The following is a 72,089-nucleotide window of genomic DNA, read 5'->3' on the forward strand; positions in this document are numbered from 1 at the left end:
TGACTCGCCGAGTCCAAGGCAATCTTCATACGACTCGACGAGTTGTTCATCCCACTCGTCGAGTTTCTCCAAAACTTCATGCTACTCGCCGAGTCCACTCAAAGGACTCGTCGAGTCCCTTCAGATCTCCTTACATGCAGAGGATTTTTGAGTCATGCATGGACTCCAAACTATAGATCCACCCTTCCCAAGCCCATTCCACACATAAAGTTGCAAACTTTACGTGTAGAGAAGGAGATCTAGGCAAGATACGCCATTAACTAGGGTGTAAGGCCAAGGGACTTCAAAATCGACTCAATGGCTGATACTTTATGCTCCTCCAGGCCCTAAAACACTTGAATCTGAAGTAGCAACTCCAGATCCGGCTTCTAACCCAAAATAATAACATTATGGCAAAAGAGCCCCAACAACCACACATAGATCTAGGTGCAAAAAGAGTCCAGGAACTAGTTTATTACCTCCAAGTGCTCAAAATGAACTCACAATCCCAGATCTATAGCTCCTTCTTGCTCCTCCAAGTTCCTTCTTCCTTTTCCCAAGCTTAAATGCACCTTCCAAGGCTCAACTAGGAGATATGACGGCTAGGGTTTGATATCCAGGGCTAAAGAGACAGTAAGGGACCCTAGGAAGAAGATTAAGACATTTATATAGGACCCAAGTCCCGAATTTAGGGTTTTCCACGCACAGACCAGACTCGCCGAGTCGGTCGCTTACACCTCGACCCGGATCCCGCTCGGACTCGCCGAGTCCCTCCTTGGACTCGCCGAGTCGGCCCTTTAATTAGGGCTTTTCTTTCCTTTCATGGATTTTGAAACTTTGGGTGTTACAACTCTCCCCCACTTAAACTAAACTTCGCCCTCGAAGTTTACTATACTCTACTGTCGGCGATCAACCTCCAAAGCCCCACCATCCATTCTAGCACCAGCTGCCTAACTTTGCTGGCCTTCCGTTCAGTCATTCAGACCAATATCAATCCTTACAGATAATAATCTCGGGTCCATCCCGAGCCTGAACATCCTATAACACAACTTACTCAACCGACAATCTTTTGGTAATTTCCAAATACCGCACTGACCCCGTAGGGTTCACCCTTTCTTTCCTTACGCGCTTTCCTTGCCTCCCCAAGGCAATGCTCCATAACCATCTATCCCTTCTGCCGTGGTGAAGACCCTTTCCTCACCAAATTTATTACTCCCGTCACCCCCAGTACGGGTCATCGTTGCCAGTAACCACTGGGCATTCTTCCTACTATCATTCGGTGTCGAGCACCCCGCGATCGACTAACTGAATCCCACCATACTCTGCATCCCCGCACTGCTACTGACTAGAAATCCTGCTATTCTTATCTGGCTTCCGAATGAACTGAGACCATCCTGGTCCCTACCAACCTATCAATACCTGGATTACCGACTCTCACCGATTACTGACCCAGCACAACCACTAGTCGCTCCCAACGACATTCGAAGATACTTCCGCCACATATACTGCTCAATCTATTCCACCATGCTAGCACTACAATTTTCCTGGGATCCCCGATCCCCTTGTCTAGACGCTAAGATCCTACCAGGTCCTACCTGTGCTGCTAAAACTCACGGGCCTCACCCACGGGTCTCACCCAACCGTACTACTGAGCCACCCGGCTCTCAGGTCTCACCTATACTGCTATCCTCATACGGGCCCCGCCCACGGGTCTCACCCGACTGTATCCTGGAGAGGCCTCTTCCAGGGTCTCATCCCTCCATGACTATATAGGTAACTCCATACCATTCTCATCCACTTTCCATTCCCGATCCCTATCTGAATGTTAGGAGATAAGGGCCTCGCCCCGACTCCGCCAACGAGCTACTACAAAATGCTACGACTGCCCCGTAGTCTTACATCACTTTCCACCACTGACTGCTGACACGAAAACATCTACTGCTACTTGACCTCAAGATCCCCAATTCGACTCACACGAGCTCTACATGTGGCCCTATAACCTGAATCCGAACTACATACCCACCATTACCCTTCACACGCACGCGCTGATGGGAAGTTCTCAAACTCCCAACCCTGAACTTTTAAATGCTGAACTACCCCTTTTCCTTATCTGAAACCATATACCCGATCTGGATTCGCGTGTCCTTACCCTTATACACTCGGAGGATTCTCCCCCACTAAGATCCTGCTCACACCTCGATGATCGGTGAGAAGAAATCCCATTCCTTGCTACCATAATCAATCCGCTGAGGAATCCCAAGCTTACCATAGCTAAGGATCCAACCTGTCCATTTTAAAACTTATACGGCTCCGAACTGGCGAGACATACCGAGTCCCTCCAAGGCATGCTACGGATACTGCACTCAAAGTAACCTTCTTCGATACAACTCATCCCTTAATCACTAACCAATAACCAAGGTATGCAAATGGCATATAACTCGATCCCAATGAACCCGCTCGAAAATAAAATTCTCAACCGCTAATGATGCAGAACCATAACAATATAATCATGCACAAAATAAAAGTACTGAAAACGGAAGTCGCATACCTGCAATGTCCGGCGATGTTTGCATCTCCAAAGTAGCCATCTGAAAAGCCCTGCCTCCTACCGCAGGCGCCTCCGCACGGCCCTGACGGCCGTCTGTGATCCTCAAAGCTGCAGGGGCGGGTGCCATCACCCGTCCTGCTGAAAACAAACTAGGGCACTGGGCCTTCTTGTGGCCCCGCTGATTGCAATGAAAACATATCAAGTCTGATCCCTGGGTGATGGTAGCAGTACAATCTCTGCTAAAATGACCCGTCCGACCGCACCTGAAACAGCCAGACTCACCGCCACTACCACTCCTGCACGCGCCCCCGTGCGTCCTGACACACCTTCCGCATCGACTGCGGTCCTGATAATCCCTCGACCTTGAATCTGTTCCCTTGGGCCTTTTTCCCGAACTCGCGGCTACCTGAACCTCATCCGGCTTCCTCTTCCGGATCTGCTCCAAATCAATTTCCCTCTCCCTGGCCCGAGAAATCATATCCTCCAGGGTCTTACATCCGGACCTGCTCACGAACTCCCTGATGTCATCCCTCAGCATCTCGTGATATCGTGCCTTCTTCATCTCCTCATCTGCGACATACTGCGGAACAAGAAGGGCTCTCTCTCTGAACTTGGCGGTGATCTCCGCCACAGTCTCAGTAGTCTGCGTCAAATCCTGAAACTCCCGGGCCAACTGTTGCACCTCAATAATCGGCGAAAACTCCGCTCTAAACCTCGCTGAGAAATCACTCCAAGTCATCGCGTCCAACGCGGCATCATCCCCCAAAGCGTGACCAATCTCCTCCCAACAATCCCTCGCTCTGTCCTTCAGAAGACAAGAAGCGAGTCTGACCTTGTCCTCCTCAGGGCACCGACTCGTACGGAAGGCGTTGGCAACATCAGCCAACCATCTGCTGCTAGCGATGGGGTCCCTAGCCCCATGATAATCTGGTGCCCCGCAAGCCCTGAACTCCCGAAATGTCAAGGTACGCGCTCCCAACAAAGCCATCATCTCAGTACGGAAGGCTCCCAGCCTCTCATCCAAAATCTCCAATATACCCTCCTTGACCGTGCCAAAGATCACAGGAGTCTGAGCTAGAATACTGCGCGTAACCTCCTCTGATATCAACTCCCTCATCCGCTCCTCGAGCTGCTCGGCCCCTAAACCCGAGCCTAATCCCTCTCCGGCGCCTGATCCGCCCGCTGGTCCCTCTTGCAATGTCACCATACTGAAACATACAACATAACCACTATCAGAATACTCCTCGCTGCTGCAAGACCAAACATACTCACTACCAGGTTCCCGGTCTTGTCTCGGCCTCCCCTGAATCGAGTACGGATCCTCTGCTTTCAGTAGTACGGGCCCATACTACCTTCCACATCTATCCGTACTTTCCTCAGGAACTGCTTTGACTCCACCAGGTCCCTTTTTCTACTACTACTGCTCCCAGCACTACCTCATCCTAGGCTTACCCTAGGGAAACCTTTGACTCAACTCAACCAGTCCTCAGCTGCTGAAGGCCTCCTCGCAATGCCAATTAGCCATCACCTGGATACCATCACATGTGACGAGGCTCAGATAATCCTTCAAGTAAAAGACTCGTTCCTACAACGGTTGGACTCAAACAAGAGCTGTGCAATAGGACCAAATCCAACACTCTGAGATTATTCAACCCTGATCACATGTGACGTGACGTATCCACCTAATGGCTAACTCCCATCACTTAGAATCCCACAGTGCACAAAGCAAGCAGCATTCAGACAAGGGAAAATCTAACCATGACATACTCAAGCAATCATATCCACATAGCAAGAATCTGAACTAGCATGCAACACAACTCATAACTCAGGCATAACCTAATCAGGCTATCCTACTACTGACTATTCGGCACTATCATGCAGATCAAAAGCACATATAACAGGCACATAAGGCATCCTCCCTAGATCCTTAGTCCTAATCTAGCATGCTGCTCTATTAACTGATAATCAAAACATAAACTTGTATGGGTATTTTGGGGTACTTACTTGAGCTCGGTTGATTGCATGCACCACACCTCTTTTCTCTTTTCAAGTTCTTTTCTTTCTGAATTCTTTTTTTTTTTTTTTTACTTTTATAAAGCCGTTTTCTTTCTCAGAACTCTCTTTACAAAACTATCTTTTCGCTTTTGAAAACTTTTTATCCGACCCCTCAGTTTGAGTTCAGGCACACCCGAGAGTATGCCCGAATCCCTCAAACCAAGGCTCTGATACCAACTTGTAACGACCCAAAATTTAAGACCAAAAATTTCTTTAATAAATCATTACTTAAAGTAACATCATCATCCAAAACATAATATGAGTATAAGTTTTCAAAACATATGTTCGTTATCAGAGTAAACATCCCCAGGCTGTCTAATCTATGGTGTGTGCCATGCGATCACCCTGAGCTCTTCCCTCCGCTACCGGAAGTACCTGAAACCAAAACTGAAAACCGTAAGCACGAAGCTTAGTGAGTTCCCCACCCTACCACATACCATGCATAACCACATACTGCACATACTGGGCCACGCCCCCTATCTTGGGCCTCGCCCCTTACCACGGGCCTCGCCCGCTACAACAGCCCCGCCGCTCCAGGCCCCGCCTGGCTTCGAGCCCCGCTCGGATACAGATCTGTTTTACTTAGGCCTCGCCTATCACAGGGCCTCGCCCGTCAACAAATAATAACACATAAACATTCATAACACATAACTAACACATGCAACTGGTTCTGTCCTAAGGCCTCGCCCATGTCCTGCTACTGAGGAGTCATGGAACCCCATCCATGCTCCTAATGGTAGTGAGGTACGAGCCTAGCCCACTCCCACTCCTGTTCTAATTCGGGCCTCGCCCCTAATCTGCTACTAGTGAGATATGGAACCCCATCCACACTCTGCTATTGGTGAGATACGGGACCTCGCCCACACTCACCTCCCTACCAGGTACATACATGTATCACACAGACAACAAGTATAAACTATCATATATAAACAATTCCTTGGGCGCCCGCCCGCTATTACTGGACCTCGTACTGCAAACAATGCTAGCATACTGTGCCTAGGGCTAACCCCCAGGTCTTCTACTCATAACTACATGGGCCAGCATTATGGCCTTAGACCCATTCACACAAAAGGGAAACTCACCTGAACTGGCTGAACTTGCTGATGATCTCACTAGCTGCTTCCCGACAACTCACGGAACTCCTACTCCCCTTGCTCCCCGAACTACCAATATCAATGCAACACTGAGTCTAACTGACCTCCGAAAGACAATCAAGTCCACCCTGGTCCAAAGTCAAAGTCCTGGTCAAAGTCAACCTTCCAGGTCAACCCTACTCGCCGAGTCACCCTACTGACTAGCCGAGTTCAAAATGATTAGATTCCTTTCATTCGCGACTCGACTCGCCGAGTCTACCGATTTCTGAGTCCAAACCTGCTCAACTCACTGAGTCTCCACCCGACTCACTGATTCGAGTCACGACTCGAAGGGTTTGGGGTTTTGCGACCTGACTCACCGAGTCCAAGGCAATCTTCATACGACTCGACGAGTTGTTCATCCCACTCGTCGAGTTTCTCCAAAACTTCATGCTACTCGCCGAGTCCACTCAAAGGACTCGTCGAGTCCCTTCAGATCTCCTTACATGCAGAGGATTTTTGAGTCATGCATGGACTCCAAACTATAGATCCACCCTTCCCAAGCCCATTCCACACATAAAGTTGCAAACTTTACGTGTAGAGAAGGAGATCTAGGCAAGATACGCCATTAACTAGGGTGTAAGGCCAAGGGACTTCAAAATCGACTCAATGGCTGATACTTTATGCTCCTCCAGGCCCTAAAACACTTGAATCTGAAGTAGCAACTCCAGATCCGGCTTCTAACCCAAAATAATAACATTATGGCAAAAGAGCCCCAACAACCACACATAGATCTAGGTGCAAAAAGAGTCCAGGAACTAGTTTATTACCTCCAAGTGCTCAAAATGAACTCACAATCCCAGATCTATAGCTCCTTCTTGCTCCTCCAAGTTCCTTCTTCCTTTTCCCAAGCTTAAATGCACCTTCCAAGGCTCAACTAGGAGATATGACGGCTAGGGTTTGATATCCAGGGCTAAAGAGACAGTAAGGGACCCTAGGAAGAAGATTAAGACATTTATATAGGACCCAAGTCCCGAATTTAGGGTTTTCCACGCACAGACCAGACTCGCCGAGTCGGTCGCTTACACCTCGACCCGGATCCCGCTCGGACTCGCCGAGTCCCTCCTTGGACTCGCCGAGTCGGCCCTTTAATTAGGGCTTTTCTTTCCTTTCATGGATTTTGAAACTTTGGGTGTTACAACTCTCCCCCACTTAAACTAAACTTCGCCCTCGAAGTTTACTATACTCTACTGTCGGCGATCAACCTCCAAAGCCCCACCATCCATTCTAGCACCAGCTGCCTAACTTTGCTGGCCTTCCGTTCAGTCATTCAGACCAATATCAATCCTTACAGATAATAATCTCGGGTCCATCCCGAGCCTGAACATCCTATAACACAACTTACTCAACCGACAATCTTTTGGTAATTTCCAAATACCGCACTGACCCCGTAGGGTTCACCCTTTCTTTCCTTACGCGCTTTCCTTGCCTCCCCAAGGCAATGCTCCATAACCATCTATCCCTTCTGCCGTGGTGAAGACCCTTTCCTCACCAAATTTATTACTCCCGTCACCCCCAGTACGGGTCATCGTTGCCAGTAACCACTGGGCATTCTTCCTACTATCATTCGGTGTCGAGCACCCCGCGATCGACTAACTGAATCCCACCATACTCTGCATCCCCGCACTGCTACTGACTAGAAATCCTGCTATTCTTATCTGGCTTCCGAATGAACTGAGACCATCCTGGTCCCTACCAACCTATCAATACCTGGATTACCGACTCTCACCGATTACTGACCCAGCACAACCACTAGTCGCTCCCAACGACATTCGAAGATACTTCCGCCACATATACTGCTCAATCTATTCCACCATGCTAGCACTACAATTTTCCTGGGATCCCCGATCCCCTTGTCTAGACGCTAAGATCCTACCAGGTCCTACCTGTGCTGCTAAAACTCACGGGCCTCACCCACGGGTCTCACCCAACCGTACTACTGAGCCACCCGGCTCTCAGGTCTCACCTATACTGCTATCCTCATACGGGCCCCGCCCACGGGTCTCACCCGACTGTATCCTGGAGAGGCCTCTTCCAGGGTCTCATCCCTCCATGACTATATAGGTAACTCCATACCATTCTCATCCACTTTCCATTCCCGATCCCTATCTGAATGTTAGGAGATAAGGGCCTCGCCCCGACTCCGCCAACGAGCTACTACAAAATGCTACGACTGCCCCGTAGTCTTACATCACTTTCCACCACTGACTGCTGACACGAAAACATCTACTGCTACTTGACCTCAAGATCCCCAATTCGACTCACACGAGCTCTACATGTGGCCCTATAACCTGAATCCGAACTACATACCCACCATTACCCTTCACACGCACGCGCTGATGGGAAGTTCTCAAACTCCCAACCCTGAACTTTTAAATGCTGAACTACCCCTTTTCCTTATCTGAAACCATATACCCGATCTGGATTCGCGTGTCCTTACCCTTATACACTCGGAGGATTCTCCCCCACTAAGATCCTGCTCACACCTCGATGATCGGTGAGAAGAAATCCCATTCCTTGCTACCATAATCAATCCGCTGAGGAATCCCAAGCTTACCATAGCTAAGGATCCAACCTGTCCATTTTAAAACTTATACGGCTCCGAACTGGCGAGACATACCGAGTCCCTCCAAGGCATGCTACGGATACTGCACTCAAAGTAACCTTCTTCGATACAACTCATCCCTTAATCACTAACCAATAACCAAGGTATGCAAATGGCATATAACTCGATCCCAATGAACCCGCTCGAAAATAAAATTCTCAACCGCTAATGATGCAGAACCATAACAATATAATCATGCACAAAATAAAAGTACTGAAAACGGAAGTCGCATACCTGCAATGTCCGGCGATGTTTGCATCTCCAAAGTAGCCATCTGAAAAGCCCTGCCTCCTACCGCAGGCGCCTCCGCACGGCCCTGACGGCCGTCTGTGATCCTCAAAGCTGCAGGGGCGGGTGCCATCACCCGTCCTGCTGAAAACAAACTAGGGCACTGGGCCTTCTTGTGGCCCCGCTGATTGCAATGAAAACATATCAAGTCTGATCCCTGGGTGATGGTAGCAGTACAATCTCTGCTAAAATGACCCGTCCGACCGCACCTGAAACAGCCAGACTCACCGCCACTACCACTCCTGCACGCGCCCCCGTGCGTCCTGACACACCTTCCGCATCGACTGCGGTCCTGATAATCCCTCGACCTTGAATCTGTTCCCTTGGGCCTTTTTCCCGAACTCGCGGCTACCTGAACCTCATCCGGCTTCCTCTTCCGGATCTGCTCCAAATCAATTTCCCTCTCCCTGGCCCGAGAAATCATATCCTCCAGGGTCTTACATCCGGACCTGCTCACGAACTCCCTGATGTCATCCCTCAGCATCTCGTGATATCGTGCCTTCTTCATCTCCTCATCTGCGACATACTGCGGAACAAGAAGGGCTCTCTCTCTGAACTTGGCGGTGATCTCCGCCACAGTCTCAGTAGTCTGCGTCAAATCCTGAAACTCCCGGGCCAACTGTTGCACCTCAATAATCGGCGAAAACTCCGCTCTAAACCTCGCTGAGAAATCACTCCAAGTCATCGCGTCCAACGCGGCATCATCCCCCAAAGCGTGACCAATCTCCTCCCAACAATCCCTCGCTCTGTCCTTCAGAAGACAAGAAGCGAGTCTGACCTTGTCCTCCTCAGGGCACCGACTCGTACGGAAGGCGTTGGCAACATCAGCCAACCATCTGCTGCTAGCGATGGGGTCCCTAGCCCCATGATAATCTGGTGCCCCGCAAGCCCTGAACTCCCGAAATGTCAAGGTACGCGCTCCCAACAAAGCCATCATCTCAGTACGGAAGGCTCCCAGCCTCTCATCCAAAATCTCCAATATACCCTCCTTGACCGTGCCAAAGATCACAGGAGTCTGAGCTAGAATACTGCGCGTAACCTCCTCTGATATCAACTCCCTCATCCGCTCCTCGAGCTGCTCGGCCCCTAAACCCGAGCCTAATCCCTCTCCGGCGCCTGATCCGCCCGCTGGTCCCTCTTGCAATGTCACCATACTGAAACATACAACATAACCACTATCAGAATACTCCTCGCTGCTGCAAGACCAAACATACTCACTACCAGGTTCCCGGTCTTGTCTCGGCCTCCCCTGAATCGAGTACGGATCCTCTGCTTTCAGTAGTACGGGCCCATACTACCTTCCACATCTATCCGTACTTTCCTCAGGAACTGCTTTGACTCCACCAGGTCCCTTTTTCTACTACTACTGCTCCCAGCACTACCTCATCCTAGGCTTACCCTAGGGAAACCTTTGACTCAACTCAACCAGTCCTCAGCTGCTGAAGGCCTCCTCGCAATGCCAATTAGCCATCACCTGGATACCATCACATGTGACGAGGCTCAGATAATCCTTCAAGTAAAAGACTCGTTCCTACAACGGTTGGACTCAAACAAGAGCTGTGCAATAGGACCAAATCCAACACTCTGAGATTATTCAACCCTGATCACATGTGACGTGACGTATCCACCTAATGGCTAACTCCCATCACTTAGAATCCCACAGTGCACAAAGCAAGCAGCATTCAGACAAGGGAAAATCTAACCATGACATACTCAAGCAATCATATCCACATAGCAAGAATCTGAACTAGCATGCAACACAACTCATAACTCAGGCATAACCTAATCAGGCTATCCTACTACTGACTATTCGGCACTATCATGCAGATCAAAAGCACATATAACAGGCACATAAGGCATCCTCCCTAGATCCTTAGTCCTAATCTAGCATGCTGCTCTATTAACTGATAATCAAAACATAAACTTGTATGGGTATTTTGGGGTACTTACTTGAGCTCGGTTGATTGCATGCACCACACCTCTTTTCTCTTTTCAAGTTCTTTTCTTTCTGAATTCTTTTTTTTTTTTTTTACTTTTATAAAGCCGTTTTCTTTCTCAGAACTCTCTTTACAAAACTATCTTTTCGCTTTTGAAAACTTTTTATCCGACCCCTCAGTTTGAGTTCAGGCACACCCGAGAGTATGCCCGAATCCCTCAAACCAAGGCTCTGATACCAACTTGTAACGACCCAAAATTTAAGACCAAAAATTTCTTTAATAAATCATTACTTAAAGTAACATCATCATCCAAAACATAATATGAGTATAAGTTTTCAAAACATATGTTCGTTATCAGAGTAAACATCCCCAGGCTGTCTAATCTATGGTGTGTGCCATGCGATCACCCTGAGCTCTTCCCTCCGCTACCGGAAGTACCTGAAACCAAAACTGAAAACCGTAAGCACGAAGCTTAGTGAGTTCCCCACCCTACCACATACCATGCATAACCACATACTGCACATACTGGGCCACGCCCCCTATCTTGGGCCTCGCCCCTTACCACGGGCCTCGCCCGCTACAACAGCCCCGCCGCTCCAGGCCCCGCCTGGCTTCGAGCCCCGCTCGGATACAGATCTGTTTTACTTAGGCCTCGCCTATCACAGGGCCTCGCCCGTCAACAAATAATAACACATAAACATTCATAACACATAACTAACACATGCAACTGGTTCTGTCCTAAGGCCTCGCCTTCCCTGGGCCTCGCCCATGTCCTGCTACTGAGGAGTCATGGAACCCCATCCATGCTCCTAATGGTAATGAGGTACGGGCCTAGCCCACTCCCACTCCTGTTCTAATTCGGGCCTCGCCCCTAATCTGCTACTAGTGAGATATGGAACCCCATCCACACTCTGCTATTGGTGAGATACGGGACCTCGCCCACACTCACCTCCCTACCAGGTACATACATGTATCACACAGACAACAAGTATAAACTATCATATATAAACAATTCCTTGGGCGCCCGCCCGCTATTACTGGACCTCGTACTGCAAACAATGCTAGCATACTGTGCCTAGGGCTAACCCCCAGGTCTTCTACTCATAACTACATGGGCCAGCATTATGGCCTTAGACCCATTCACACAAAAGGGAAACTCACCTGAACTGGCTGAACTTGCTGATGATCTCACTAGCTGCTTCCCGACAACTCACGGAACTCCTACTCCCCTTGCTCCCCGAACTACCAATATCAATGCAACACTGAGTCTAACTGACCTCCGAAAGACAATCAAGTCCACCCTGGTCCAAAGTCAAAGTCCTGGTCAAAGTCAACCTTCCAGGTCAACCCTACTCGCCGAGTCACCCTACTGACTAGCCGAGTTCAAAATGATTAGATTCCTTTCATTCGCGACTCGACTCGCCGAGTCTACCGATTTCTGAGTCCAAACCTGCTCAACTCACTGAGTCTCCACCCGACTCACTGATTCGAGTCACGACTCGAAGGGTTTGGGGTTTTGCGACCTGACTCGCCGAGTCCAAGGCAATCTTCATACGACTCGACGAGTTGTTCATCCCACTCGTCGAGTTTCTCCAAAACTTCATGCTACTCGCCGAGTCCACTCAAAGGACTCGTCGAGTCCCTTCAGATCTCCTTACATGCAGAGGATTTTTGAGTCATGCATGGACTCCAAACTATAGATCCACCCTTCCCAAGCCCATTCCACACATAAAGTTGCAAACTTTACGTGTAGAGAAGGAGATCTAGGCAAGATACGCCATTAACTAGGGTGTAAGGCCAAGGGACTTCAAAATCGACTCAATGGCTGATACTTTATGCTCCTCCAGGCCCTAAAACACTTGAATCTGAAGTAGCAACTCCAGATCCGGCTTCTAACCCAAAATAATAACATTATGGCAAAAGAGCCCCAACAACCACACATAGATCTAGGTGCAAAAAGAGTCCAGGAACTAGTTTATTACCTCCAAGTGCTCAAAATGAACTCACAATCCCAGATCTATAGCTCCTTCTTGCTCCTCCAAGTTCCTTCTTCCTTTTCCCAAGCTTAAATGCACCTTCCAAGGCTCAACTAGGAGATATGACGGCTAGGGTTTGATATCCAGGGCTAAAGAGGCAGTAAGGGACCCTAGGAAGAAGATTAAGACATTTATATAGGACCCAAGTCCCGAATTTAGGGTTTTCCACGCATAGACCAAACTCGCGGAGTCACCTTGACCGACTCGCCGAGTCGGTCGCTTACACCTCGACCCGGATCCCGCTCGGACTCGCCGAGTCCCTCCTTGGACTCGCCGAGTCGGCCCTTTAATTAGGGCTTTTCTTTCCTTTCATGGCTTTTGAAACTTTGGGTGTTACAAGTCTTGTATCTCATTGAAGACCCTCCGGTCCTAACTCAGTAAAGCACATAATAATATAGCATATATCACAAAGACAAAATGCATAATATCACATAACTCAGTATAAGCACATAAGATCCTCCGGTTGATAACTCAAATAAGACCTTCCAGTCACACAATATTACTGCTCAGGTAAGTATAATGAGAAAACCCACCTTGTAAGTAAGCAAGTAGATCTAGTACCCCACGAACAATCTAGACTCTACTTACATAATATAATTATCTCTAACAAGAAATTTGTAATAACCACTCCGAGATGCTAAGCTAACTCATCCACTAAATCTTAAAAAGGGTGAAAAGACCATTTTACCCTTCCATGGTCTCCAAGGTTCACAGTTGACCAAACCCTAAAGTCAACGCAAGTCAACGCTCAAGTCAATAGTCCATGTTGACTAAACTCGTCGAGTGCATCTATGTGACTCGTCGAGTTCCTTCCTTTTCTCTGAAGTATCGGGAAAATCCAACTCAACTTGTTGAGTTGTCTCATCAACTCGGCTAGTTGTAGCGCATCCCGTCTATCCGGGAAAACCCTAAGCTGACTCATCGAGTCCCTCTAGACCAATTCTCATTCAGACGATCCTAATGGTGGTTTTTTAGACCAGCTAAATTAATACCCTAAATATTACACACTAAAATAGTGTATAGTGGTAAAGGGATCGTATCCACGGAGATTGGTCCAATTTTATAGCCCTATGAGAAATCTCTTTGTAAAAATACTTGTAAAATGACAATAAATTAAAAATTGGGGGTTTGATCTTTTGAAATACTTGAAATAAACTAGAATGAAACTAAGATTTAAATAAACAATTTCAACAAAAATAGGAGTTTGATGTAAAATCAATAAGAAAATGATGGTTGATTTAAGGTTTCCTCACTTTGACTTTTGATGAACATATCATTAAAATCCAATGGTGCAATACTTGATTTACATCATTAATTTGGCTATAGTAATCCAAGAAGCTTGAGATTACCTAGACTTTTCTTAGTTGTTAAAATGGTTAGAAAAGCTCATAACAATTTCCTTAGTCGAAGTCACGGTTTCCATTAAGCATGTAATTAGTGAAAGTCAACTAACATTAAGAACCAAAAAGTCATCAAATCCAAGAGGAGTCAAATGCTTCCACTACCATGTTGTAGGAAATGTTTTTATGATTGTGTGAAGCGAAAACAACACAAAAATTATTTGTTGTTTTCTAATTTGATGATCCTTTACTTAATCAAGAAATTAGCCAATTAATCACCATAAACACATTTAAATTCATGAATAAAAACATACAAGTAGTGATAAGATGTTAAAATACAAAACATTTCCATAAAGATTTAAGAACAAGTCATGGATTCTTCAACATTTAACAAAAGTTCAAAGGATTCAAAAAAAGTCAACCAAGATTAGTTTAGCCAAGCATGGCTAAACTCAAAGAAATAAAGTTAGAGAAGATTGTACCAAACGTTAAACAAGAATCAAGAGGTGAAAAGATGATGTTCTTGAGGTGTTATTGGCCTTCAAAAATCTTCAAAACTCCAGAGAGAATGCTCAAAAGTCGGATATCTAAGAGTGTGCAAAAGTGGTACACCAACCTTCCCCATATAGCTCAAAAGAAGAATTTCCGGAATTGCCCCTACAGGAGGTTGCACGACCCGCATGCTGTTGCGCAGGTGGTCCCTGGATGTAGCATCTTTAAGGTTTGGGCCTCCATAGCTTAGCCCACTTGGCCCAGTTTGAGTCCAATCAGCTCCTAGCCCATTTTTCTTCAAGTTTTCTTCATTTTAAGCTCAATTTGGCTTCTCCAAATCCTCCAAAGCTCTCTCGATTAATAATCTACACACGCTTGAATATTCTCCCACATCTTGCAAATTTAAAGTTTATTTCTACCAACCTTTCAATTAATCATCAAGCCCATAATCCTTGTTATCTACCAATTTCCATCGCTTTCCATACGTCCCGACACTTCCGCTCCGCTAGACTCGAAAACCTGCAATTATGCTCACAAAATTCGAAAGTACCCGAAATAGTCATAAAATAACAAAAAGGAAAATATGCATGTAATTTATTTAAATTATGGATGAAATAAACTAAAATAAACAATAAAAAGAAGTAAATAAAATAAACTATCATCTAAGTAGAAGTAATCTCAAACTCTAGATCTAGTCTCTCAAGGCTGAAATACCACGTAAAGTTTCAAGCTTTACGTCCATGCATGGCATCTAGGGCTCTAAATGCCAAAACAAGCTCTATATGGGGTTTAATGCATAAAAGCTCGCCACTAGCTTGATAAAGCTTGGACCTTTGGGCTCAAGGGACCTCATATTGTCCAGATCCGAAGTCTCAACTCCATGGCAAGCTCAAATAGCTCTAGAACTCGAAGAAATATGGGAAAAGGCCCTAAACTCCCTCAGAAAAGAGACCTAACCAGATAATGAGCAAGGTGGTAGCTTTTGCCTTCAAACAGAAGCTAGGAATGAATGAACACCGGATCCAAGATCACCTTCTCGTCCCAAGCCCTTTTGCTGCTCAATCTTCCTCCAAAAATGCACTAAAATGTAATATTAGCCTCTCTTTATCTCACACAAGGACATAACCCGATTAGGGTTTCTCTAAGAGTGTTAGGGTGATAAGGGAGGCGGAAATGAAGGCTTAAGGTCCTTTAAATAGGACACAAACCCTGGAAATTAGGATTTTCTCACTCAGCACCTACTCGTCGAGTTGGGTTCCTCCAACTCGTCGAGTAGACTCTAAAAATCACGCGGTCATTAACTCCTCTACTCAGCGAGTTTGGACATCCAACTCGTCGAGTTTCTCTGTCATTATGAATTTAAATTAATTAAATATTATACATGAGAGTCGGGATGTTACAATTATGTTGCTAATTCTCTATTCTCAATCTCTTATAGCTATTCTTTTCTTTGTACATTCATCCTTATAAATCCATGGAGTTATAAAAGTTGAAACAATATGATAACACAAGAGTTACCTACAGGTAGGAGCCTTTAGATTTTGCAGGATTAATAAGGAGTTCAATTTCATTTTTCAATCTAGACAAACAAGACTGTTACGTATTCGTTGTATGGGTGAGTTTTTATACACTTCTACAAAGTTTGGGTGAGAAGCTGAAGGCAACATTTACAAATTAAAGAAATTTGGTTTTGATAGATGAGAAGTGGGTTTGGGGGCATATATATACATGTAATTAATTGGCAACTGGAAAGGCTTGCCTGTTCTTAAATGGTGTATACTATTTGACTTTTTATAATTACTTTTATCTAACTATCAAATTTACAAAAGTATAATTGTACACCCTGATATATGATCCTATTTGACTTTCACAATGGGTTTGTTGAAATAATTTCGAGCCTTAGTGTATTGTTGAATAGGTTACTGCATGTTGTGTGTTTCATGATCCTGAATACTTCTACGATTATGTCCAAGGTCTACTTGATAGACTTGAAGCTGGAATCAGTTCGCATGATATAGTTAAAATCGAAAATTAACAACATAAATTTATTTTCATATATATATATATATATATATATATATATATATATATATATATATATATATATATATATATATATATTGATGTTTGTATAATATTTTATTTTGGTAGATAAAGGAGTCGGGTATGCCATAAGTATTGCATAAGAGCTTAAATTTGTCAAAGTAGTTGCAGAAAGCACTAGTGTGATCCTGGACTTGTTTACAGGTTTGACTTCTGTGCCATTAGAACTTTTGACTTTTAGAAGAAATTGATTTTGGTTTTTATTTTGTTTTGTAGTGGAAAGGCGACTTATGGACACATGCGGGGGAGAGGGGGGTTGCTTGGTTTGTTTGACAAAAATGAAGAAATAGCTTCAATATTTAGGCGATGGCGTAGAATGGAGCTAGATGAGTCTATTCCACGAAAAGATGGCACTGGGAAAATGTTCTAAATTTTATGCAAGGTTAGGGTTGATGAAGATTTCAGAACTTGAAAACATGTATACCTAAACTGGATGTTAGGTTAGTAGTCTAAGCTTTTGTTTGTTTCTAACTTGAATTAAACAGTGATATGTAAGTTATTCAACACCCCTTCTCACTAGAAGGGTATTCCATTTGGTATTTCTTTTTGTCTAAGGAAGTTCGACGAACTAATACTTTCCTTATTAAGTCACAACTTTTCACAAACTTGCTCTTATTTACTATTTTTTACTTTCGCTTCCCCAATTCTAATTTAACTTGCAAATTCATATCAATGGTCATGGTTAGAGAGTCAAAGAAAATTTTCTAGACACATCACCAACTCCAGGCCCCTCATGAAGAAACTTCCCGACAACTACTCATAGTCGTCTCCCGTTTACAGGCTCGGCCCTAAGGGTGTGCAAGAGGTCCAACCGCACAAGGCCCCGAAAAAAACAGGGTCTGATTTTTAATAAAATTATATAGTTATTTAATCGTTATATACTATTTTTTTCAAGAAATTGCACATATGTTGATAAGCGCAATTGGCTTAAGCATGTCCATTTCTAGCAACAGCTTAGGTTCGACACCACTCCACATTAATATCTACTTTTATACTTTATTTTTACATTTTTAACCATTAGTTTATGCCACATATTTCATAAGGAACCCTTCCTTCCAACTTTTTTAAACAAATCTTTGACAGTTTCTAGAGATTACATGATTAACCCCTTAACTTTTATAAAAATTATAAAAGATCGCAACAACTACTAATATGTTTATTTTGTTTATATATTTTAAAATTACATTTAGGGACCCATTTTAGTTTTTCGTACAGGGCCCTTAAAATTAAAGGACCGGCCCTGCCCGTTCTCTAATATTTTGCTTATGATTTCGTTCCGTTAGTAAAACCAAAGGCCTTGATCCATGCACCGTGTAATGAACATTAATATTAAATAAGTTCATGTCTTCTATTTTGTTCGTGTTTGAAGTCCAATGTGCCTCTCTATATCTTACATTCCATTAACAACTAAGTTTTGGATTGTTACTAAATTTCAGATTGATTTTAGAACAAAGGAACTGATAAGTAGTCCAACATCATTAAATTTACTCTAACCTACAAATCTACTCACATCAACAACTCCATATTTATATGGGCTAATGTCATAAAAACCCTCAAATTTTCAAGAAATGTTCGATTATATCCTAAGTCCATTTTTATGTCCACAAAAACTACACATTTGGACAAAAATTGTCATAATTGCCATCTTTTTCGATTTTACCCTTCTATGGATCTAGGGGGTGTTTGGTTTTAAGATTAGAGTGTGTTTGGTTTGTTCGCTCTTTTCCTTCCATCACTAGTAAACCATGTTTGAAAGGGAGGATTGTCACCTCCGTTCCAACCATTTTTAGCAACCCTTCATCCACCTTCTTCTTTCTTCAGTAATTGTCACCCACACACCCCTTCCCTCTTGATCGATTTCTATTGCTGCTGGAAGCCAAAAAGAACTCCACCGGTGAGCTTCTTGCCGAGAAAAAAGAGCCAGAAACCCATCGGCTGCTATCTCCTGCTCACCACTGTTCCAACACCTCATTCGATTGCTGAGCATACCGACGAGCACCCCTTGAAGATCACTGCCCTCCTCTGAATCGAACCTCGAGTCCAGTGAATCGATCGATGTAATCTTTCTTCCTTGAAACTCTGCCCCCATTACTCTCAACCACTGTCATGAAACCCAACTCCTACTGCCGCCCCTGGTTTTTCATCAGATGCAAAGTCCTGCGACTTGACCCACTTCCCACCGCCGCCCTTGATTTGTAACACCCCCCTCTGGCACGTATCACAATATTGTCCGCTTTGGGCCACTCGGCACGAGGACTTCCTAGGGGGTCACCCATCCCGGTACTACTCCCGCCCGAGCACGCTTAACTGCAGAGTTCTTATGGGATCTGCTGCCCTCACGGCTTTAAAACGCGTTGTGACAAGGTAGGTATCCACACCCTTTATAAGTAGATGTTTCGTTCTCCTTCCAAGCCGATGTAGGATCAGGTGCAACCCACCTTCACCCCCCATTATAGGGTTCGACGTCCCTGTCGAACACATCGACCCGTGCCCTGGCTCTGATACCATTTTGTAACATCCCCCTCTGGCACGTATCACAATATTGTCCGCTTTGGGCCACTCGGCACGAGGACTTCCCAGGGGGTCACCCATCCCGGTACTACTCCCGCCCGAGCACGCTTAACTGCAGAGTTCTTATGGGATCTGCTGCCCTCACGGCTTTAAAACGCGTTGTGACAAGGAAGGTATCCACACCCCTTATAAGGAGATGTTTTGTTCTCCTTCCAAGCCGATGTAGGATTAGGTGCAACCCACCTTCACCCCCCATTATAGGGTTCGACGTCCCTGTCGAACACATCGACCCGTGCCCTAGCTCTGATACCATTTGTAACATCCCCCTCTGGCACGTAGCACAATATTGTCGTAGCACGTGCCAGAGGGGGATGTTACAAATGGTATCAGAGCTAGGGCACGGGTCGATGTGTTCGACAGGGACGTCGAACCCTATAATGGGGGGTGAAGGTGGGTTGCACCTAATCCTACATCGGCTTGGAAGGAGAACAAAACATCTCCTTATAAGGGGTGTGGATACCTTCCTTGTCACAACGCGTTTTAAAGCCGTGAGGGCAGCAGATCCCATAAGAACTCTGCAGTTAAGCGTGCTCGGGCGGGAGTAGTACCGGGATGGGTGACCCCCTGGGAAGTCCTCGTGCCGAGTGGCCCAAAGCGGACAATATTGTGATACGTGCCAGAGGGGGATGTCACAAATGGTATCAGAGCTAGGGCACGGGTCGATATGTTCGACAGGGACGTCGAACCCTATAATGGGGGGTGAAGGTGGATTGCACCTGAACCCACATCGGCTGGGAAGGAGAACTAAGCATTCCTTATAAGGGGTGTGGATACCTTCCCTATCACAACGCGTTTTAAAGCCGTGAGGGCAGCAGATCCCATAAGAACTCTGCAGTTAAGCGTGCTCGGGCGGGAGTAGTACCGGGATGGGTGACCCCCTGGGAAGTCCTCGTGCCGAGTGGCCCAAAGCGGACAATATTGTGCTACGTGCCAGAGGGGGATGTTACAAATGGTATCAGAGCTAGGGCACGGGTCGATGTGTTCGACAGGGACGTCGAACCCTATAATGGGGGGTGAAGGTGGGTTGCACCTAATCCTACATCGGCTTGGAAGGAGAACAAAACATCTCCTTATAAGGGGTGTGGATACCTTCCTTATCACAACGCGTTTTAAAGCCGTGAGGGCAGCAGATCCCATAAGAACTCTGCAGTTAAGCGTGCTCGGGCGGGAGTAGTACCGGGATGGGTGACCCCCTGGGAAGTCCTCGTGCCGAGTGGCCCAAAGCGGATAATATTGTGATACGTGCCAGAGGGGGGTGTTACAAATGGTATCAGAGCTAGGGCACGGGTCGATGTGTTCGACAGGGACGTCGAACCCTATAATGGGGGTGAAGGTGGGTTGCACCTAATCCTACATCGGCTTGGAAGGAGAACAAAACATCTCCTTATAAGGGGTGTGGATACCTTCCTTGTCACAACGCGTTTTAAAGCCGTGAGGGCAGCAGATCCCATAAGAACTCTGCAGTTAAGCGTGCTCGGGCGGGAGTAGTACCGGGATGGGTGACCCCCTGGGAAGTCCTCGTGCCGAGTGGCCCAAAGCGGATAATATTGTGCTACGTGCCAGAGGGGGATGTTACAAATGGTATCAGAGCTAGGGCACGGGTCGATGTGTTCGACAGGGACGTCGAACCCTATAATGGGGGGTGAAGGTGGGTTGCACCTGAACCCACATCGGCTGGGAAGGAGAACTAAGCATTCCTTATAAGGGGTGTCGATACCTTCCCTATCACAACGCGTTTTAAAGCCGTGAGGGCAGCAGATCCCATAAGAACTCTGCAGTTAAGCGTGCTCGGGCGGGAGTAGTACCGGGATGGGTAACCCCCTGGGAAGTCCTCGTGCCGAGTGGCCCAAAGCGGACAATATTGTGATACGTGCCAGAGGGGGATGTCACAAATGGTATCAGAGCTAGGGCACGGGTCGATATGTTCGACAGGGACGTCGAACCCTATAATGGGGGGTGAAGGTGGGTTGCACCTGAACCCACATCGGCTGGGAAGGAAAACTAAGCATTCCTTATAAGGGGTGTGGATACCTTCCCTATCACAACGCGTTTTAAAGCCGTGAGGGCAGCAGATCCCATAAGAACTCTGCAGTTAAGCGTGCTCGGGCGGGAGTACTACCGGGATGGGTGACCCCCTGGGAAGTCCTCGTGCCGAGTGGCCCAAAGCGGATAATATTGTGATACGTGCCAGTGGGGGGTGTTACATGATTGTTCATCACCATCATCTCCTTCACTTCTCTACTATCTGAAATGTGAATGCAAGTTTTGGTTTAGGTTTCGTTTGGGCTTAATTTCAAGTTTGTACATTCGTGCTACTAACCACGATTTTGATTTCATCTATGGTTTTTGAGTTTAATTTTTGGGTATCATATTTGGGTTTAATTTTTAAGTTTGAGCACCCATGACATCGATCTGGGTAATGAGTTTAGATATGGGTAAGAAAGGGAGGTGGTGGTAGTGGACGATGTCAATGTAGATGTGGTGGCGGTGGTGGATTTCAGTGATGGTAGCAGAATTGTTTGATATTTGATGGTGATGGTGATGCATATCACAGGTGGTGGTGGTTTTCGGGTTACGAATGGACGATCTTGTTCATCTGAATTGATTCCTTGAGGCCAAAATGAGATTGTTATGTGGAATTTTATTGATTCAATATATGGATTTCATTGAGTATGAAGGGCATATCTATTGAACTTCTATGGTGATGAATAGAAAACAACTGAACAAAACACCCCAAAACGCCATAGAAGGCTAAAATCGGAAAATAGGGCAATTATGACAATTTGTTCCCAAATATGCGGTTTTTATAGACATAAAAATGGACTTAGGATATAACCGAACATTTCTTGAAAATTTGAAGGTTTTTATGACATTAGCCCTATTTATATTCATAAAATGACTTTATATACATATCAAACAATGACAGTCACAAAATTTTATATATTGTCATCTGTATCTAATAACATCCAATCCCCGCAACACCGGGGACCTTTCCTAGTTATTTAAAATATGTACATGATTTCCGTTAGCTTTTTTAATAAGAGGGCCATTTAAGTTATATTTTTTTGAACATAGAGTATTTTGTATTTTTTTTTCACTTCCATAATATACAAAGACCATTTTAGGTTATTTTTTAAATAATGGACAATGGGTCATTTTTTAAAACAGTGTTGTTTGTTAAAAAATTTATTTTACTTTATAAAATAAACAATGACCATTTATGGGCATTTTTTCTTTAATAAACAACCACAAATTTTGATCAATTAAGAAATAATGCACAAGTGTTGTTTATAGTAGGATTCAAAATTCTCGATACGACCCACAACATGAAATAAACGGGTTTGGGTTGAGATTTTCAACCCGTCAACTCGTTTATTAAACAGGTCATATATGGGTTTCTCAAAAAATATGGGTTGACCCGTCAACCCGTTTACAATTTGAATAAAAAAATTATATATTTTTTAAATGTATTAATTATTATACACTGTACACTTTATACTTATACTATGATAGGATGTCCAATATCATTGACCATGTGACCCGTGGGTAACCATCTGCTGATTTGCATTGCAACGTGTTTGGTGGTTTCCCTAAATAATCTAAATATCCCACAAAAATGACGACATTAAAGATTGAATCAATATCGAACGACATCGACGCTTACAATTGAATTTATATATGTTAATATTAATGTTTTAGTTTGAACATGTTTCTATGAATTTTTATAATTTTCATTTGAATGTTTAAGACTTAAGTTTCTAAAATTCGGATATGTTTGCATGAAGAATTTATTCATGTTTAATTATCAATTATCTTTATGGAATCTAACTCACGAACAGACGAACCTAAATCTGACTCATGAACCCACCAATCCGTGAACTCGTGTAAATAAATGGGTTGACGGGTCATATATGAGTTTACGTTCCAAATTCGTCAACTTGTGACCTGTATAATTAAATGAGTTTTGTTTTGGTTGGTATATTTTGACACGCCAACCGCCATCCGCGACACGCCAACCCAAACACGATACAATTATCAGACCTAGTTTATAATGTTTTTCATTTAATTATATAATTTTTCCTTTCTTGTATAAATCTTATCAATATGTTGTGTTTTCAGTATTATTCTTCTTATGTAATCAATTCATTATAATCAACTAAACTGTTTTTTATATTTATCCAGAATAACATAAAATGTGACTCTAATAAGTGAACCAAATGTATTAAAGGATAATTTCATTTTGAAAGTTTGTATCATCAACTTATGAACCCTTATATCGTTTTAACAAATTCATCTTATGGATCATTATATCGTTTTATAACAAAGACAATTTTTTCTCCATTGAATTGTTTTTTTTTTATTCTGTTTTTTTTTTCACTCTATTAAAATTATATTGCATTGCAAAAAATATAAACTTTTATAAATACAAATACAAAATGTTGATCGGATATTCAAACCGGGTAGTATGAACTAATTATTATAAATATTAATATTTTTAAACAAAACATTTATCTTTATCTTTATAAATTAATAAAAAAAATCTTATCATTGATCAATAATTACTTTATAACTTTTTTCCTTTTTCAAACCTATTAGTTTATAAATAAATAGATCTATTTCTGCTTGAGATGATAAAACCTAAAAATATCATAAATCAAGAAAATGTGAACATTATTTTTCGTGCTTCATTAGATTAAAGATAACTTTTATCTCCGATTAATAAAACAGTATTGTAACATGATATCTGTTATAGAACAAATTAATTTTGTAAATTTAAACACACACTAAAATGAACATGGAAACAAACAACCCAATGCAGGCAATGTATAAACATACAGTAAAGGTTGCTGAACTGCCTGCCGGATACCCGTATCCCATCTGTGGAGGATATCCACCGTACCCCGGCGGTGGTGGCAGAGGGTAACCACCATAACCCGGTTGCTGTTGGTGCAGATACGCATATCCAGCAACAGGAGGCTGATAAGATCCAACCACCATCCCGGAAGGGTAACCCGTTAAGGTCTCCAACGAGTTACCGGAGATTTTTTCCCCGACACGATAGGTAACATTAAGATAGCCTTTCTTCTTCCCGGAGGGGCTTATCACCCGAGGACTAACAAACATCTGCTCCGAATTCGATCCGCAATTCTCCATGAACTTGAAGTGAACTTCTCCCAAATGCTTATCACCGAACATTCCGACAGCCTTAATCTCGACGATGAGTCTCAGGCGATTCTGTAAGATGGCGGCGAAATCGAGAGTAAACTTCATGGGACAATTCCAGGTTGGGTTTGAACCTCCGTTTTTGTCAACGGGGGTTCTAAGCATTTGATTGCCGGCAGTACCAGAGATATAAGCGACGGCGTAGACATCTGGTTTTCCGAAGAGGAAGGCTTTTTTGAGGTCGTTTGCGGAGATGAGTGTCAGGTCAAAGGTTCTGTAATCCATGGTTGATCGGTGAAAGTAGAGAGTTGGGTGAATTTGGGAGAAGGAAACAGCGAGGAAGGTGTGGTGTAAGTGTGTAGATCTATAAAAGGAAAATTAAAACAAAGATAAATATGGATTTCGAATTTGTCAAAGAAATAGGAAAAGATCATCATGAGTGAGTGAGCGTCATGGGATTCAAATCCCGAACTTCTTGGGTGTGATTAGTTGAATGAAATCTTGAGGAAAAAAGGTTAATTAATCCAAACATTAACTCTCAATTGTTGTGAAATAAATTTCATAATTTCATTATTATATTCAATTATGATGTATATTTTTATATTATGCCTATCATTAAAAATAAAATCTCCATATTAAAGGTATAACCCTTTTATAATTAACATTATTTTTTTTTTTGTCTTTATTATCTTTGGGTTAAATATTCACTTCCAAGTTCCAAATGCAATCCAAAGTCCAAACACACTGATATAATCATATTTGTAGGAAAACGAGTTGGTTTATTAAATTTAAACCGAAAGTATATTTACAATGGAAATGAAAACAACAAACCAGCTCATGCTATATAATTATCAAAACGTAATATTAAAACCCGCCGCAGCCACCGCCACATCCGCCACCGTCACCGCCACATCCGCCACCGTCAGCAGCATCCGACACAATATCGCCGATCAACAGTCCACCCAGTGCACCACCTAGCAAACCGGCTCCCAACCCCATACCAAATTTGCTCTTCTTTGGAGGCTGCTGAACCGCCGGATTCCCGTACCCCTGTTGCGGAGGAGGATATCCACCGTACCCCGGCGGTGGTGGCGGAGGATAACCACCATAACCCGGTTGTTGCTGGTGCTGGTACGCATATCCAGTCTGTGGCTGAGGAGGGTAACCAGTAGCAGGAGGCTGGTAATACCCACCTGCCGCCGCCGCCGCCGCCCCATACGGCTGTGCATACGCTGAACTGGATCCAACCGCCATCCCTGGAGGATAAGCCGTGACGGGCTCCTCCGCCTTACCGGAAAACTTTTCCCCAAATTTATAAGAAAAACTGAGAAACCCTTTCGTCTTCCCGGACTTCGTCCTCACCTGATAACTAACAAGCTGATGCGTCTTCCCTTCATTCGATACACCTTCCAAAAGCTCTTTAATCGGCACGCGAACTTCTCCCAGATTCTTATCGCTGAAAATCCCCACAGCCTTGATCTTGACGAGGAGCGTCAGTCGGTTGTGTAATCCGGCAGCTTCATCAACAGTAAAACTCAAGGGGAAATTCCAGGTAGGGTTGGAACCTCCGTCTTTGTCAACAGGGGTTCTAAACTTTTGGTTGCTTTGGGCGCCGGAGATGTAAACGACGGCGTAGACATCTGGTTTCCCGACGAGAGAGGCTTTCTTGATACCCTTTGCGGAGACGAGAGTGAGGTCTAAGGTTCTGTATTCCATGGTTGATTGGTGAAAGTGAGATTGGATATGAACTTTTATAGTGTTTGGGGTGAACTGGTGATTAAGAAACCGACTTTAGGGGAAGGAAACAGCAAGGAAGGTGGCGTGGTTGATCTTAGCGGTTCAGAATATAACCGTCGACCCGCCGTTTATCTGTTAACCGTAATAAACGGGTCAACCGTTGGAATATGGATTTTTAAACCGAGTCGAAACCGTGTGGAATGTGGATTTTGTAATTTTGTGTCGAATTTCGAGATCATCTATTCTATGACAAAATCTGTTACGAACCATAGTTATAAATAGAATCTATTATCATTCCAGAAATAGTAAATTTATTTACGTATAAATAAATCCCTTTTCTATATAGAAGAAATAAATATTATGCTCATTTCCCTTTGATCCACGATCAAGCCTTTTATCAACTGATGACAAAGCAAGTTGTGGGATGGATTGCTCACTACGTAATTAACAAACAGATTTATAGGAATATAAATGGATCAGTGGCATATGAACGTGTCCAATGCTAAGGAAAAAATTGAGTTTTACTATATGTGTCCTCTCATTTATATAAAATGTCAAAAACATACACTACTTGCTTGAGGTGAATGCGTGGTTATTTTTCAGTTTGGGACACTTGTATAATATGTTTAAAATCTATATATGCTTTACAAATCCAATGTTTTGAATTATGTCTTGACTATTTATGAATATTGCGTATGTCATATGCTAGCGAATAAATGCTATCGGAAGATAATATGCTTGGAGTAGTGCATCATTGTGTATGAACTTCCATGACCATATGCATTTTAGATACTAATAGGGAGGTATCCCCATTTAAAAGCCTAGATTGTAATCCTTTTTAAAATTTTCCAAAGAATCATCGGTCAAATAACATTGCAAAAGTTATCATGTTCGGTCTATTCATAAGGGCATGTATAATCCACTAAACTCTATAGAGTTCAATGGATTGTCACATCATCCATTAAACATTTATACAACACCACTCACAACTCATTAAACATTTATTCAATCCTAATCACAATTTCATTCTTTCTGTTGAACCATTCGATCATCATTCAACTCTACTCTATGTCATCACTCACACTCCATTCAACTCTTATTCAATCCTAATCACCACCTTATTCAATCATTTGGTTGAACGGTATTATTAGTATTCGACGAATAATCGACTTTTGTTTTAAATGAAACGGTCTATGGTTTTGAACGAGACAAGTTTGTATTATTTATTCTATTATAGTTTTCTCTTTTTGTTGTATTTATAAAAATTATCATAAATTTATTAATTATTGACGTTTTATGATTTAATTTCTAAATATTATTGTAAGAATCTTAACAATATATATATTTTTTAAATGTAACACATGTTGTCAGGTATTTTATTTTTCAACCCTTGAAGTTGTTATAAGTTTTCATTTTGGCCACTTACGCTGGACGTACTAGCCTTGTACGTCGGGCGTAAGTCTTCGAGGAGTCAAGACGGAGGAGGGAGTACGTTAGGCATACGTGTGAGTAAGTCAGGCATACTCATGTAGATGTCAAACACTAAAATTTAGGGTGTGCCCTTATTTAATCATCTTATTCCTCCCTTGGACATCATCTTATCCAGGCCTCCATTCCCACTAAACTCTATAACGAAACCCTAGCTTGTGTATGAGAGATTTGAAGCTTGGAAAGTGAATCTTGAGTGTTTGGTGCTAGAAAAAAGATCATTCAAGAGGTGGTGGTGCACTCTAGCATGTATATCCAGAAACTTCATCCTCTTGTGCACCTTTTTAAGGTATAAAGTTCAAATCTTGGAGCTTGTTTAAATAGAACTTGTTTAGTCTTGCATTTTGGTTTTTTTGTCCCAAGCTTTGCATCTTTGTGAGTATGGAGTACTCCAAAGTTATTAACTCCTTTTTGGACATTCTAAGGTGTCTTGATTCATAAAAATGCTAGCTTGGGCACTTCTTTTCTTTCATGAAAGAGTTGTGGAGGTTTTTATGAAGTAAAAGTTATGGGTTTTGAGTTTTAGCTCCTTATAGCCATGCAAAGGCTTAAGGTCAGAGATTTTATGTATTAAGACGTTGTTTAGGGGCCAGATCTGTGTTTAGAATAAATGCCTTAAGGATTAAGACATTTTGCATGAAGATTGTGAGAGCAATGTTCGTACGCTTGGCTACACCCCGCGTAGCCTTATGCGAGCCCGTTTTCTGGTGATACACTCTACACCCAGCGTAGACACAAGTACACTGAGCGTACGGACCAGGATGAAATTTGTTGACTTTTTCAGATTTTGAACAATTTAGTATTAGGTGGATGACGAGGGATTTATGAAGGGTAAAATGGTATTTTACTCTAAGTGTAGACTAGACTTGACTTGAGCTTAGTAGTGTATATGAAAATAACTTAATTATTAATTAAGGTTAGTTGGTGTATTTAATTAGGCAGAGTCTAGTTCCGATAATTCGGGTGTGAGTTCTATCAGTCATCAGTGTCAGGTGAGTCTCCTCACTTATTCTTACATGTGATGACCAGCTGGGTCTAAGTGTTATTATTATGTATGTGTTGTTTATATGTGTTGAGACTTCAGGTAGTCTCCAGGGTTGCTGATAACTCATAGTTGTTTTCTGTGTTGTGTTGTATGTGATATTTTGGGGAAGTCGCTAAGCTTTGTGTTTATAGTTGATTAAATGTATTTCATATACTTCTAAGCATCGCGGGTAGGCGAAAGCTTGATTGTACACATTTGTCGAGGGATTTTGTTTGGATATTTTGGGACACTCTGATATTTTGATGTGGAATAGTAATTGACATTATGACTTTTCTTGGGTTGGTTTTATGAAAACTGTTTTTCTATGGTTTTAATGAAAATTTTGGTTTGAAATTTTGGATGTTACAAATTGGTATCAGTGCCCTGGTTTATGGGATTTGAATGAATTTTAGGGGAATTCCAAACTCAAACTAAGGATCTAAATATTTTCATAAAACTTTTCAAAGGAAAGAAGAAAATTTTATATGTGAAAAACCCAGTGAAGCAATATGTACAATCGACCAGAGCTCGAGCGGTAGTTTCCCAAAATATCTCAAATTATTTTATGAGTAGCGTAGAGTTGATATCTTATGAACTGATAGAACTGCATGATAGTGATAGGCTAAGGATTCTACGGGAAAAGTGTAATAGGGTTGTCTGATTTATGATGCCTTTATCCTAGGAGTTTGCTCTTATAAGATTGAATTTGTCATTGATGTTTGTTGTATGTTGTATAATTGTACATAGTTAGGATTTTATAACCTTAGAATGTTTGATTTAGCATTTCTTCATGTTCCTTGTCTGGTTGTGGATTTAAGGTAGAATCATTTAATTGTCTATCAAGTCTTGTATTGTGTACAATTGGCATGTACGAAGCAAATGGCGATGATAGCGGAGGTCTTGTGAGGCGGAGCAGTGCGGGGGAGCAGCCTAGGATGGGTGTCTAGATGCTTTGTAAAGGTTATGGGGAATCCATGGTGTAGGTGTATAAATGCTCTTGAGGAATAGAGTCCTTGTGACTTAGGGTCTTGAGATGATGACTTGACACAAATACGGGTTAGTGTGAAATGAGATGATGACTTGAGACCTATACTACTGAAATCATCGGATCCATACGTGACTCAAGAAGGAATCTTAAGGAACTAAGGAGCTTGTAGGAGTGGATGTTTGTGTAGAGGCTTTAGCCTAATTCTGATGGTTTTCTTGTGTGTTTTAATATGGTAGTTACCCGAAGTTCACGCTCCAATGATCCCAAAAAGTCGAGTGCCATTGATGATGAGATTCGTAGTATTGTTGTTGTCAAGGTGGCACAAGAGAGTTTTATGTTGCTAAAATAAAGTCTTAGATCTAAAAAGATTTTACCAAAAATATATAATATAATAACTAAAGAAAAAAAAATGTTTTAGACATGAAAAGCCTATTTTGCAAAGCCAGAACCCATTTCCCATGGCAAAAAATTGCAGTAGTTAGTGGTTATACTAGAAAAAAGACCAAGTTTTGGTAAATCTTTAAAATTTGTGGTTATACTAGAAAAAAAAAAAAAAAAAGACTAATTTTGTTAAATCTTGAAAACTTTTAACCATTTTGATTAGACTTGTCTTTTTCTTTTTTATTTAATGTCATAGTTAAATACTTTTAATTTTTTTTTAATATTACATATATTTAAATGATAACAAATTATGAGGTTCTTTTATAAAATATTTCACAAGAAGTATAAATTAGTTAATTTCAAAAACAGTTTTTTAAATTGTCAATAATTAGAAAATGTTATCTCATTTGTATAAATAGCGTTTATATTTTAACAATGCCTATGCCCAACAAAAAGCGATTTAAGCAAAATAAAAAAAATAATAACAATAAACCCAAACTAGCAAGCAAGGGAAGCAATGAGAAATGGAAATTCCAACTATAAAGTTAAACAGGGAAGGAGGGAGAAATGATACCAAAGATTGAGAATCTGAAAATCTAGTTCTTTCACAATTTCGCATGTACAATTAATTAATTGAGAAAAATTAAGTTAAGTTAGGTTGGTACTAGAGCTAAAATCTGGTTCTTAATTATCCCCATGCATTTCTGTATCTCTGCATATACCTGCACATTCTGTGGGGACCACGGTTGTAAACTAGAAACTGCTGAATCCAATATACTCGCTACTTCCGCTGGTGGAAACTCTCTTTCTGTACATTTCTGTAAATTCCATCCCACCAAACTTCTTAAATACAATCCCAAATACCAACATACTCTACTTTTTATTTATTTCCCATTTTGAAAAATCCACCCAATTATAGCAAGCAGTGAAAAAATGGATGTAGGATGCTTTATTTAACTAATTTTTTACCTGAATGATGAACAGAGTAGCAACACACTGAGTTATCAGTTCAGAGGGGACTGATGCTTTACTTAAATCACAAGGATTTGACTTCATTGACTTAGAATCAGGTGCTTTTACAGTCACAAAGGAATCATCCAACGGAAGCCGATCATTTACATAATCAACAGCCTTGTCAATCTCAACCGTGGGATCAAGCTTCAGCGATGAAATCGCCTAAATTGTTAATTCGAATAAAATATAATTAGATTATTAGAATAATCCATTTCTGTATTTTCAGGCTTTAAGCCTATAAAATTATAATAAAATATCTTACCTGTATGGCTATGTCTACCATTGTACGAGCCTTGGTTCTTGATATCTCAACAATCTCATTGACTTGACATTTTGAGTCTTCTGTGGCCACTGTCTTGGGCAAGGTTGTGAGCAGGATGTTGCCCTGATATGTGTTGCGTTGTCTCAAGCGAAACAAAGCAGAAGAAACCTGAAAGAGGACATGTTAAATTAAATAACAATGATATTTGTGAGGGTGGGGTGGAAAGACGATATTGCCCTTGCCTGAGCATTTGCTTCGTTTAACTGTACAAGAACAGCTGCGTATTGCTTTTTGAAAGCATCTGACTCCTGAAGAGCAGACTCACCATCCGTTTGGTTTTCCAACACATCATCATTCATTCGCCTCAACTCAAAAACCACAGCCTCCTGCACATTTCAACATGTTTAATAAATTGCAAACCTGGTCCCTTTGCTTAACCCAAAATTGCAAGTTCGGTACAAAATTTGAAAATTTTCCAATGTTGTCCTTACTCTGTTTGTTTGCGCATATGATACTTGACCCATATAAAATGACTTCAAAATTTGGACTGAACTTGTGGTAACAGGGACCATATCCGCAACAAAATGCAAACTTAGGGAAGACATTGGACGTTTTCAATTTTTGGACTGATACAAAACTAATACAAAACTATCAAGAATGTAGATGGAAGAACCTTTTTGTCAAGAGCACGGGTCAGTTCAGCAATGGCTTCAACATCAGCTTCTTTTGCATGAAATTGTGCAGAGTGGGTCCCATGATGATTTCTAGATAGTGAATTGGACTTAATTGAAGCAGCATCATACATGTTCTCTAATTGTTCACGAGAAGTGGACTTTGTGTTTGTGTAACCTTCTAATCTCTGATCTTTTATTTTCACCTCATTTAAGCTCTCCAAGAATTTGCCAACAGGTGTTTGACGCATCAGTGATGCAGGCATGTTCTCAAAAGGATTTAAGGGCATGCAATCGGTATCCTGAGTCAATAGTACATTAAGACAATATTGATTATAAAATGTTCTTAGCATAAACAAAGAAGAAACACAAGGACATAATTTCATTCATATCTGGAAGCAAAGTAGAAACTTTTAAGCAAAATTACTATTTAAAAAATAAAAAACAGTTATCCCACTATGAGCTTTCTATAATGCCCTAAATAAAGGCTTTTATTAGTTGACCAAAACAAATAAAGCGGGCATCCGATATGAGAAAGAAAAGATATTACAACAGTTCATTAAGATACATTAGAATTAGTACATTTACAACCCAACACCAAATATGGTCATTTACAATACTAGTAATCTAATAAAAACTCCGTAAAACATTACATAAGTGTAATATTTGTATAAATGCATGTGTAAACATTCATTTAAATGAATGTCAAATGTGATTCTTCTTCATTTATAAAGTGGCTGTTTTGGGTATAACTGCCTAACAACAAAATACATAAAGTTATAGTAATAAAAAATTTGTGGGCCAACTTTTATAAAAAAAAAACTAATAAATTTTAAGATAAAAAAGAATACACCTAGAATATTTACCATGATTTGTTCAACACCTAGCTCATGTCGATCGAATTGAATACGACACCTGTGATGATCATGATCTACGGTCAATACAGTTCCATCATGAATTTCTCTTGTTTTTGGATAGATGGCTACCACACGTTGCCCTACTGATAATGGCCTAGCAAGATCTGTTGGTAATCCATCTCTACTACCAGAACGAAGCTCAGTATAATGTGTCCTAACAGAATCTTGATATTGATTAAGCTTTTCCTTTTCTTCCTTCAAAAAATTAATTGAAAACCTCCGAGGTTTCCCAAGAGAACTGCATCAAAAAATGATACGCCAAATAAAGAAAAACAATAAATACAAATTTGTATTATATAACATAAAAATCAAATACCTTCTGATAACACCCCATTCGACTCGGGTTAATCTTGGAACATGGCCTAAACCAACATGATACAAATACTCAACGAATTCCTGTTTGGCAAACCAAGGGTCGTCTATTGCACTGTAGAAAAATTCACATGCACACCATCTTCGCATCAGCTTGTTTGATAGACAATTAGAAACTTCTTCCTGAAAATTGGATCAAAACTTATCAACAGTTGAGTTGATATACAGATAGAAAATAACTAATATTTGAGATAAGTACGTTAAGCTTGACTGGTGTTTGACTGAGAGAAGGGAAGTGTACGCTTGGCTTGTCTTTTCCAACTCCATCAAAAAGAGTGTCTGGTTTGAACAGCTTATGCTTGCTCCTGACTTTGGTACGTATGTCTACTTCCTTTCTTGTGTCGATACTAGAAGGGGTATGTTTGTCATTTTTGGCCAACTGGGGTATACTTTTACTCTCTGTAGCCTAATTGTATACAATAACATAAGTTATTCCATCATTTTTGCCATTGTGTTTCAAAAAGTAAAGAGTAAATTACATTTTTGGTCCCTGGGTATAGCTAACTTTTTCAGTTTTGGTCCCAAAAAGAGTAAATATAGTTATTTTACTTGGAACAAGAACGAAAAACGTTAAAAGAATCTCAAGTAAAGACCAAAACTACATAAAAAAAACTTTTTGGGACCAAAATTGAAAAAATCAGCAATACTCGGGGACTAAAAATGTAATTTACTCAAAAGTAAAAGAAGATAATGAGCAAGCCCACCTCAGACTCCAGAGACTCTTTACCATTTGTATGAATAGCAGCTTCAGATTTTGGAATCTGAAATTAGTGTGCCATAAATATCACAAACACATAAAAAGTCAAACTAATGGGAAAAAGTGTAATGTTCATGTTCAAGCCCATGCTTACTTTGGGTGCCACGATCTTCTGTCTCTTTCTGGATACTTTAGTAATTAAGTGATGTGATTCCTTTGCTTCTGAAGCAATATTGGTGTCATCAACCGAGTCTTTGCCTGATGACTGGGCTTTGTTGTCAGAAGCTTCTAATATAGAAATTGACCGACTCCTTTTAGGAACTGATGATTTACGCTTCTCTCCCTGGCGGCTTGTACTTGTAGGGATAGATAGCAGCAGATGAGAGTCTTCAACAAGTTCATCTTTCCCTAAATTAAAGAACCAGTGTAATTAATACAAGTTTAGTTTGCAATGATTGAGATCAAGAACAGCAAAACCTAGTTATCTGACTATTATAATTTTCAACTTAGGGGCTCTTTTTTTTTCTCATCAAGTGTTGTACGAATAAACTGATGAATGGAAAAATGATGTATGGAGTAGGTTTTGTATACACATACTCTGTTTCTTTTTGAATCTGAATGAATTGTCTGAATAGGAGTAATGACTAGTTAACCATTTTTTTAAAATGATAAACGACTGTTTATTTGAAATTGAAATTAATAAGAAACAAATGCAGTCAAATAAATTGAAAGAAAAAAGACCATGAGGATCAATGCGTTTTTTTAGGTTGTGAAAATTGGAAAGAATTTAGAAACAAGGGAAATTTGTAATTTTTTTTTTTTTGTGTGTGTGGTTGGGGGGTGGGGGGGTCTTAATACGTAAAGTGGCAAACTTATCACTTAAACCAATAAGTCATTCTGGTTGTATTAAGTAAGAAAGAAACAACATTATCTATCTATCTATGTATATGCATCAACTTTTCTATCCATTAAGTCAAAAAGAAGCTATGTCTACTAATATATCTTACCATTTCCATTTGCCTCGGGTAAAATCATCAAAGACAGATTTGCCAAGGTTTCCAGGGCATCAAAGGCAGAATTTTCATCTGCAGGAAAAGGAATCCACAGTAAGTACCAAAATTAATCACTATAAATTGTTAAATCAAGAGAAAAATATAAGGGGTGTTCTTTTATCATCTCAAAATGAACATTTAAGGTAGATATAAAGTACTATGATTCATCACACTAGATAAAAACCATTAAATTAATTGAAACTCATATACTAGAAATTAGGAAACACAATACCTCTGCCAGTATGAGCTCCTTTACTTCTTTTCTTGGAACCTTGAGAAGACTTTGAAGGTTTTGCATCAGAAAATTCAAAATTTCTTCTTAGCGTACTTAAATTATGCCCTTCTGTGCCACTACAAGCTTCCCGTATATAATCTAAATGTTTGTTTTCTTTTTTATCAACTCGTACTTTTTTCCCTTGTGATCCTTTTCGATCATGTAACACATAACCAGCATTTATTCTTTCTTTACTCTTATCCCTAGGAAAATCTGTATTATCAGCTTCCATGCTACCTTCTATATCCTCACCATAACCACTACCTACATCTGACTCATCATACTGTGTCCAAAACAAAAGGTAAATCAGTCTCTCAAGTCTCATCTTTCTAGATGTTGTTTAAAAAAATATTATATAAATCACACATACCATTCTTTCAGCGCTCTGAGAAGGTGATGACATTAGACTGGAAGCTCTTGTATTTGGAGAACTACCTTTCTTTGAAGCTTCTGCCAATGCCATTGCTATACTATGAGCAACATCTTCATCATCATCTGCTTTGGGTTTTATTATCCCTTTCCTTGTTGGCAAAAAAGACTTTTCGCCCTTGACATACTCGTGAGAATGTGAGACAGGGAAACGAGGTGTCCTTTTTCCAACAACACGAGGTCTGCTTCCTAAAAAATTTAAAAAGAAACAATTTCATAATTTACACCTGTCAGATGATTAAAAGTTAAAACAACAATGACATACCACCAGAGCGCTTCTTCTTTGTTAAAGACATGCAACCATAATCTGACAAAACTGCCCCTGGATGCAAATGAATACGATCAACAGAGCCTTTAGGTATGATCTCAGGAACTTTGCGCTGCAAGCGTTTTAGTGGCTTCCGGGATGTTCCTACACCGTCATTTTTTTCTTGTTCACTATCTCTATCTTCCTGAAAAATCAAAACTCAAAACAAAACCACTTGATGAGCTTAACGGGTTAAGCACTTAATATGAACAGATTGACTAAATGGATTAAGCCAAAAAAAAAAAAAAAAAAACTGGCTTAAAGTATTGAGACACCAACCATTTACTTTTTTTCCACCCAACTCCTCTCTCGTTAAAATTGATGAATAAGGCTAATATGGTCATTTACTCTCATTAAGATGGTTTATTCAGTCTAGAAATGATAAAGACCTTATCTATACAGCACTATATCCAAATAGACATCCACTTTACTGATACAGTGCTTAATGGGAAGAAAAAGAAACAGCGCTTTAGATGGCTGGTTAGATACAAAAATTATAAAATACACACCCGCATCTCATATTAATGATTTCATGAGCAATACTGCAAAAGATTAAATAATTTTATCTTCTTGCTTTTAATTTATTGATTTTTCATGATTCGTTGGTTTGCTGAAACTTCTATTCAATAAAAACGGAAAATAAAAGGTAGAGGCTTGATGTACTTGCAGGAAAAAGCAAATATGTGCACCTACAGATGCACAACAAGAAATAAAGATTAAAATCTCACCATGTTGCTATAATAATCAGTCATCATTGCAATAAACCCTGCAACAGAGGCTGTTCCCTCTGGAAGAGATAAATATGCCTGAAAGTGACACAAGTACATTAATTACCAAGTTGACAAATGGATTGGATATTATAAAGGGAAGACAACATGAATTGAAAAGGTCGGATAACATGCTACATTAGATTTCATGATTACCTTATTCAGAGAATAAACAGCCTCCACCATTTCCACAGAGCGGTTTCGGAGAGCTGAAGCCACCTAAAAATGCATATGGTATTTGAACATTAGATGTCAATCACAGGTTTCTGATTCATCAACAAAGTGTAGAAGTTATATACTTATAAATGTGTGAATTTATTGCCAATAAGTGGTTATGCCCTATAGAGTCATGAAAATTAAAGTGACCTTTCTCCAGTCTCTCCCATGCTTACGATAAGCTTCATAAAAATGGTCCAGCTCTTCCTTGCTCCAGTGTGGGCCCAACATATCTGACAACTTCTTTTTCTGGAAAGAATAAGGCAGTGATTTAATCACCAACAATTAAACATTGTAAGCTATTGCTTATTTTAGCAGTCGCCACTGATCCTTATAGAGTATCAAAAGCAAAAAGCTGTAGTTTGAAAGACTGCTGTTTTATTTCGGTAAATTCAAACGTAGCAAGTGCACCAACATCATAATCACACAGTTAGATAAACATAGCCTTATACCAAAAACAAGAAAAGAAATTGATTAACATGTAAATATTTTGTGATATCCTTTTCTGTCAACAGCTGTATTTTAGAATAGATTTAAGGAAATTATTGTGTATTTATTTTTTCCTTACTTAGATAGGATCAGCAAGTATCTTTTCCCTGATGTTATGGTTTCCTTTTTCTGGTTTCCATCTTATATATGTACCCTATTTCTGGTGAATAAAGTATTCAAAAATTCTTCATCATCTCTACCATATTTTTTACAGAATTGTAATATAGCATTTTAGAGGCTACCATGTTTGGCAGTTTCCTTAATAAATGACTTGGTTGTATTCTTCAAAATTATTCAAAACATTACAATCTTCTCTAATAATTTGTGTTAGCCTATCTCCACTACGATGATTCCAGTTTTGCTTCAATCCTGCATCCCTTGTTAACTACGGATTTCCATTGTTATTTATAAGGAACTAAATTGTATTCTTCAAATTAGAAATATAATAGTCTTCTCTAATGATTTGTAATTTCTTATCATCCACCAGAACAGACCTAGTTTCCCTACTTCACTCATAAGCAACAAATTGCAATTATTACGTATAAGTAACAGCAAACAATGATTAAAAGATTGTCGTGAAGGTCTTTAAGAGGCATGTTGAATATTGCAATTAATTATACTAAACCCTAGTATTCAGTTTTGATGATGTTCATGTGTGAAGTTGGGGTTTCAATTTCAAGGTTTTGAGCATTATAGTGAATGTATAATTTGGGTTGGTGAAGAATGTGAAATTAATGTGAAATTATGTTGTTTATGGAAGAAATGGATATTTATGGTGAGGATTTGTCTTAGAACACCATTATTGAGTGGGTGTATGGGACAAGTCAGGGTTTTATGAAAAAGGATATTTCTAGGGTTTGAAGACCCATAATGGGTTCCTTATGTGTTAGGAGGCATGTTGGTAGAATAATGTGTACACTTTACTAGATGGCTATATGCCATGTTTTGGTGATTTCCATAGGCGTTGGGAAATTCTTCTAGTGGTAGTGAAAACGGGCGTATCTATGTGTCACAAAACAGTTTATTTATGTGCATCTAATGTTTATAGTTTATACAATGTTATTCTTTGTATAATCCTTATTCTCACACGTGTTTCTTAAATGGATGTGTATGCAGTGTATTTTAGGTAAATAAATGAGATTGTAGTAAGTACTTTTGTGAAGTACCATCTACCATGAATAGTCTTATGAAGAGATGGAGCGGAAGATAAGCTTACAAGGAGATAGATAGATACAGCAAATTCTATTATGTCACACTCAAGGAATTTGTTAGTAACACCAATTTATTGTATGTAATTATTGTTTGTAACTAGAATATTATGTTATTGGGATAAACTTTCGCATAATCTTGATATCACTGACATTAATCCGAAAAGTTTTTGTTATATGCTATATTTCAAATTTTAAGTGTGATACAATGAGGTTACAAATGGTACTTGTCACATGGTGAGTTAGTAATATGAAACTTACAAACGAAAAGTTTTTGTGATATGCTATATTTCAAATTTATAAGAGTAAAATTAAATGAATGCTTCTGGGAAGTTAGAGACTAATGATGTTTTTGGTATGAGAGAATGAAATCACATACAAATGTAATAGGGTAATAGACAAAGTAATTGAACGAGTAATAGACACCCGAATGTAATTAGACTGATAAATAACGACAAAACTATCATTTCATAAAAATAAATTTTAATCATATTAAGTTATCCCACTAAACAAGTAACATATAAATATATCTCATGCCCATTTGAAATACATGTTATATCGAACAAACAATCAAACAAAAGTTCGGTTATCATTTTGAATTTCTTTTCTTAATTTGATTTTTAACAATCATTAAAACAATCACAGATTGTATTTGCACATAAGATAATCTATTATGTTATTTCTCTCCCGAACTATCGTCAATCTTAACTTAATGAGGGAAAGATACATTAATGTATTCATTATAACTTTTCTATCGGCTACGTGTTTACCTTTATAAAACAAAATTTAATAGAAATATATCAAAAAATAACATCTACTGAGAAAAAGGAATCTAAAAAAGTAAATTGACATGAAAAGTCAAATGAAGTTATAATAGAAATAACTTTAGCTTTTTTTAATAAGAAAAGTAGTTATGAGATATTTTAAAAAGCAATGGTGTTTTTAAAGATTATAAAATGAAAATCAACCCATAGGAAGTAATCACATTCCTAAAGGAATGATCCATTCCACTCCTATGTGGCAAACAAGCACCTCAGTCCATTGTAATGACCATTCCATAGTCCATACAGACCCTGATAACACCATGTGAAATAAAATATAGCCACTGCATTTAAAACAAACAATCATTTCTAAAGTTGAAACTTGAAGTAAGGAACCTTTTGATAAAGTTGTCAACAATAAGTCATTTTCGAAAGAGTTAACTGTTGAGTGAACAGGGAACCTTCATAGACTAAACTAAATTTATATTAGAAGTTTAGAACCAATAAGATTAAATTAGATTTAGAGAAAGGATTAAAGAAGAATTAAACTCACCCGCTGGTTTTTCTTGTAGGTGTTATCCCCATCTTTAGTTGGTGGTATCTCATTACCATATGAGAATCGTTTGTTCACACTTCTAGACTTTTTTGCTGGGCCCATCAGATCTCCCTTTGCCACTGAAAAAAGAAATAGAGAATCAATGAAAATAATATCTATTGGCTAGTGTCTACATACCATGTACAGCTAGATAGCAAGTCTCCAAAATGAACAAATTAATAGATAGCAAACACTTCATCTATCCAAGTTACTACTTTATTCATCGACTTCATGTAAGCAATTGTCTAGCTAAATAAATGACCATGCAAGAATGACATGTTTTTCAAAGCCTACACAAAGAAATATTCATGGTAAGTACTTGTTTTGGTAAAACAAAATATCCATGGTTAGCTTACCAGAGATCACAAATGTATCTACTCCGGCTATCCCAAAATAAGTGTCACAAATGGTTTACAGTCAACCCAAAAGACAAATACAGTCTACTCTTTTATGTTATCATAGTGACAGGCGCTTTAAATCCTGTTGTAGAGTGTAGGAGTTTCAACACTTTGGGAGACTTGGTGGCACATTATAAAAGTTTCCCTTTAGGTCTTGTGTGTTTAATGTTTCCTAAAAGACTTAGAAGTTAGAACTTTGTAATGACATCCTCATAGATGCATAACAAACAATATTGCCTTCAAAGTTAGCAGGGACTACATAAGTAGTACTAACAGTCATCCAAGCAGCTTTCTCACCCACACAGGGTTGGTGTAACAGTCATCAAGTATATCTTGTACTGAGAATTAAGAAATTGACTTCATATGATTAACAAGACTTGTTTTCATTGTAGTTATGTGTGTGTATAGGAACACAAAACATTTTTTCCCTTTTAAAAGAAGACTGCATACCCAATGGAATAAAACACACAAAGGTAAGGAAACATGAGCCAATAATATAAAGGAACATTCTTCTGATTCCCTTCATCTCTCTCCACAAGAGTTGCCTGGGCATAACTCATAAGTAACATAATCTCAAATTCTAGCGCTTTAGACGGTTGCCATCCAATCTCTCAAAGTCTAGACCTTTTTCCAATTGTCATGACTCATGAGGCTATCTCTTGGATCCATTTCTCAGATAAAACAAGCATTACAACTAGAAAAAATAACTCCTTGATGGTCCCATCCTAATGGTCACCTTAAAAATTGATTAAACTATTAAGAAAAAAGACAGAAAACTAGCCGCAAGAAGTACTACTTAAAAACACTTCCCAAGTTGCAGCACAAATGACATATATCAAGTTGCCTGTTTGAAGACTAATTTTGTAAACAAATAACATAACATCATCCTTGAATGTTCAAGTAAAAAAGAGAGCTAGAATTTGAATTTGAAAAATCATTTTACATTTCAACTCAGGAAGCTGCTACGGATTCCAAAACATCCAGAAACTTGATAAACTTTAGACAAATGCTACAAGTATGATAACTTGGGTGCTTGATTTGCACCAAAGCCCATAATGTAGATCCTTTCAGAAATTGAATTATTAAATAAACAAAAAGATTAATATCAGTAAAATTATTCCTAATTCGAAACAACATTGATGAATTAAGCATCAAGCTGAATAGCTCCTCCGAAGAATAAATTTAGTAAGATTGCATATGCAAATTACGTCGCCATGAGCAAGATCAGCTCATCCTCGTTAAGCCAACAGTAAAACCACATACTACATATAATTGTGAATGAAACTAAAGATCAAAAACAATCCGTTGATGATGAAAGGCGATTTCATAAACAACGTGTTAAATCGGTTTCCGACTAACCTACAGCAAAAAAATGAACTATGATTGCGATTCAATTCGCATAGCACAGAATTCAAGAGGTTTTTTATTTTAACTAGTTGGCAGCAGCAGCAGAAGCAAAGAGACGCATGGGAAATTCAAACTACGAAAACCTAAAACGGAATGAAAACAAACGAAAGATACAGATCAGTATAATAGCTGAGTTTTGATTACCGATTTTGAAGCTCCAATCTAGTCAGAGCATTTGGTGTCTGCGAGAAGGATAATCGATCAATGAATATGATGGTTTCAACGAAGAATTTCAGTAAAGGGGGAGAGAGAGGAAGAGAGAGACGAGGATTTGGGGCAACAACCGCGAAACTTGAAAACAAAATATTGAAGAAACGCCCAAACCCACAACCAGAAGAGCATTTGTGTGACGAAGATTTTTGTGATTTTAATTTAAATTTTTCAAAAAATATACTAGTATATATATTCTTTTATTCCTTTGCAACTTTTCTCAGCGACACCTCCGTTCACGAAAGTAGTCCTGGTGTGATTTTTTTTCCCGGTCTTCGGCTAAACAGGTTTGGTCTTGGGCGGTTTTCTTTTGCTTTAGGTGTAGTGTGGATCGGTCCTAAACCCTAATACCCTATCTTATGTTTTTTTCGTTGAAATTCATAAATAGTTAGGTGCCGTTTGTTTTTTAAAAAAAAAAAAACAATTCAAATCATTTTTTGCTGCGCGGCGTAGCACACGCGCAGCATTTTCCCTCTCCGAGCAGTTTGTTTTTTGGAAGACTTCAAACTGTAAAACATTTGCGCGTGTGCTGTGTGGCGCAGCATTTGACTTACCTCTTCAGCCTTCACTTTTTTTAATTGTTTTTTTTAGAATTTTGGTATAAGTTATTTTTTTAAACTTTTATTTACGAATTTGATACAATTTCTTACAATAGTTTCCATAAAAAAATTTGAACTTGATTTTAAGAAAAGAGAAAATAACATAAAAGCCCTTAAGTTTTCACAAAAATATCGATTTTACCCTTGGATGTGTTTTAGGTCCAGTAAAACCCGAAGTTTTGTTTAATTTGTTCATTTTACCTTTATAGCCGGTTTCTAGATAACCTAATGTCAGTAAAGCCCTTGAATTTTCAAAAATATTCGGATTTACCCTTAAGTTTTCAAAAATGTGATTTACCCTTACCTTGATTTTTATTTTAATTATTTTAATTATTAATACTATTATTATTATTATTGCGTGTTTTTAATACATTTTAATGTATAAAAATATTTTATACATACATTTTTAAATGTATACAAATATTTTTATTAATATAAATATAAATTTAAATATATATATATATATATATATATATATATATATATATATATATATATATACTTGTATTTAGTATTTATATGCATTTGAAATCTCATGTATTCCATTAAAACGTATTTATATATTAAAAAAGTATATATTTGTATATAGTAGGTATAAATATATATTTGTTTCATATAAAAATATATTATATACATATAATGATATCAACATAAAATACATATTTATATGGATTATATTGTATAAAAGATATATTTATACGTATTTGTACATATTACTAACTATAAATATGTATTTATTTCATAACTATTTGCATAAGGTAGTTTTTATACAAATGAAAGTATGAAACACATATTTATATCTGTTAAATACAAATGAAAACGTATTTATACATTTCCAAACATATTTGTATGTATTAAATACAAATAAAAAGTGTATTTATACATTTAAAGACATATTTATACATTTAAAAATATTTTTATTTGCATTTAATAGATATAAATATGTATTTCCTCTATATAAAAACTATAGTATGCATATAATTATAAAATAAATACATATTTATACTTGGTAATATGTACAAATACATCTAATTATATCTTTTATATAATATAAACCATATAAATATGCATTTTTATATTTATATGTATATAATATATTTTTATATGAAATAAATATATATTTATACCTACTAAATACAAATAAATACATTTTTAACATATAAATACGTTACTATATGAATACATGGGGTTTCAAATGTATATAAATATTAAATACAAGTATATATATTTTTTAAAATATATTTATATTAGTAAAAATATTTTTAACATTTAAAAATGTATGTATAAAATATTTTTATACATTTAAAAATGTATTAAAAATTAATAATAATAATAATAATAATAATAATAATAATAATAATAATCAAAATAATCAAAATAAAAATCAATGTAAGGGTAAATCTGAACATTTTTGAAAAACTTAAGGGTAAATCAAACAAAAATATAAAACTTTTTTTAAAAAACTTACAAAAATATAAAAGAAGCTAACAACTTTATTCTAGAAAAAAAAACTAATTTTAGAAACCATAAAAAACAAAATAATAAACAAAATTAAGAAAGAAATGCAAATAATATCTACAAAGTTCGTAAAAAAATACACACGTTAAAAAAAATGAAATTGAAACTGAAAATATTATTAAAAGAAACGGTAAAAAAATTTTAAAAAATTAAAGTTATTATTTTTTAAGGGGAAATGACATTAAAGACCTTAAGTTTTCATAAAAATATGGTTTTACCCTTGGACGTGTTTTAGTCCTAGTAAAGCCCGAAGTTTTGTTTAATTTGTTCATTTTTACCCTTATAGCCGGTTTCCAAGTTACGGTTTTACCCTTGAACGTGTTTTAGTCCTAGTAAAGCCCGAAGTTTTGTTTAATTTGTTCATTTTTACCCTTATAGGTTACCTGGAAACCGGCTATAAGGGTAAAAATGAACAAATTAAACAAAACTTCGAGCTTTACTAGGACTAAAACACGTCCAAGGGTAAAACCGTATTTTTATGAAAACTTAAGGTCTTTAATGTCATTTCCCCTTAAAAAATAATAACTTTAATTTTTTTTAAATTTTTTACCGTTTCTTTTAATAATATTTTTAATTTCAATTTCATTTTTTTTTAACGTGTGTACTTTTTTACGAACTTTGTAGATATTATTTGCATTCTTTCTTTATTTTGTTTATTATTTTGTTTTTTATGTTTTTTAAAATTAGTTTTTTTCTAGAATAAAGTTGTTAGCTTCTTTTATATTTTTGTAAGTTTTTTTAAAAAAGTTTTATATTTTTGTTTTTTTACATGTTCTTTTTAGTACTTTTTCAATGTTTTAAGACTATAATTATTTAAATCGCCGAGTCTACCGATTTCTGAGTTATGGCCTGTCCAACTCACCGAGTCTCCACCCGACTAACTGATTCGAGTCTCAACTCGAAGGGTTTGGGGTTTCGCAACCTGACTCGCCGAGTCCAAGAACAGACTCGCCGAGTATAAGGCAATCTTCATCTGACTCGATGAGCTGTTCATCCCACTCGTCGAGTTGCTCCTCACCTTCATGCTACTCGCCGAGTCCACTCAAATGACTCATCGAGTCCATTCAAATCCCTTTACATGCAGAGGGCTTTTGAGTCATGCATGGACTCCAAACTGTAGATCTACCCTTCCCAAGCCTATTTCTCACGTAAATTTGCAAACTTTACGTGTAAAGAAGGAGATCTAAGCAAAATACATCATAAACTATGGTTTAAGGTAAAGAGGCTCCATAATCAACTCAAGGGCTGCTACTTTATGCTTCTCAAGACCATAATGAGCTTAGATCTGAAGTAGCAACCTCATATCTGACTTCTAACTCAAAAGAGGTAACTAATCATGGCTAGAAAACCCCCAAAACTCACAACCATACTAGATCTAAAGGAGAGAACAACTTAATACCTTTAATAACTCAGAAAACTTCTCCAATCTTCAGATCCAAGGCCAATCCTTGAAGCTCCAATGATTTCCCCTTCTTCTTCTTCCTTCGAATCACCCCACAAATGGCTTAGAAGCTTGAATGAGCAACAATGGGGCTTAGGGTTCGATGTTCTGGCTGAAAGGGGCAGTAAAGGAGCCCTAGGGGAGAGAATGAGACGTTTAAATAGGCTCCAAGTCCCGATTTTAGGGTTTTTCTCGCACAGACTAGACTCACCGAGTCCCCTTGGCCGACTCGCCGAGTCGGTCACTTACTCCTCGACCCGGATCCCGTTCGGACTCGCCGAGTTCATCCTTGGACTCGTCGAGTCTCCCTTAAAATTAAGGTTTTCTTTCTTTTCTTGGCCTTCCAAACTTTGGGTGTTACACTCTCTCTAAGTCGTATTTTAACCCCCGAAGCCCCGGTATCATCCCAAGACCCGAAGCAAGTCCCGAAGCCCGGAGATCCCTAGAATAAAAGAGTTTCCGAGCCGAAGCTCTACCTACGAGAAGCCTGGTGTGTGAAGATCTTCCAGATATACCGAAGAATACTACTTTTATAAGCCGTAGTTCTGTCCGATCATCTTCTGATCAAGTGAGTGTATAATCCCTTTCATAACACGATTTTAATACAAGTATTATTTGAATGTATTAAGTATATTTTTGTGTGAGTGTGTAGTCACTTTCTTCTAACACATAAATATGAAGAACTTGTTATGAAATATGTGTTATGTGTTTATATATTGTTGTTTATTTGAGATGAGTTTGGAATGGATGTTTTATATATGTTTTAAATGAGTTAAACTGTATATGTATTTTATATCTACAAATAAGTTGGGTAGAACATGGGTAGACGAAATAGTTAATGTGTGATGAAGGATGAGTTTGAGGATGAGACTAAAGATAAACCTCGGTAGCTATGGATTTAGTACTGTAAAGATAAACCTCGGTAGCTATAGATTTAGTATTGTATATATGAACCTTGGTAGTTATATATTTAGTACCCGATGAATGAACCATAACAGCTATGGAATTAGTGCCAAATAAAGAATCCTGGCAGCTATTGTCTTAGTGCCAAATAAAGAACCCTGGAAGCTATTATCTTAGTGCCAAATAAAGAATCCTAGCAGTTATTGTCTTAGTGCCAAATAAAGAACCCTGGCAGCTATTGTCTTAGTGCCAAATAAAGAACCTTGGAAGCTATTGTCTTAGTGTCAAATAAAGAATCCTGGCAGCTATTGTCTTAGTGCCAAATAAAGAACCCTGACAACTATTGTCTTAGTGCCAAATAAAGAATCCTGGCAGCTATTGTCTTAGTGTCAAATAAAGAATCCTGGTAGCTATTATCTTAGTGCCAAATAAAGAATCCTGACTGCTATTGTCTTAATGCCAAATAAAGAACCCTGACAGCTACTGTCTTAGTGCCAAATAAAGAACCCTTGCAGCTATTGTCTTAGTGTCAAATAAAGAACCCTAGCAGCTATTGTCTTAGTGCCTAATAAAGAATCCGGGCAGTTATTGTCTTAGTACCTAATACAGAGTTAACGAATAGATGATTCTTAGGGTAGACCCTTAAGAGTAAGGAAGATAATGGGGATGGGTAATTTGGTTGATTGTTTGATGATTAAATATAATAATTATATTATTGTGGGTTAAAAACCTTATATGTTCACCAGGCTCCCAAGTCTGACCCACTCAGTTTTCTTTGCATTACAAGTAATGACACAAGAGTATAAGTTGGTGGACTTGACGATAAATTTGGATTATAGATCAGTAGTTATAAATAATTGTTGTAAGGTCTATTTTATACTGTTTACGCTTTTGGTTTGTATTGGAACATGACATCCCGAGATTTTTTTATTTAATGAAAATACATTTCTTTAAAGAAATGCTTTGATAAAATCTTATCATATTTTGTTTTGGGAACACATTCCGCAACTGTTTTCTTTAAAATATTACTCTAATTTTTAAAACAAAGCATAAACAAATCGGTATTTTCTAGCCATGAAATTGGGGATGTCATAATAGGCGCGCCGGTAACCGGCTCACCCATGGCTAAGAGAGCTTTTCTCTTCGCCTGCATCCACCGGACATCAATGATACTCCCTTCTTTGTTGTATTCGCTACCTTCCATGGAGGAGGAGCGAGTGCTACCCAGGGGAATGACAGCAGAGATGGGACGAGCGTGTAAAGGATTCTCCTCCGACGCTGACGAGCCTGTAGAGGGGACGGAAGGGGAAGCAGTTAAGGCAAGTTGGTCCATCCGGCGAGGTAGAGGAAGCTGATCAACTAGATCCACCTCGCGATACTCCAACTTGCCCCGATAATGATTCTGTAACACCTCATTCATGGACAAGGAAGATTCAACACCTAAGGATGTCATAATAAGGAATATCAATCATATAGAAGTAATAAGGGGAAGAAGGAAAAAAGAGGGTGCAACACTGACCGTCAACGACGGAAAAAAACACCGATATTTTGCCACGACGCCTCCAAGAAGGGCTCATCCCCACACCAAAAATAAGAGCCTCAGAGTAATCTCCAGGGGATACTTGCACACTCTTCAGGTAATCAGCGACACCTTGGTTGTGAGGGAAGAGTTTGGGGATGGTATCGGCAAAAGCATTCGCACGATACCGACCGCTTCCGACCAACTCTTGGTTCACCCACAACCATTTATCCTGCCAGTTTTTAGGGGTCTGCCCGTCGGGAACCTGGGCATGCCCCCCTCGTCGGACCGAAAAGGTGCACTTGTCTCTAGTGACGCAGAATCGGAAGAAAAAGTTGAAAACGAAGTAGTTCGGAAGATAACCGTTGGCTCTGCAGATCATTTCAAACGTAACCACTTTGTTGACTGCATTGGGAGTTAGCATTTGAAGACTGCAACCGTCTTTCTGGAAGACCTCTTCTTGAAAATCTTTCAGAGGAAAACAGATGCCAGCATCTAGGGTTTTCAAATAAACCCCAATCTTGTCAGAGGGAGGGGATAACATACTGGAGCCGGGTGAAGGAAAATCCACACCTTCCAGGAAAGACAAGTCATATGTGATCTCTAGTTGACGATACTCAGTGGCGGAAGGGAGGATACCGGGAAGATTTGCCATGAGAAAGAAAGAAAGAAGAAGATAAACCAAGAAAGAGGAAGACGAAGAGAGAAGGAGGAAAAGATAAAGAGAAACTGTGTAAATGCCCCTATAAAGAAGTGATGAATAGGCGGGACATTTAAATGGCTGATACAATGACGTAACTGGCAGTCACCATGCGCAGTCACGTCGCCATTAAAGACGGAACGACGAGTAAAGAAAAACCAACACGCGTAAGCTAGCTAAGTCCAGAACGTTGTAACTAGCGCTGCAACACTACGGCTAATGGACTGGGGGACTTGATGACATGCCTAGGGCAGCACGGCAGAATCGCGTCTAGCCCAGGAGCTGGGCACGCCAACCAGGCTCAGCCCAACAGGCTTAGTGCCCGTTGATGCTCCTGGGAGCAAAATTCACATGCAAAAGGCTCGCGCCCGCCAAGGGACGCTCCCAGCTCCAAGACAAAAGATACGATCAGGGGCAAACAGAAGAATTAGGCCATTACTGTCAAAGCCAATGAGAGCGCCCTAACGGTTGAAGGCGCATGACCCTCCAATCAGCGCCCCTGATCTTGTCTCCCCAAAAAGCGATATTGTCTGGTACGGATCAGGCAAGGGCGCTAGGTATAAAAGGATACGCTCTCAGAACCACGAGGTAAGCTCTCTTCACTCTCTAAAGAGCAGATACCCATAAACCCTAAATACCCTCTAACTTGACCGTCAGAGAGTTCTTCCGGGAGCTCCTCCCGGAAAGCGGTTGACGACTTTCCTTCTTTGTGATCTTCCGGAGGCAGTTGAGGATCCAAGTGAACACCATCAACCGATCCAATTCAAGGTCATATCAGTTACCAATGAGCTAGTAATTGATTTCATTTTATTCAAGTATGTCATTGCCATTGTTTTGGTAAAGACTAAGAAGATTGTTGTTATTCTGACCCTAGTGGTTATACCAAATTGAGTCCGACTATGACAAGTATGTTACGTGGTTCTGGGAACCAAGTTTGATGTAGCACCTGACTTAAGTCAGAAGAATTAATTAAAGCGGTCTGTAGAGGTATCACGACGATTGCTTATAGCTAGAAATGCTACATTTTAAGATGTGATTAGAACATGAAGGAAGGTATAATTTGTTCTGGAATTTGACTCTAAAAGACTTGAGTCCAAGCAAGGCATCATACGATGAAAGGTCAATAGAACATTACCCATCAGTCTATTATGATAATCAAAGGAAGAAACTTATCTCAAGTTTGATAAAGAAGGATTCTCCACTAAATATTGAGATCGTGACATGAAGATCATGATTGGAAATCTAACATGAGATAGAGAGCGGGTCCAAGATCGAGCACTGCCTACAGTCAAGAAGTCTTGGAGTTAGATACTCGTTCGAAGAAACATCAAAGTTACGGTTATTACTTAGGATGAAGAGATAACATATGGATTCATCATGTGAGCCCTGTTTTGTTGATGATTTCGGGACGTAATCATCCTAAGGGGAGATAATTGTAACGCCCGTAGATCCGGGATAATCAATTTAGAGATAATAGGGGTCGAAAATGAATTTTTGACAAAAGATTATTTAGAATAAATAATCTTAAACAAGTTGTAGAATATGTGTAAAAGGTTCCGTACATATAAAAAACGCCGAAATCCGAGTTATAACGAATAAGTTATGGCACGTCGAAGTTTTTCGGCAAAACCGGCACGACACCAGGAGACGTAAATAGTGAATTTACGATGGAGGACTTTTTAGCCTTAGAAATCTAACAAAAGTTGTAGTATATGTTAAACCGAGAACATACAAAAAAAAACGCCCAAATCTGACTTCGTATGAGGAAGTAATGAATTTTCTAAGATTTGATATAGCAGTGCACGACCTGAAACTCAAATTTTAGTTCGAGCGGTTTTTGGCCTATGCAACCTAAATGAGAGTTGAAGATCTCAATAATAGGAACTCAATGGTAAAAAGACAGACGAATACGGAGTCCGTATGTAGAAGTTATCAATTTTACGCGGACATTTAACAATATAATCTTCTTGTACTGTTAAATTTAATATCTGTTGATAATTAGCCGACGGAGTCTAAATTAAGTTGTAGATATTGTTTTTACCTATGCGTGGATATAAAGAACATCGAAAATGGAGCTCGTATGCAAAAGTTATGAATTTTTGAAAATCGATTGATTTCCACCCTATGTGCGATGGCACGTGTCAACACCAGGTTGTGCATGGGTATCTCTAGCTGGCTCACGACGTGAGCATCATAAAACTCACAATATGAGTGAACCTCCAGTCCCCTATAAATAAGAGGTGAAGCCATCTTCATTCCTCACACCTCCCATCACTTCCCCCTCTCTCTAGAACTTCTCTCTAGCCCCGAAACCCCCCGAAAAGCCTAGGGAACCTCCCTAGCACGAGGCGGAAGCTCTGGAGTTCTCGACGGCTCCGAGAAAAAGAGTCTTTCAGCTTGGGAATGCTACTCCATTGAAGCCCGGTTTTGAGAAAACCCCGCTGTAAGTAAGCTACGCCTAACCTATCTTTAGTATAACTTATGTTTTAATATAGTAGTGTTATTAGGACCTTATAATAAGTATTTGGGATATTATTTTGAGTTATATAAGTGTCGTTATAATATATTTTTAACCAATCGCGGTACGCGGAATCTGGTTTAAAGGTCCACATTGGGTTGTTGGATTTTAGAAGTGCTATATGCCAAAATGGTCCTGCCCTCCGGTGTTTTATGTCTGGCCCCTGTCTATATATAGTGGTTGATAAATATTGTTTCGTGCTTATATAACAGTAATAATAGCAAGAGTATTAATTAATTAGTCTCAGTGAATATTAGACTAAACTCTAGTGGTAATGATACTGGGTTTTGTCAAAGGAAATTTGTCTTTAGTGTAACGAAGCGTTGTCCGAGTGCCAAGTCACCACATTTTCAAGTTAGTGCATGGTCCCTTTCATCTTACACATAGATATGAAGTATTTTATATAAAATACGTGCTATGTGTGCATATTATCTGTATATTTTCTATCTATGCTGGATGAACGATTTTATACAAGTTTTGTATGATTTAAATTGTATATGTATTTATATCTACATAATATGTTTGGTAAAACATGGGTAGATGAAATATGAGTTGGATGATGAGTTGAGAGGTGATATAGACCATGAGATAAGGGTGAGAGGTGGACGATGTGAGATGCCTTGTTCCCAAATTGTCACACCCCCAAACCAGGTGGCGGAAACGTTCGGGGGCTGTCGTGACTCAATTGAATACCATAACATTGAATATATATGAAACGTAACAACATTCGTCACCATGCATTAATATAGTACAACCAGTAGAGTTTACATGAAATACATTGTTTAAACATTACATTCCCAAAATAAATTGTTCGATTCGTACATAAATAAACTGCAAGCCATCACTGAATATGATTTCCTTTGATTCACTGGTTCCCTGAGAATACAAGGATTTTGAAAAACGTCAACATATGAAATGTTGGTGAGTTCATAAGTAGTGTTTGAAATCCAATGTTTTGTATTGTTTGAAAACCACCAGAAAATCCAATATTTTCTAAAAATAGTATAGTAAAAAAGGTGTGAAGATCCATAGGTATGCTTGTTTGTTTCTATACTTGTAAAAATTGTTCATTTAAAATTGTGTGCATTCCGAATCCGTATGTATTGAAATACCCTAGGAAAACCCGATGTTTTCCTAATTCTTTGAATTACATGAATGTACATTGAAACAATTGCAACGCGTGAAATTATCAGTACCAGGCGACGTTGGATTATTTTTGAGCATGATTATTTGCTACAAACCCACGTTACACAAACGACTAGTCTATAGCAATACTAACGATCCCGTAGGCGTCGTCCGTACTAATCATGTTATCCAACCGCCCTGACTACGTGTAGTCCCACACCCGAAGAGAACGAGGACACGAAGGCCTCGATGACTCCATTAGCCGGTTGGGGATAAAAATGTACGAGGGGTCCCAGACCCGCCTCGCATGAAAAGGTAGACTCTACTAGCAATACCAAAGGACCCTTGGGGACCAGTAGTATACGAGCCATTGAAAGTCCTTTTACGTTATGTCGGGTCGGTAAAACCCAACACTTCGTAAGAGAGAGGTCTTCGGGCCTTAAGATCAGGTCATTGGGCTAGCTAGGCTCAACGAACAAGATTTTACACTTTTGGGGTCCAAAGGTGGTGCGTAGAAGTCTGTGCACACTCGCATGTATAGTGACTTCCCAATCGTTATTAGTTATTGATCTTAGTGTCGTTATGTCATAGTGTCGTCGTGTTAGTAGTTTCGGATTTTTATTGGTTCGAGACCGAACCAATTCGTTTAACAACGATTTTTGGTGTTGTAATGTATTGTATTTCGTCGATAGTCGTGGTACCATCATTTGGTCAAATTGCATGTATTGAACTAGCCTTGAGAATTTTCTGTTTTCAGCCCCTCCTTGTTTGTAAAATTTACTTTTTCAACCCTTTATTTAAATACTTTACGGTTTGGTACTTAAATCAATTTTCTTGACATTTTAATACCAAAAATTATTGAAATAAGTATTTTCCAGCATATTTTTCATAGAAAACAGCTTAAGTCCCTGCATTTCAGTTTTTCTCGGTTATAACCCTTCTTTTTTGAAAGTTTGACAATTTTGGCCCAAATTGAAATTTTTTTGCAACTTTAGTCCCTTTTAAATTTAAAAAGCATTTTAAACCTTTGAAAAGGACTTGGAACGCTTATAGTCCACTGTTTTACAGAAAAATACAGTTTTGGCCCTCCAAAACAGAAAATCTCGCATAATGGGCCTCATTGGGCCTAAAATGTCATTTTTAGCCCATTAAGCTTGAAATTTATGTTTTTAATCCTCTAAATGAGTATATTTCCAGAAATTGCTTTATTGAAACTGTTTTGACATAGTTCAACCATCAGAATTCGTGATTTGTCAATTTAGGCCCTTAAAGTTTGTATTTTTTGCATTTTAAGTCCAAAAATGGTGTTTTTAGCCCAAAGAAATTGCTACTAAACCATTTAGCCATTTTTCTAGAAATACTTTGTATGTAGAAATATAATTGATGCTAGAGTCTTTTAACATAAGGTATATCTCGGTTTTGATGGGTTTTATGGCTAGATCCAACATTATAACACACAAAAGCACACATATAAGCATGGAATCATACAAAGCATACAAAATACATATAGATCTACACTTTCACTTGTATCCCCCCCCCCAAAAAAAAAACTCATGAAAACCGAAAATAGGGGGTATGAAGCTCACCTTGGGGTTTGGAAGTCGGTTTTGATGAAGAAGTGAAGAGATCTCGACCCTAGATGTGTTATGGAGATGATTTTCGAGCTCTATGGTGCTATAAGAGTATGATTCACGAAAGTATGGTGTAAGAGGAGATTTTTGAGTAGATCAAGGAGTGAAATCATAGATCTAGTGAAAAACTTACCAAAGATGATGACCTAGGTGGGAAAACCTTCTTGAAATTCTTAAAATCTCGAAAAATTGAGAGGAAAGAAGGGTGGTTTTTCTTGAGAGTGTTTGAGAGGACTGATGAGAGAAAATGTTGGGTTTTTGAATGAAATGTGGAGGTAGAAAGGCCATATGGCCGTGAGTTTGAAGAAGGGAGAGAAAGAAAGGATTTCCTTGCCTAGATACATGAACCTACCTTGTTATATGGTGGTTATTATGCATGGATGACTACCATGCAATATTGAGGTGGCAAGGTTAGGATAATTCATCTCTTTTCCTTTTTTTTTTTTTGTAATGATCTTGGGCCGAGATTGGGCTAAAGTAAATGAGGATGAGGTTTTTTTGCCCATTGTTGGTCTTGGCCGAATTTATGAGGCCCAAAAATAAATTTTCGTCCCATTGGGCTCTTAAGGAGACTCACGGCCCAAAATGGTAAAAGAAATGGGTTTAGGGTCCATTAAGGGTAATTAAATCCCTTTATGGCCCATCATGGCCTAAAGTGGTCAAGTTGAAGGCTTATTGGTCCATTATGCCCAATAGGAGAATTTTAGTTCATAAGGAACTTGAACCGGAATTCCTACGGTTTCCAACCCCTAGTTGAACCTATAAGAGGTATTTGAACGAGGACAGGGTATAGCATTCACTTAGATTACAAGCCTTACTATAGTTGGTGGTTTCATGAGGATAGAAACTCCTAGTAAAAGTGCCAGTTGTGACACAAATGTTGGCTCCATCATCTAGAAGAGTATGGATGATAACCACAGACTATTCTAGACAGTCTAGTGGAACACTAGCATGCTCGCAACCTGTAGGTGTTGTGAACGATGTGTTCACCGGTGTACTCTAAAAACCATTGACATGTATTGTGAATGGACTCTCGAAAACGATACTGTCAATAAACGAAATAACCTTAGCAGTTGTGCCCGAAGGACAATATCGGCAGCTGTGCCTCATAGAAAATGTCATAATTCTGGCAGCTGCGCCTAAGTGATAGAACTAGCTGTTGTGCTTGCTAGCTATGTCATCGACAACGATGGACTTCGTACCTATTCTTTAGCGGTATTTTCTAGCTGGGAATATGGGGATGTCACAGGTAGTGGGTGTCACAGGTGTGGCAAGGAGGGGCATTATGCGAAGGATTGTCGCCAACTCACCTCAGTTTCGAGTATGAGGTTATGTTATCAGCGTGATCAGGTTGGCCACTTGAAGGCCAACTGTTCGTTACTTGGCGCCAAGTCGATGCAGGCTCCCGTGCTAGCTGCACCGAGGATTACGGACGAGAGGCTAGGTAGAGTAGAGCCCCCGAAGGCTCAATGACGCGCCTTCCAACTTACGGCAGAGGAGGCCAGGGCAGCACCAGATGTTGTTACTGGTATGTTTCTATACCTTATCTTACTAATTATATATGTTTTATACTTATCTGTTTATACCTGTGATTAGGTACGTTTTTAGTGAACTCCTTGCATGCATTAGTTTTATTTGACTCGGGGGTGAGTCGGTCTTTTGTATCTCAGATGTTTAGTAGGGAGTTCAGTATGCCAGTAAGAGAGCTAGAGTGTCCGTTGCGTATCTCTATCATTAACGAACATGGAGTTTCCACTTCTTCGGTCCACCAAAGATGTGAGTTATAGATATTCGGGGTAACTTTTTCGATCGGCTTGATTCTGATCCCTATGGGGTGTGTGTGTGTGATTGTGGGGATGAACTGACTTAGTTGATTTAGCTCCATGATCGATTGCGAGGGTTAGCAGGTAGTGGTTCGAACCCCAAGTTGGGGATAGTTTATTGTCTATGGTGAGGGTACCAGAGTAGGATCATGGTTTTGTTCAACCGCCAGGGCTAGACAGTATATTCAGCACGGGTGTGCGGGTTATCTAGCGTATGTGGTGGATACGCAAGTTAGAGATCCGATTTCAGTTACAGAGTTTCTAGTGGCCAGGGAGTTTGTGAACATGTTCCTAGAGGAGTTACCAGTGATACATCCGTATAGACAAGTCGAGTTTCAGTTCGACCTGGTGCCAGGTGCCGCCCTTATCACCAAGGTGTCGTACCGATTGGCGCTACCAGAGATGCAGAAGCTGTCATCACAGCTGCTGAAACTGTTGGGCAAGAAGTTTATTTGTCCGAGCAGTTCCCCATGGGGAGCACCGATCCTCTTCATCGGGAAGAAGGATGGTTTACACCGGATGTGCATTGATTACTGGGAGTTGAACAAGCTGACGGTGAAAAACCATTATCCACTCCCAAGGATAGATGGTCTCTTTGATCAGTTGCAGGGAACATATTGGTTTTCCAATATAGACCTGAGGTCTGGATACCATCGGGTCAGGTTTAGGGAGGAGGACGTGGAGAAGACCACGTTTCGGACTCGTTATGGACACTATGAGTTCGTGGTGATGCCGTTTGGGCTCCCCAATTCCCCGATAGTATTCATGGACATGATGAATTGAGTTTGTAGACCGATGCTCGATCACTTGGCCATCGTGTTTATAGACGATATCTTTGTGTATTCCAAGACCCGAGAGTAGCATGAGAATCACCTTCGGGAGTTATTGGGAGTTCGAGGTAGGAACGTCTTTATGCCAAGTTCTCGAAGTGTGAGTTTTGGTTACGAGCGGTTCAGTTCCTCGTACACCTTGTTAACCAGGAGGGGATTTTGGTTGATCCGGACAAAATCGAGGCAGTTATGCAATGGGAGCTTCTAAAATATCCTTCTAATATCAGGAGTTTTCTGGGATTGGCAGGGTAATACCGGAGATTCATACAGGATTTCTCCAAGATTGAGTACCCGTCACTCACCTGACGAGGAAGGGGGTGGATTTCTGGTGGGCCCCCGAGCAACAGAGGGTATTTGAGACCCTCCGACAACGAGTATGCGAGGCTCCAGTCTTGACTCTCCTGGAGGGAGTTGAGGATTTTGTAGTGTTCTGTGATGCATCCATCACATGACTGGGGGATGTCCTCAAGTAGAGAGGATGGGTGATAGCCTACACATCGCGGCATCTGAAGCCGCATGAGACAAGATACCATACTCATGATATGGATTGGGGGCGATGATATTCACTATCATGATTTGGAGACATCACCTCTATGGGGCCCGTTGTACCATATATCACAAGAGCCTGAGACACATCATGGATCAACCGAATCTGAATATGAGACAGCGCAGGAGGCTAGATACAGTCAAGGACTACGACTGTGAGATCCTTTACCACCCAGGTAAAGGGAGTGTGGTGGAAGAAGCTCTGAGCCACACGTCAGCTGGGTCTTCCATACCAATGAGATGTATGAGGATATCGATGGATTCTCCACTCGTGAATTTGATTATAGATGCTCAAGTTGAGGGTATACGACCAAATAACTGGAAACTATAGAGGATCAGGGGTGAGAACACCCGATTTGTGTAGGATAGTCGAGGATTGTTGACCCGATGCGACCTGGTATGGGTTTCGATGTCTGGTGGGTTCAGGCAGACGGTCATGGAGGAGGCTCATAAGTCTTATTTCTCTATTCACCCGAGAGGCACTAAGATGTACCGGGATTTGAGTTTGAGCTACTAGTGGTCGTGCATGAAGCGAGAAATCGCTTGGTACATCGAGAGGTGCTTGACCTGCAGGATGGTCAAAGCCGAGCATCAGAGGCTGCATGGAAAGCTGCAACCTCTAGAGATTCTCATGTGGAAATGGGAATAGATCATGATGGACTTCATTACCAAGTTGCCAAGGACGACGAAGGGATTTGATGTTATATGGGTCATCGTGGATCGGTTGACCAAGAGTGCCCATTTCCTGGCCATACGGGAGAGTCCGTCGGCCGACGTGTATGTCCGCGAAATTGTTGCTCTCCACAGAGTTCCGATCTCTATTGTTTCCGACCGAGATGTTAGATTCACCTCCCACTTCTGGCAGAAGTTCCACGAGGAGCTGGGCACGAGGTTGCATTTTAGCACAACATATAAGCCATAGACCGATGGCCAAAGCGAGCGTACTATACAGACCCTCGAGGACATGTTGAGGGATTGTGTCATTGACTTTGGTAGGATATGGGATTCCCACATGCCCCTTGAAGAGTTTGCATACAACAACGACTATGATTCCAGTATTGGTTCCCCACCTCTTGAGTTGTTGTACGAGCGGAGATGCCGCACCCCGATCTGTTGGGGTGATGTTGGTCACAGAGTGATGGGGCGGATAGAGTTAGTTTTACAAACTACTGAGAAGATTCAGCAGATTAGACAGCGGTTGTAGACTGCACAGAGTAGACAGAAGAGCTACGCTGACCGACGCTGATCAGAGTTAGAGTTTCAGGTTGGTGGCACGATACTCCTGAACGTCTCGTCATGGAAGGGTGTGATTTGCTTCAGGAAGAGGGGAAAATTGGGGGCCCGTTACATTCGGTCATTCGGGATCATTGCCAGGGTTGGCAAGGTAGCTTACAGACTAGATCTTCCTGAGGAGCTCAGTCAGATCCACAAAAATTTTCACGTTTCGCAATTGCAAAAATGCATCCTGGACGAGTAGGCAGTACTATCATTGGATGACATTCATGTTGATGAGCGCCTGAATTATGTGGATAGGCCCGTGGCCATTTTGGAGAGCTAGGTGAAGGTTCTGCGAAACAATAAGATACCTTTGGTAAAGGTACAGTAGGAGAACCGAAGAGGGTTTGACTGGACATGGGAGCCGGAGGCTGAGATGCAGGAGCACTATCCGAAGATGTTCTGTAACGCCCGGGTTTCAGGGCTAAGCATATTTTTCAATGTAATAGTCTATGTCAACTCTTGTAAGTCTTTTTGAAGTAATAAAGATGAAATATTTGAGTATTATGTGAATTATGTGTATTTATGTGCTTATTATTTAATTATAAATGTATAATTAATAAAGAATAAAAATAAGCGTCAAAATTAAAGTATGAGATAAGCCCGATATCTTTATATAAAGTTGTAGTGGTCGAAAAAAGATTCCGGGGATATAGAGAATGCCAAAATCCGAGTTATAACGAAGAAGTTATTACTCGCTGAAGTTTTACGGCAAAACCGGCACGACACCGGGAGACGTAAATAGTGAATTTATGATGAAGGGATTTTTAGCCTTAGTAATCTAAACCAAAGTTGTAGTATATGTTAAACCAAGAACATCCATAAAAAGAACGTCCAAATATGACTTCGTATGAGGAAGTTATGATTTTTCTAAGATTCGGCTTAGTAGTGCACGATCCGAGACTCGAATTTTAGTTCGAGCGGTTTGGCTTACGCAACCTAAATGAGAGTTGAAGATCTCATTAATAGGAAAAAAACGGTAAAAAGATAGACGAAAACAGAGTTCGTATGCAGAAGTTATGGATTTTACGCGGACGTTTAACAGTATAATCTCTTTGTACTGTTAAGTTTAAGATCGGTCGAGAATTAGCCGACGGAGTCAAAATGAAAGTTGTAGATCTTATTATTACCTACGCGTGGATATAAAGAAGGTCAAAAACAGAGGTCGTATGTGAAAGTTATGGATTTTAGAAGTCGGAAGTGTGTTGTGCGAAAATGGGTGGTGTGGCACAATCTTGGCCATTGTTTTCTCCCCAAGGCTTGCCACCAGATGGTGACATGTGGCACCAAGTTCAGGCACATTTCACCCTATAAATACCACCCCTTCCACCCTTATTTTCTTCACACCTTTCCCATTCTTTCTTCTATTTACTCTCTCTCTCTAGAACCTCTCTCTAACCCCAAAACCCCCCGAAAAGCCTAGGGAACCTCCCTAGCACGAGGCGGAAGCCTCGGAGTGCTCGACGGCTCCGAGAATAAGAGATTTTCGGCTCGGGAATGCTGCTCCAAGCAAAGCCCGGTTTTCTATAAACCCATTGTAAGTGAGCTACGCCTACGCTATTTTTAATATAACATTTATTTAATTATAGTAACGTTATTAGCAACTTATAATACGTACTTGGGCTATTATTATGGGTTATATAAGTATTGTTTGACGCTTATATAATAGTAATAATAGCTAGAGTATTAATTAGTCTCGGAGAATAATAGACTAAACTCTAGTAGTAATAATACTAGGTTTCGTCGAAGGAAATTGTTTTTAAGAAGCGAAGCGCTGTCTGAGCTCGGATTCACCACATTTTCAAGTGAGTGCATAGTTACTTTCATCTTACACATAGATATGAAGTATTTTATATATTACGTGCTATGTGTGCATATTATCTGTATACTTGTTATCTATGCTGGATGAATGTTTTTATACAAGTTTTAAATGATTTAAACTATATATGTATTTTATATCTACAAAAATGTTGGGGTAAAACATGGGTAGATGTAATAAGATGATGTGTGATAAAATGATGAGAGGCCTCAATGTTGTTGTTGTTGTTGATCCAGTCATCTAGCAGAGTATATATGACGACCACGGACTCTTCTAGACAGTCTAGTGGAACGCTGGCAGGCTCGCAACCTGTAGGTGTTGTGAACGATGTGTTCACCGGTGTACTCCATCCCCCACATGGTTGCCTTTAGGACATTTATTTCCGAGGAACCCCCTTAGCAGTAGTGTCCATCCCGATGATGATCCTTAGGATAGGTCCCTTGTGATAGGTGTTTAGGGACGTAATGTGAGGATAACGGGAACGGGTAATCGGGTTATTGTTGATTGATGGAATTAATAAACTTATTTATTGTGGGTTGAAAACCCTATATGCTCACCAGACTCTCAAGCCTGACCCACTCAGTTTTATGTATTACAGGTAGTGACGCTTGAGCATATATATGATGTTTGGACGAGGGATTACAGATATAGGCCTGTAGATATGAAATAATGTAGTAAGACTTATATTGTACTGTTTATGCTTTTGATCTGTACGAACATGACATCCCAAGTCTTTTAATGAAATACATTTCTATGGAAATGCTTTTGATAAATCTTTATCATATTTTGTTTTGGGACAAATTCCGCAACACTTTTATTTAAAATGCTATTCTGATTTTTAAACAAAGCATAAACAAAATCGGTCTTTTCTGGCCGTGATTTTGGGGATGTCACATGTTCACCGTAGCAGACTTCGAGGACGAAGTCTAGTTCAATTGGGAGAGAATTGTAACGCCCCGACTCTCAGGTATTAATTTTACAACTTTATTTTTCATATTGAAAGGTCTACTCGACGAGTTGGATGCCCTAACTTATCGAGTAGGAACGTTTTTAGCCACGTGTTTAAGTGACCAACTCGACGGGTCGGGGGACACGACTCAATGAGTTAGAGGTGAAGGATGAAACCCTAATTCGTGTGTGCACTCCATTCTTGTGTGTTTTTCAAGCTTGGAAGGTGATTTGCAAGAAGAAGACTTGAAGTATAAGAGGAGTAGTGTAAGAGGTGCTAGTGGATCTGACTCTTCTGCTTATTGGCATCTGTTTGAAGATAACAAGTCGTTACCTTGACCTTCCCTCTTTCTAGATCTCTTTATGTTTAAGATTAGGGCTTTTCTAGTATATATCTTAACCATTTTCGAGTGTGAGCTTGGATTTGAAATTGCAACTTCAGATCTGAGCTTATCTTGGTCTCTATAGCTATAAAGTCTCCAGCTTTAGCAAGTATGAACCTTCCTTTTTGAGTTAAACCCCATTATAAGCTTGGATTTGACATTTTAAGCCTTTAGAGCCTTGCATGCACGTAAAGTTTGCAACTTTACGTGATAAACATGCATTGGGAAGCTTGATATGCAATATGGAGCTTTGGAGTGGCTTAAAAAGCATCTGAATGGAGAAAGGACTGAAGGGACTTGATGAGTCCGATGAAGATTGTCATGCAAAGATTTCTGCATGGACTCAGCGAGTCAGTAGGATGACTCGGCGAGTCAGCTAGGGTTTTCCTGACATTTGGACATGCACAAACTCGACGAGTTTCAGGGAAACTTGAAGAGTCAACTGGGGATTTCACAACTTCTCGAGTTTAGGAAGGACTCGACGAGTCGGTGAACTACACTCGATGAGTTGGGTCAACATGGACTATTGACCTTGACCACTGACTTGGACTTTAACCAAGGGTTGACTAGTTAAGATGAGGGTCGGGTGGGGGATGCCAGACTCATACTGAGGACTCGGGAGCATTCTAAATACGAGCTGAGGGCCAGGTAGGGCATACCAGACTTGTACTGTAGGCTCGGGAGTATTCCAGATACGAGCTGGGGGGCATACCAGACTCATATTGTGGGCTCGTAGGCAATCGAGATGTGAGCTGTGGGCCCGAAAGGCAATCCATACTGACACTGTGGGCCCAAGGGTAATCCAGTTTGTAAAGTTATGGACCCAATACATGATGTTATTTGTATATGTTTTATTTGCAGTGTATCAGTATTTTAGGGGAACTCAGTAAGCTTTAGGCTTATAATTTCAGTTTTTGTTTCAGGTACAGATGATCGCGAGAAGGCAAAGGCGTGATCGTACAGCTCCTCATATTTATGATTTTGTTTCCGGGATACTATGATATTATACTATTTTGAAAACAAGTTTTATAATGTTTAATGGTTTTGAAATGTTTTTAAAAATTTTAATTTGACATGATTTTTATGAGTGTTACAAAAATCCCATAGTTTGTATGTGATTCTTATTTATGGAACCTTTTACGTATGGTCCAAAAACTCCTCTTTACATATATCACCAAATTAAAGTTTCATACATTTTATTAAATAAACTCTAAATGATTATCTAAACGTTCCCATTAAACATGTTACAAAACAAATATGGGATAAATTACAACATTACACATAAAAATTCACATACTTAAAACCGATGTTTCACTTATAATTTTTCTCTTTATTGAAGTATGCACTTAGAACATATTTTACATGAAAAGTATATGCAATGTTCTTTGTATCGTATCAAATCATATTATATTATATTTTCCTATTTTATATACATATAAATGCTAAAATATATAACACATTTATCTTCAACAATGAAAATGAACCATTCATTTTCACATCCTATTAATGTCACTTTCCCTAACAAATAGACCATGAAAACCATACGGTACACGTCGGGGTAGCTTCACAGTAGCAACGATCTCAAGCGTCGGTGTCTTGGCATCCATCGCCAAGAACCTCGACTCACCGGTGTTTTCATCATGAACATAGGAAATTATGTACCCATCATCCTCATCAGCATTAGGGTTATCAGGTTCCCTAGCCACAAAGAATGGCTCACCGCCATAACATCCAGGCCCAAACATTCGACTACCCACTATGCATTCTCGTCTATCAACTTCTGCCAATGACACATCTAGCTTGACAACCCCTGAGATCTTTGGCATCGGGTCTCCAACTCCACAATACACATACCTGAAGTAGTTGTTAAGATAATGCTTTAAGACATTATAGTTGATTTTATAAGTTTAATGTTTGTGAATACGAACACTTATAATCATTAGAGTGTCCATAATGCAATGAATTTTATAAAGCCTAATTCAACTTTTCATACAACTTTACAATTTTTTCATTGAACTCCATACAAATAATGAAATATTAAAAAAAAATATATTTGTTAATCACAAGTGAAATTTTCAATTTTCACATCTAATAATGTAATGACCATTGAATCCTTGTTCATTTAATGCGGAAGTAACATTTTACTATGATTGAACTTAATTTATTATGTCAACTAGATACTTCATCTTTTTCAACTATTCTAAAAAAATTTGTATTGTTGATGCTTGTATATTCGATTTTATCTTTCACAAAAAGTAAATATACTTATTAAAAATAAATAAACTGAAAATATTTCATTTTGTACGATTTCAGTTCTGATATTTTTCATATACTATTTTTTTAATATAAATATGAAATAAAGTAATTTAAAAATAATTTACTCCTGACGATTTAAAAAAAAATACAAAAATATCATTTATTTTCAAAAACCCAACAACATTATCTTTATGTATTTCAGCATCATGTCAGTATCTTCATGCATTTCATCATCATGTAATTGATATTTGATGCTCACGTTTGTGGTCTATAAATGAGTAAATATGAAGCCGATATGAGGTATACATGAAAATCGAAATAGAAATATGTTTAACTAAAAGATTTATCAAAAATAGGTTAATAAAATTGATTTGTTGGACATTAATATCTATTTTCATAAACTTAAAATAACGCTTTAAGGCATTATATTTTATTCTATAAGTTCTATGTTTGTAAAAATGAAAACAATCATTAGGTGCCCATAATGCAATGAATTATATAAAATGTAATGGATTATTATATTATCATTCAACTTTTCAAACAACTTCACATTTTTTCATTGAACTCCACAAAAGTTAAATGAAACATTAAGAAAAAAATAATTTATTTATTAATCACAATATATTATTTAAAATTTCATTTTTCAAATCGAGTACCGTAATGATAGTTGAATTCCTTATTCATTTAACGCTTAACATTTTACTATGATTGAATTTAATTCATTATGTCAAGTAGACAATTCACATAGGATTTGCAAAAAACGGCACAAACCGCCCACACCGCACCACATAAGGCGGTATTTGATTTTCGCAGTGCGGTTTGTAGTTTTTATAAATCGCAACATACGGTGCGGTTTCCAGTTTTTAGTTATAAACTGCAGTTCAAAACGCACTGCACCACATGATATATATATAAATATATATATATATATATATATATATATATATATATATATATATATATATATATGTGTGTGTGTGTGTGTTCGGCAAAAAGGTGTGAAGTAAGAATAAGATAATAGTAAAATTTTAAAAATCTTAAAAGTAAATCAAGGTAGAAATTGAAGTTTAAGAACATTATAATGAATATATCAAACAAAACTACGTATTATGGTGAATTTAGGTATCTAAGCTTATATACATTTAAGAGTTTCCTATATATATATATATATATATATATATATATATATATATATATATATATATATATATAAGATAATAGTGAAATTTTAAAAATACATCAAGGTAGAGATTGAAGTTTAAAAAACATTATAATGAATATATCAAACAAAACTACGTATTATGGTGAGTTTAGGTAACTAAACTTATATATATATATATATATATGGAAAAGTGAATATACCCTTAAGGGTATATAAACTTAGGCACCCAAACTCACCATACTACGTCGTTTTGTATCATATATATACATTGTTATTGTCTAGTATTCTTATAATTCAACTTCTAACTTGATTTCATTCAAAAAAATTTATAAATTTCACATTTATTTTCCTCTTACATAATTTTCATTTTCAACTATAATATATATAGCCTAATTGATGTTCGTCAAAAAGATGTGATGTAAGAGTAAAATAATAATGAAATTTTGAAGATCTTGAAAGTAAATCAAGTTAAATATTGAAGTTGAAGAACATTATAATAAATATATCAAACAAAACGACGTATTATAGTGACTTTGGGAATTTAAGCTTATATACCCTTAAGGGTATATTCACTAATTGAAGCTCGGCTCGAGCTCGTTTAATAAACGAGCCTCATATTTAGGCTCGAGCTCGGCTCGGGCTCATTTAATTCGATCTCGAGTCGAGCTTTTAACGAGTCGATCTCGAGTAGCTCGGCTCACTTACACCCCTATATATATATATATATATATATATATATATATATATATATATATATATATATATATATATATATATATATATATATATATATATATATATATATATATATAGTCCAAGAGTTGTATAAAACACAAATATGTAAACAATAAATATGTTTGGAAATTAAAACATATTGCCTTAATGTCTTAGATAATTACATCGAAACTTAGACCATACGCTATGCTTATATTCCATCCAATTAGGCAAAAATCCAAATGGCTTATTTGATAGATTACTGTTCTTTTGGATGACTTCTGTTTTAGACAACTTCTAGTAGTTATGTTCAAGCTGTAATTTTGTTTGGTTTTTTACTATTGATGGTTGATGTTAGTTTCTATAGAATTATTAATCGATTGTTTGATCGATTGATGTTGTTTTAGACAATATTTGTAGCTACTTTTTACTAGTAGAAATAATTTATATTTAAGATCTTAAGAAAAATAAGTAGACTAGTTAAGACCTAGTCTAATGCATGTAAAACTATTTTTTTTGGTTAATAATCAGATCACTTCAAAATCGGCTGCACCATATCGAACCGCAGCACACCGTATTATGCGGTTTAGATCTTTTGTGGTGCGGTTTGCGGATCTCAAAAATCTTAAACTGCAATTACGGTGTGGTTTGTGGTTTTGACTCTAAACCTTACTAAACCGCACAACACACAACTCTAACTTCAATGTTTTCAACTATTCTAATAAAATATGTATGGTTGATGCTTGTATATTCGATTTTATATTTCACGAAAAGTAAATATACTTGTTAAAAATAAATACAGTGTAAATATTTCATTTTATACGATATCATCCGTATACCATTTTTTTCAAATATAAATATGAGATAAAGTAATTTAAAAATAATTTACTCCTAACGATTTATTTTAAAGTACAAAAATATCATTAATTTTCAGAAAACCCAATAACATTATATTTATTATCTTTATGTTGTATTTCAACATCATGTCAGTATCTTTATGTATTTCATCATCATGTTATTGATATTTGATGCTCACGTTTGTGGTGTGTAAATGAGTAAATATGAGGTATACATGAAAATCTAAGTAGCAATATGTTTGACCAAAAGATTTAAGGATTTTGTAATAATAATCTTAAAAACATATATTAAGAATTAGAAAATATTAATTATAAAAAATATTATCATAATTAAATACGAAATATATTAATTATAAAAAATATTTTTCATAATTAATACATCATATATTTTTTATTTAAGTAATCTCAAATTCATATTTAATTATTTAATTATGATAACAAGTAATATTACTTATATTTAATACGCACTTAAAGCACATGTTAAAAAATGACAGATTTATCAAAAATAGGTTAATAAAATTGATATGTTGAAGTTGAACATTTATATCTATTTTCATAAACTTAGAAACAAACCTGTTTTTCACCCCAACAAAACCCGGATTGATGACACCAAAGTCTAGATTCCGGGTTGAAAGCGGGTGCCTTGACACCATTCCGGTTTTCAGATTGATCCTCACTTTCTCCACCGAGGCATGGATCAAATCCATCCTCTCCAAAGTATGCTCCACCGATAAGATGTTCGGCGCCACCATCACCACCGTATCACCGTCGTCCTCCTCCCATGCATTGATAGCATGTATGATATTAAACCCCAGAACCTCGAACCACTTCATCTCCGACTCGTCCTTGGCGTACCTAGGGATCACCCCAAGCCTTGGCACCTTCCCGGGGTCAGTACTCACTGGGGACCCGCCGCCGATCATCTCCATCGGGCTCATTCCGATCTGAATCTCGGGAAAAATGGCGTAGTTTTTAGTGAGGGCGAAATCGTGGAGAAACGAAGGATTTGTCATCGAGAAGATCGGGACATCGGCTTGTTTTTCTCCGTTTTCGTTGAATCGGAAAAATGTTAGGAAAGGTGGCATTGGGCCATAGCGAAAAGCAAAAGCTTCTTTAGTCACCGGATCGATTTTTGGGTGAGCAGTCATGCTCATGAAAAGCTTTCCATCAAAGTCATGGCGTCCGAGTGTGATTATGTCACCATTTGGCGCAAGTTTTAGGGCATAAGGGAGATCAGACTCGCCTAACGCATAAAGCTTATTCCCAAAAAACGCCAAGCTGGTGTTCGCCGAACCAATACCTTTCGTCGGATCAAACTGTCCGGCGAAAAACCGGCCTGCTGTAACAGCCATCCGAGCTGCAGACGCAGCAATTCCATTAAACCCTGAAAACACATTTGGGATAATGGGGAATCCGGCGTCTTTCTCTATGTTATACTTGTAGGTCTTCACGAATCGACTACACAAAGTGGCTTTTCCTTTGGAGATACGAATGGCGTGAAGCATGCCATCGCCGTCGAATAAATGATAGGGACCGCGTGGTAGATACTGCGGATTAGGGCCATTACGAAAGTAGGCTCCATCAAGGCAACTCGGAAGTGTACCCTGAATGACTTCACAATCAGTAGGAGGGAGTTCGTCCACCGGAGAGAAATTATCCGACAATACATGTCTCGGATCAACCGAAACCCTACTCGGCGGATCTATGAACTTGTTTATGATGTCGTCAAATGCATTGAAGATTGTCGCTGGTAGTGATTGATCTGCCACCGGTTTTTTCTCGATATTCACCGATGGAGGTGTGGGTCGTTCTTGGTTATTAGACCTTTTGGTGGTGGACCTGGTTGTGACGGTTTGTGGTTTCTCCTCGATTCTGACGGAAAAGACACGAAAAGTAGACGGCCGCGGCGGTGGTGGTGACGGCGATGGATGAGAGGAGGTGGAATTTGGTGGTGAAAATGTTGGAAGGAAAGACGAGGAAAGAGAATCCATTGTGTGGTCTGATTACTGAATGCCTTGATTGCCTTCCACATATCTGAGTGAGGATCCATGCTTTTTATAAACATACTGAAAAAGACCAATCATTTTACCGTGTTTAGATATTATTCTTCAATAATTTCTTATATCCATACGAAATACAACAAATAGCATTTTCTCATCGATATTGTTTTTATTACATGATATTTATTCTCAATAGTTGTGAAAAATATGACTGACATGTGTAAAAAAAAATCCGCAGTTGCTTGAGCTGTATTCCAAAACTTGCATCTATAAAGATAATATCGTTATCTTGTTTTTATTACAACTTAAAATAAAAATACGTAGTAATACTTTTTTAGGGATTTTATAGGGTTTCTTTCTTTGATGACACTTAATAAATTGATTTATCTACATGATATACAACATATTGTAGTTATTATACAAGTTTGTAGAACATGTATTGTCAAATGGATGAATCAATTTATTAAGTAAAAATATCACTTACAAATACACCTTTTGTTGTAAGACAAACTTTAGCATTGCATCAATAGTAGAAATAGGACAGACATTACCATTGCATCTAATAATGAAAATTGTTATATTTGTTTTAAAGAAATTATAAAGTAGAATGAAATATATAACACCACAACTTTTGTACATGTATACGGTTTGTGGAGCATGATCTTTTAAATTTAGCATATTGTAGGACTAAAAATGGCTTAGGACTTAATCGTGTAATGATCTTTTAAGTGGGTAATTAAAAATATACCATTAGGTTTTTTTAACATATATTAGCAATTATGCACAAGAGCGCAAGTTAGGGTTCTTTTTTCTCCAACACAATCCAATCAAAACAAACTCAAAGTTTGTTGTTTAAAGCAAAGAATCAAGTATTTTTTTCTACCATCGATGTTCACTACATAGGAGTATTTATGTTAAGAAAATGGATTTTTTTGGATCATATAATATTTATTCGACAAAAATACAAAACAAACACAAGAACATAAGCAATATTACAAATCATCGTGATCTAGCTATTGGATCTTTGTTCATAAAATTCAAGCAACAAAAACAAAGTTCTAAAAGGTTTGTATGTTTAACCTTTTTGGGATGATCAAAAGCCAAATACAAGAGAATTCAAAGTAGAATCTTTATATCATGGTTGCCTCCCGATGAAGCAAACTAAGGAAGAAAATAAAGCCTTAATCTTTTTTTTTTATCTAAACAATGATATAAATTTGTCTCGAACTGACATATATCACAAATGACATATTTTTAGTTTCAAAATTTGTGTTTTTATATGTCGTTATAAAATACGTTTTCATATTGTTATAAATCATCTGATTTCAAAACTAATTACACCATTGTATAAATCACCAAATTCAACGATAAGTTGTTTATAATCACATTTTTACCATTGCACTTTACCTTACTTCTAGTTGATGGTCCACCACATTCAACTGTTTCAGTAGATCGTCCATTGCACTTTACCTTACTTCTAGTTGATGGCCCACCACATTGAACTGTTTCAGTAGATTGGGAAACCAATCATCACATGCTTAGAGTATATTAGAGAGTATCTCATGAAAAGATTGTGTGTTGTGCAAATAGAAATATATAAGTGTCAAGGGGAACTAAGTACTACTGCAACTAAAATTTTAGAGGAGATTAAGACTCAAGCAGAAAAGTATGTAGTTAAGTATAATGGGGCAGGAAAGTACCAAGTTGCAAGCACATGGCAGGATCAGTATGTGGTGAACCTAAATGAAAGAAGTTGCACTTGTAGGTTTTGGGAGATTACAGGGTTTCCATGTAGGCATGTTGTTTCTGCTATATGGAACAAAATTGAAAACGGAGAAGATGCCCCTGATGTTGAGGATTGGGTCCATCCTTGCTATAAGTTATCAACAAGGAGATCCATGTATCTGAACAAAATTGATCCAATAAATGGTCGTTCAATGTGGCCAAAAAGTGATTGTCCATTCACTTTAACTCCACCAAAAAACATCACACACAGGTTGTTATGTCAACTAGGCTAGATATTTACTTTTAATGCCAGCATGTATGTTTATGTTTTAAATATAATAAATGCATATGTGTAGGTTGGGAGGCCAAAAAAGAAGAGAAGGAGAGGTGTTGATGAGCCCAACAGCCAAACTACTAAATTGAGCAGGAAATTTCTTGCAGTCACATGTTCAAAGTGTCATAACAAGGGGCATAATTCCATAACATGTAAAGGGCAGGGAGGCATTGGTGAAGTTGGATCAAAGGGGAAGACATAGGGAAAGGGGAAGACACAAGGAAAGGGAAAGGGGGTTGGAAATTCTGTTAAGTAGTTAGTTGGATGTTTGGGTAGTTAGGTATTTTGAAACTTAAATTATGGTTTGGTTGTTTAAATTATGGTAATTAGGTCTTTTGTAATGTTTGTATGGGTTAAGACATTCCATCAGTAAGTATGTTGAAACTAAGTCTCATGTTTAAACACAGACTTGAAATGATTTTATCAACATTTTGCTTATGAATTACCCTCTCCAAACCTTTCTCAAAAAGATGTATATATAACAATGTATATTTGAAATACCATTCCTAACCATTTGCAAGATGCAGTTATAACAATGTTGATGGGTTTTAGCCATAAGAACTTTCCTATGTGCGCATGCAAAACCCTAATGCTTGGATCTAGGCTTTCTAATTAAACATGCTTTGAATCTAAGACTTCTAATAGCTAATTAGGTTAAATAACAACATTGAAATAGATCTAGAATCATACATTTGGATTCCTTGTTGATCTTGTTGTCTTGGAGCTTCTAGAGTCACAAATGTCACTCCTCTAATGGCTTACAAACACCAATAGCAAGCAAGATGATTTAGGAGAGAGAAGAGGGGAGGAATTCGGCCAGAGTATCTCTACTTTAGATGGTGTGTCGAATTCCCTCACCCCTAGGGTCTATTTATACTTGTAGACTCCTTAAGGGTTACAACCTAAACCCTAATTGGATAATCTTCTCTTAAGGCTATCCAAATCCATTCCATAGATAAGCCTTTGGACGATTTTAGCTATCCTATATCTCATAGAATTCGTCCAAAGCATATCCCAATGGATTTATAGTCTAAAGTTTAACTATCAAACAATTGACAGTTTATACCCCTTTATTTAATTAATCTCTTTAAGTCACCAAATTAATTCCAATTAATCTATGACTTATATTAATCAAATAACCATATATTATTCCTTATAATATTTACTCTCTTTTAACAAATCATCCATCAAGTTGCTATGGTGAAGGCAACCCAAAAGGACCATGCACAACCGGATCAAATACTTGCCTAATATAGTTGCAGCCTTAGACACTATTCCAACAGTCTCCCACTTGGATAAGTCTAGTAACTATACAAGTACAATTCGGTTTGCAATCGTAGCTCTCAAAGATGCTGTCAACTCTGATCTAATCAATCTTGTCCTTTAGATAAGGGATCTTACAGTCCTCTGTTAGATATCATGCTGACAATCCTATGGAATGGTTAGTCAAGCATTTGATTTCTCGATCTCCGATTTATTTGACATAGAACTTAATCAAACACATCAATTCAGTTCTGACCGGGCTCGACACATAAGTCAAATCAAATCA

General features: G+C 38.8%; 4 protein-coding genes across 4 annotated transcripts; all 4 read right to left on the reverse strand.

Moving 5' to 3' along the window:
- Window positions 1–23,775: 23,775 nt before the first annotated feature.
- LOC145001485 (protein SRC2 homolog) lies at window positions 23,776–24,780 on the reverse strand. Its single transcript, XM_078960858.1, has one exon. It carries the CDS (start codon window positions 24,533–24,535, stop codon window positions 23,861–23,863), a length of 675 nt encoding a protein of 224 aa, XP_078816984.1. The 5' UTR covers window positions 24,536–24,780; the 3' UTR covers window positions 23,776–23,860.
- A 228-nt stretch (window positions 24,781–25,008) lies between these two features.
- LOC145001750 (protein SRC2-like) lies at window positions 25,009–26,072 on the reverse strand. Its single transcript, XM_078961098.1, has one exon. The coding sequence runs from the start codon at window positions 25,964–25,966 to the stop codon at window positions 25,115–25,117; it is 852 nt and encodes a 283-aa protein (XP_078817224.1). The 5' UTR covers window positions 25,967–26,072; the 3' UTR covers window positions 25,009–25,114.
- A 4,356-nt stretch (window positions 26,073–30,428) lies between these two features.
- On the reverse strand, window positions 30,429–42,090 carry ALY3 (DNA binding protein). The gene is made up of 19 exons (XM_078959585.1): window positions 41,849–42,090; window positions 39,858–39,979; window positions 36,997–37,095; window positions 36,787–36,849; window positions 36,592–36,669; window positions 35,822–36,008; window positions 35,498–35,745; window positions 35,086–35,410; window positions 34,809–34,886; window positions 33,956–34,209; window positions 33,809–33,865; window positions 33,304–33,510; window positions 33,049–33,227; window positions 32,682–32,970; window positions 31,818–32,117; window positions 31,387–31,530; window positions 31,145–31,312; window positions 30,838–31,044; window positions 30,429–30,686 (listed from the first exon to the last, which is right to left on the reverse strand). Exons 2-19 carry the CDS (start codon window positions 39,960–39,962, stop codon window positions 30,522–30,524), a joined length of 3,153 nt encoding a protein of 1,050 aa, XP_078815711.1. The 5' UTR covers window positions 39,963–39,979; window positions 41,849–42,090; the 3' UTR covers window positions 30,429–30,521.
- Window positions 42,091–62,801: 20,711 nt separating this feature from the next.
- Window positions 62,802–68,526, reverse strand: NCED4 (nine-cis-epoxycarotenoid dioxygenase 4). Its single transcript, XM_078959752.1, has 2 exons — window positions 67,055–68,526; window positions 62,802–63,346 (listed from the first exon to the last, which is right to left on the reverse strand). The coding sequence occupies exons 1-2, from the start codon at window positions 68,470–68,472 to the stop codon at window positions 62,986–62,988; spliced, it is 1,779 nt and encodes a 592-aa protein (XP_078815878.1). The 5' UTR covers window positions 68,473–68,526; the 3' UTR covers window positions 62,802–62,985.
- Between the last annotated feature and the right edge of the window lie 3,563 nt (window positions 68,527–72,089).

This window comes from Lactuca saligna, chromosome 6, assembly GCF_052625555.1.
Source record: "Lactuca saligna cultivar CGN05327 chromosome 6, ASM5262555v1, whole genome shotgun sequence".
NCBI lineage: Eukaryota > Viridiplantae > Streptophyta > Magnoliopsida > Asterales > Asteraceae > Lactuca > Lactuca saligna.

Coding starts and splice junctions, on each gene's coding strand:
- NCED4 (XM_078959752.1), bottom strand. CDS start 68,472: ATGGATTCTCTTTCCTCGTCTTTCCTTCCAACATTTTCACCACCAAAT. Junction 63,347..67,054: donor TTTGTTGGGGTGAAAAACAG/GTTTGTTTCTAA, acceptor CAACTACTTCAG/GTATGTGTATTGTGGAGTTG.
- ALY3 (XM_078959585.1), bottom strand. CDS start 39,962: ATGGGCCCAGCAAAAAAGTCTAGAAGTGTGAACAAACGATTCTCATAT. Junction 34,887..35,085: donor AGGAGCTCATACTGGCAGAG/GTATTGTGTTTC, acceptor CTTTTCCTGCAG/ATGAAAATTCTGCCTTTGAT. Junction 32,118..32,681: donor TAGGTGTTGAACAAATCATG/GTAAATATTCTA, acceptor CTATTGACTCAG/GATACCGATTGCATGCCCTT.
- LOC145001750 (XM_078961098.1), bottom strand. CDS start 25,966: ATGGAATACAGAACCTTAGACCTCACTCTCGTCTCCGCAAAGGGTATC.
- LOC145001485 (XM_078960858.1), bottom strand. CDS start 24,535: ATGGATTACAGAACCTTTGACCTGACACTCATCTCCGCAAACGACCTC.